At 25.3% G+C, this 52,002-nt stretch overlaps 10 protein-coding genes across 10 annotated transcripts in view; 3 read left to right on the forward strand and 7 right to left on the reverse strand.

Moving 5' to 3' along the window:
• OCT59_012303 (uncharacterized protein) overlaps positions 1–1,348 on the reverse strand; it is a 2,182-nt gene extending 834 nt beyond the window's left edge. The window contains exons 1-2 of the mRNA XM_025323362.2: positions 814–1,348; positions 1–741 (exon numbers count right to left, since the gene is read on the reverse strand). The exon at positions 1–741 is cut by the window's left edge and continues 112 nt beyond it. Of these exons, the coding sequence (XP_025188567.1) occupies positions 1–741; positions 814–1,287 (1,215 nt within the window). The 5' untranslated portion in view covers positions 1,288–1,348. The remainder of the gene's footprint in view (positions 742–813) is intronic.
• Positions 1,349–5,665: 4,317 nt separating this feature from the next.
• On the reverse strand, positions 5,666–6,444 carry OCT59_012304 (uncharacterized protein; the record flags this gene model as incomplete). The annotated part of the gene is made up of 2 exons (XM_025323985.2): positions 5,666–6,353; positions 6,434–6,444. 2 exons carry the CDS (start codon positions 6,442–6,444, stop codon positions 5,666–5,668), a joined length of 699 nt encoding a protein of 232 aa, XP_025188568.2.
• Positions 6,445–14,683: 8,239 nt separating this feature from the next.
• OCT59_012305 (uncharacterized protein) lies at positions 14,684–14,914 on the forward strand (the record flags this gene model as incomplete). Its single annotated transcript, XM_066134363.1, has 1 exon — positions 14,684–14,914. The coding sequence occupies one exon, from the start codon at positions 14,684–14,686 to the stop codon at positions 14,912–14,914; it is 231 nt and encodes a 76-aa protein (XP_065989634.1).
• Positions 14,915–18,688: 3,774 nt separating this feature from the next.
• OCT59_012306 (uncharacterized protein) lies at positions 18,689–19,977 on the reverse strand (the record flags this gene model as incomplete). Its single annotated transcript, XM_025312888.2, has 2 exons — positions 18,689–19,883; positions 19,967–19,977. The coding sequence occupies 2 exons, from the start codon at positions 19,975–19,977 to the stop codon at positions 18,689–18,691; spliced, it is 1,206 nt and encodes a 401-aa protein (XP_025188570.2).
• A 7,895-nt stretch (positions 19,978–27,872) lies between these two features.
• On the forward strand, positions 27,873–28,273 carry OCT59_012307 (uncharacterized protein; the record flags this gene model as incomplete). The annotated part of the gene is made up of 3 exons (XM_025331382.2): positions 27,873–28,050; positions 28,129–28,164; positions 28,230–28,273. 3 exons carry the CDS (start codon positions 27,873–27,875, stop codon positions 28,271–28,273), a joined length of 258 nt encoding a protein of 85 aa, XP_025188571.2.
• Positions 28,274–33,281: 5,008 nt separating this feature from the next.
• OCT59_012308 (uncharacterized protein) lies at positions 33,282–34,778 on the reverse strand (the record flags this gene model as incomplete). The annotated part of the gene is made up of 2 exons (XM_025309875.1): positions 33,282–34,458; positions 34,525–34,778. 2 exons carry the CDS (start codon positions 34,776–34,778, stop codon positions 33,282–33,284), a joined length of 1,431 nt encoding a protein of 476 aa, XP_025188572.1.
• A 1,150-nt stretch (positions 34,779–35,928) lies between these two features.
• Positions 35,929–37,198, reverse strand: OCT59_012309 (uncharacterized protein; the record flags this gene model as incomplete). The annotated part of the gene is made up of 2 exons (XM_025309876.2): positions 35,929–37,108; positions 37,188–37,198. The coding sequence occupies 2 exons, from the start codon at positions 37,196–37,198 to the stop codon at positions 35,929–35,931; spliced, it is 1,191 nt and encodes a 396-aa protein (XP_025188573.2).
• Positions 37,199–38,771: 1,573 nt separating this feature from the next.
• Positions 38,772–39,789, reverse strand: OCT59_012310 (uncharacterized protein; the record flags this gene model as incomplete). The annotated part of the gene is made up of 4 exons (XM_066134364.1): positions 38,772–38,785; positions 38,867–38,914; positions 38,994–39,307; positions 39,443–39,789. 4 exons carry the CDS (start codon positions 39,787–39,789, stop codon positions 38,772–38,774), a joined length of 723 nt encoding a protein of 240 aa, XP_065989635.1.
• Positions 39,790–42,586: 2,797 nt separating this feature from the next.
• OCT59_012311 (uncharacterized protein) lies at positions 42,587–43,936 on the forward strand (the record flags this gene model as incomplete). The annotated part of the gene is made up of 2 exons (XM_025309877.2): positions 42,587–42,597; positions 42,671–43,936. 2 exons carry the CDS (start codon positions 42,587–42,589, stop codon positions 43,824–43,826), a joined length of 1,167 nt encoding a protein of 388 aa, XP_025188575.2. The 3' UTR covers positions 43,827–43,936.
• Positions 43,937–44,912: 976 nt separating this feature from the next.
• On the reverse strand, positions 44,913–46,908 carry OCT59_012312 (uncharacterized protein; the record flags this gene model as incomplete). Its single annotated transcript, XM_025323986.1, has 5 exons — positions 44,913–45,229; positions 45,299–46,223; positions 46,303–46,497; positions 46,570–46,800; positions 46,873–46,908. The coding sequence occupies 5 exons, from the start codon at positions 46,906–46,908 to the stop codon at positions 44,913–44,915; spliced, it is 1,704 nt and encodes a 567-aa protein (XP_025188576.1).
• Between the last annotated feature and the right edge of the window lie 5,094 nt (positions 46,909–52,002).

The raw sequence follows: 52,002 nt of genomic DNA on the forward strand, positions 1-52,002 counted from the left end.
TTCATTTGAGGTTGAAATATTTGGTATTTCTTTATCAGCTTCTTCAAATACAGCTTTAACTACTTCTCCTTTATAACCATATTTTTCATTATCACTATAATTATTCCAACAAATTAATATTTCGTGTAATTCATTGGCTGTTGGTCTTTGATTTGGATTAGCATTCATACATCTATGAGCTAATTTCTTATAAATTTCAGGAGTTCCTTTTCCAAATTCTGGTCTGAGTCCATTACATATTTCTAATGCTAAGCCACCATCATGTTTTCTTTTATAAAAAGGAGGTTTTCCAGATGATAATTCAGCCATAACTACACCAAAGCTATAAATGTCAGAAGATAATGTATATGGTTCTCCATTTAAAACTTCTGGAGCAATATATGGCAACACACCAACTATTTTATTACTATCTGATGATTTCTGTTCATTTGATGGTCTAGATAATCCAAAATCTGAAATATAAGAATTAACGCCAATACTTAATATATTTCCACTATGAAAATCTTTATGAAAATATCCTAATTCATGTAAATTTTTAAGGTCAAATGCTGAATCCGATAAATATCTAATTTTCCCATTCCATAAAGTTTTTTTAAAATTACTTGAAAGAATATTTCTCAAATTTCCACCATCTGCATATTGCATGATCATTATAATTTCTTCAGTTTCTGGGTCTTTAGATATTCCATAAAATTTTAAAGAATCATCTTGTAAACAATTTAATTTCCAATGCGTTTTAAGCTATTAATTAAATTAAATCAAATTAATATTTTCAAAAAAATTAAAAAATATAAAATATAAATGAAAATATACCTCATTTAAATAATCAGCTGACATATTCTGTGATCCATTTAGCCTTTTCAAGGCAACTTTCATGGATTCAGGTTCTTCTTTTATCCAATTTCCATCATCTTGTTTAATGTATTTTGCATCACCATCAATCCAAGTTGCAGAATACACTTTTGCAAATCCACCTTCACCTATTTGTTTCATATCTTCAAATCTATCAAATGGAACCCATTCAAGAAATGATGGGCCAAATTCATCATTACCAATATATTTCTCACGTGCATCATAAATCGTATCCTTGATAAGATTATCAATATCATCATTTCCACTGGTCCATCCTTCAATTATGCAACGAGGAACACATTCTTTACACCAAAATTTTTCATCATTTGGGTCATCACAATTTTCATGATTAATTTTTGATGAATTTGGATTTTTATCAGAAATATTTAATTCATTAAATTCAGTTACGACTTCGTTTTCATTAATAAAATTCATTTTTAAATTTATGTTTTGTTAGTATTTTGCTTCAAATTTGCGAAAAAAGAATTTTACGTTCGAAAAAAAAAAAATTGGCGTTACTTTTATATTTATATTCAATGAAGATAAAAAAGGAATTATTTCAACCAAAATTGTCATTGACATAATTGTGATACATCGCAGTATCACAATCAACATACTACAATCCGAAGTGTAACGAAGGTGATACAATGTCCTGCAGATGTCCGTCTGACACGTGACGAAGTACAACAATAAAACTTTAAACAGCACTTCGGACTTAATAACGGTTTCCGTTTCCTAGATCATTCCAATAATTAAAATTTATTAAAGTCTACTAATTTTGTTGATAAGTGAAATGTAGCACTAAAAATTTTGTTATTTGAACATTAAATTATATCTTAATTTACTTTCCGTTGTTTAAATTAACAAACGTTACAAAACCTTTTTAATCGTGGGTAACATTCATTATTTATTATACTTAATAAACTTAACGTACATAAAACCAATTAAAAAACAACTTCTTTAATATTTAATGTGATACTTTCTAATTTTTATATTGTACTTATTATTAAAGTTTGAACGTTTTTTATATTCGTATTTTTTTCTAATAGAAAAGGAAAAGTAAGAAATTATTTAAAAAACTATAAATTTTATTACGTATATATTTAATTTTATATTTAACATTTTTAATATTTATATTATTACATTAAAATAAATAAGTTTATCTGATGAATAATAAAATTGAATAATATAATGATAATTAAGAGATTCTTTCAAAAAAATTTCATCACAAAAGAGTTTGATAGGAAAAAAAAAAAATTTTTTTGAAAATAATCACGTTATGGTCGTTGATTGACAAGAAGTTACACAAGAAATTTATGTTTTATATAATTATGTAATTGAGTTATTTTCGACACAGATCAATATACAATACTGATGAACTAATTACGTCATAGGATTTTTACCGTAAAATGAATAGCACAATCATATGATACATGTCAATCAATTTCTGATGTGCAAATATAACGAACTTTACTCTTTTTTAATTTATTTTGCAAATTTTTTTTTTATTTTAAAGATTGGAAATGAAGATTAAAGTTTTTTTTTAAAGATCCTCCCATAACGTTAAAGCAATGCTGACGATTGAGACGCTATTATTCGAGTTTGTGAAAACAAAATACAGAGGTTTCGTGCATATTCGCTTAATTTACCTGCTCGTTATTTCAAAAGTGTACTTTCTGTTAATTAGATGAAAAAGGAAATTAATATGATAATACTTAATAAACCAAATATTATTCCATCCGTTTTTGAAATAATTTTAACGTAAGTATATTTTATTTTATTAATTTTTATATTGGAGCATTATTTGTTGCTTTTAAATTTTAATGAAAAAAAAAAATTACTATTTAATTTAAATATATTGACATTGGTGAACTTGTTTTGACTGGGTGAAAATATTCTTAGTTTGCTAGTTACATCCGATGGATTATTTCTTGAAGATTTATTTGGATTTGTTTATAATTACTTACTTAAAAACGAGCCGTGAAAATTTTGTGTTTAACTTTGATAATTGCAAGAAATTAAAAGATTATTGTCTTGAATCTATCCGCAACATTCTATTAACATTTTTTCGTCAAAAGCTTTTCTTTCAAATAAATAAGGAAATACTTTTTGCTTGTGAATTATTAATTGAAGAAGTTATCGTTTGAAATTATTTAATTAAGTGAGTATTGAACAAAACTCCTGGTCTTGGGAATGAGAATAATGTGATAGAGCCAAATGGAATAATGAATTACTAAGCATCAAAATTGACTTTAAACCAATTTACTCCTCTTGTTCTATTTTTGGAAATTCTTAATGATGACTTTCTTACTATTATTCCTGACAATACTTATTAGAAATTCATTATAAAAATTTTTTATCTAAACTACAACTTTATTACCTAAAACTAGTTTAATATTCAAATCAAATATAAAACTTGCAAATATAATAATTAATTGAATCGATAAAAACGTCATACTAGAAATGATTCTTTATATCAATCAGTTTAAGCATTTTATCGTGGTATTCGTGATGAAATTAATAATAGTTTATTTAAAAATAAATGTAATGGTCAAATAATAAGTGTAGTTTTAATTAAAAGTTAAACAATCAACAACAATTTCTGGTGGATAATATAGCTTTTATTGGTTTTAATTCTTTAAGAGATAATTATGTTATTAATAATGTTTATGGTTATCGATTTTACAAGTCGTCGATAATTTTATTTTCTCATTTAAAGATAGTAAAGTTACTCAAAATATGAAAACAAGTCGTTTTAAAGCAATATTCAAAGATAATCGTTGTGGATTTAATTTTGGTAATGGTTTATTGAGTATGAATAATAAAATTTTACATGTTAAATAATTTAAATACGTGTAATAGTAATATAATTGGCAAAATTAGGATCTTTATCACATCTAATCGATAATTTATTTTAGAAAATTTTAAAATTTAGATTTGTATTTTTTTTTAAGAATTCGATCAATCTAATTAAGGATTTAGACACTTCAATTAATATAATTCGAATTATTATTTTTTGACAATTTAATACGGTAATAATTATTAGACGAATATGTAACCGGAACTACTATATCATATTATTAGCAATTTAAAGTACTACTGTAATTAATGAATACTAAATTAAATAATCTCAACCGAAGTAATATTTTAATATCTTAGACATTGAAATCTTTAATTCCTTTACGATAATCCTTTTGAATTCCAATAATTGATTTCAACTTAAAATTTGTTTTCTAAAATTGTCTACTATGTAAATATTGATTCAGAATATACTGTAATTAATAAATTTATGGGAGATAGAGATTATCAGACAAAGACTGATATCTTCCATCTAATAAATGAATTATTGTACTGCCATTAAAAATACTGCGGTGGCTAGTAAGAATTAAAACCACTAAATACTAATATTGATTTTAAACATCCCAGTAAATATATCGGTCAATAAAATCCCATAAACTTACAACTAACAGAACAATAATAAATAATTGAATACTTTTAAATTTCACACAATTATTGATTTTCTTTCAAGTTTGACGAATTTATTAAATATCCATAATTTTTATTACCTTGGTTTTACCTTTCATTACCTAAACAATATATAAAATATGATTTAATTCCTTATGACATTTTAAAAGTTACGAAGAATCGGCCGCTATATGTTTAATTATTAAAATTTTATAGAATAACATTTGTACATAGCATAAAAATAAATATAATCTTTTTACAAGCGAAATAACTTATCATACATCAATTTAAAAGGTATCAAAAGATGGCAATAACTTTTCAAGAGTTGTTGAAAGGAGTTGAACAACTTAAAAAGAGACTTATTCCTATAAATATTTTAATATTTTATTTATTAAACTAACAATATTTATAAATAAATTATTTACATTGATTTGTATTTGATTTGAATATAAATTTGAGAATATAAACTTATTGCGATAGAAGACAAACTTATGGACAGTAGCCATAATTAACAATGAATTGCATATTATCATTCTCTACAATTCTCCTTTGCAATAAATCTTTTAAAAATATAATGGGATTACTTTTGAACTTAAAGTGCATTTTAGAATTGGATTATAATATAAAAATAAAAAATAACAATAATAATGATAACCGTGCTCCGTATATTAAATATAATTGCCGATAATTTCGTTATTTTAAAAAATCAAAAATAAGCTATTACGTGGCCAAATCTTTACCAATTATCTGCTATAATTGGTTAATAATTGTGATATTAATCGTTGCAAAGCACAATAACTTATAAATAATATTCTTTATGGCATTAAAATCTCGTTTTTACTGGCATGTATTTCTTAATGAGGTTTTAAATTGTATCCGATTTTTATTAGTGATTTTGTATCAATGAAAATATTAAATATTGTCTACAGTAAAGATTTCAATTTTCTCAATGGTATAAATTATGTGTGTATTTAAATTATTTTCATAATTTTTTGTTATTATTATTAATATGTAAACTATTTCCGTTCATACACAATGAACTCCGACTAAAATTAAATCCACTACTATCATGAACCATTATGGCTTGAGATACATTTACTACCCGACTTAATTTCTCGTCATTATTTTCGAATGAGAAAATGAAATTATCTGATGAGTTATAAAATAGAAAACCATAACCATCAACAATATAATCATCTCCTAATAAACTAAACCCGATAGAACTGTATCCACCAAAAAATTTTATTTGTATCCTTAATTTTGATTAGGACCAAACTTGCTACTCGTCCATTACATTTTCTTCTAAAAGATTCATTACTAATTCCATCACGACTATTTATTAATCCAATTAATCATTACTCTTGCAAGTATTGTTTTGATAATATTTGATTTGTATCTTTCCTATTCTGATTGAAAAATTAATACTAAGCGATAAAGTTATAGATTTTGATAAGGCATCTTTATTAAGAAATCTTTCAATTCCCTCATAAATATTATTAGGAATAATAGTTATACAAGGGTAGACTTTATAAAATAAGCCAGTACGAGAAATTTCCAAAAACCGAATAAGAGGAATAAATTGGTTTAAAGTCAACTTTAATGCTTCGTAATTCTCATTATTCCATTTAGATTTATCATTATTCTCATTCTCAAGACCAAGAGTTTGTTCAAGGCCCCATTTAATTAAATAATCCCAAAAAGTAATTTCCTCAATTGGTATGTCATCTCTTTGAAGCAAACAAAAAAGTATTTCCTTATTTATTGAAAGAAAAGCTTTTGAAGACAAAAATGGTAGTGAACCCTCCGCAGATAGATTTAAAACAATAATCTTGTAATTTCTTGCAATTATCAAATTTAAATACATTATGTAGAATGAAGGCGTTATTTCATGAACCCAGCTGATTTGTTTTGTAATTAAGTAATTTTGAATTTGTTCAAATAACTCTTCAAGAAATAATTCATGGGATGCAACTAACAATTCAATAATATCTTCACCCAATTGCTTAGTATAATCGAGCTCACCAGTGTAAATATATCTTAAGTCAAAATAAAAAATAATTTCTTTATTAAAAACAAATAAATAATCAAGCTTAAAAAATATAAAAATTATCCTTACTTTAAAATCATTTCGAAAACGGTTGGAAGAACATTTGGCTTTTTAAATATAATCATATTATTTTCTTTGGTTATCCAATTAACAGCCCAGTAAAAAGTTCTTATACCAATATAGGCCAATTATGAAATGAGCCCATTCGGTATAAAATTTGGCCATATTTATTTTAATTTTATCCCATTTATGGTCCAATTTTTCGTACCAAACGGGCTCATGTATAAATTCAATACAAACCTAATATGAATTCAGTACAGGACTTTTTACTGGGCAGGAAGTGCAGTTTTAAAATATGTGCACGAAATTCTTTTGTATTTTGGTTTTCACCAACCCGTATTATTACATTGTAATTGTCTGCATTATTCAATATTAAGGAGAGGTCTTTTGAAAGATTGGAATGAAAAATTAATGTCATTTTTTTCGTAAGAAAAAATAAAAAAAGGTTGCAAAGTATAAACGAACAATTTATTAATTTCTTTTTTGACTCAATTTTTGATCATCAATTATGAACATTTGATTGTTTCACATGGCGCCATTCAAATGAATTAATTACGTCATAGACTTTTTTTCGTCCTCTCAATGATGAGGATTATATTGCGTTCAATAATGACCTGGTCATTTAAGCTTCCTAATTTTGATTGGTTGACGTTTTATGATTTAATTGACCGACATTTTCGATCATTCGATATGACAATTTACGAACTGTCTTTTTTTTTATGGGGCGGAAAATTCGTCGATCAACGTGATTATTTTATTTTTTTATCTAATACTACAAACTATGAGTTATCCTACAATACTATGATTTTGTGAATGTTTTTTTCAAATAAATAAATGGATGAAATTTTATCCTGTTTAGTTTAATCATTATTGGACGAAAGTTGTGGATTTATTATAAGATGTCTAAAACTTTCTCTCCAATCGTTATTTATATTTTGTTTGACATTCATTTAAGTAATCCAAGTAAAAAAAAACAGCCTAATTTATTCAAACAATCTCGTTTATATAAAAAAAAAAAAGTTTGTTTAAATAACAAGTGTTAACTTTATTATAATTATGTTCATATTTATTTATATTTTACAGCAAGTTCAGTTGTTAAAAACGATATTTAACCACTTCTTTAATTGCTTTCAATTTTTTATTTTTGTTAATTTTTTATTATATATAAAAATTTGTCCAATTATTTTTACATGATAAATATTTAGAAACAATTTTATTAGAATGTTCGAAAATCTTCAAGAAACCGTAGAAATTAATTTATTAATTTTTAAATAATTATTTAAAAATAAACATTCCGAATATAAATTTACTTCTTTAAAAAAATATCATATATTTAGCACATATACCGAATATTTTTAGTATGAAAATTATATGTCACATGATTCAGTATTTTTTTTTTTTTTTGCGAAAAAAAAATTGAACTTTAATATTTGCAGAAATGATTTTTGCATAACATACGAATTCAATTTATATTGAATAGAATTTTTCAAAAATATTGTGCTATGAAAATGTTTTGGCCAAAATTATGTAAATTACTTTTGAAATTGGTTAAGGGAAAGCTACTGTATATTTGGTTAACTTGTAAAAAGTAAAATCTGTCAAAAATATTGAATATTATTAGAAATTATTTTATCGTTAATACTATCACCTCTCCTTTAGTTCTAAAAGGTTACGGTACATTTCGCCGAAAGGACGTTTCGACGAAAAATAGGGCCAACATTATGTAGAATTATAAATAACTCAGCCCTATAAAAAATTGGATACGTTTTTTATAAAGTTTTTATACGATTTTTTTCCTTAGAAATAACGTATCATAATAGGATACGGAAAAATGCACAATTCCGTATCACTAAAAATATGGTTTGGATACGGAATTTGCACGGAATTCATATGGAATTTACATATCACTGATTTTATCACGAAATTTATACGATTTGGTCACTGAATTTACTATTTGTATTACAGTTTACTATAATTATATTTACATAAATCTAATTTTACTTTATTAAATTAAATAAAAAATAAAAAATAAACAAAATATAAATACATTATGAAAATTCCCTCCTTATTAAAACCACCTATTGCAACCAAAATTATCTATAAGTTCAGGTTCATTTGGAGTCAAACAACCTAAAAAAAACAAAAAAAAAGAAACATAAGAACGTCTAACTTAATTGGAAACAAAACCCCCCTTCATATAGTATCTGCAATCGTCCAAATCACCAAAGGTCAGTATTCCTACAAAAAAAGAAAGAGAACTCCAGAATGTCTGACCTACATAAATGAAAAGAATTATGAAGCATCTGATGAAAAAGAAACCAAAACAACAAAATAAATCCAAAACTGACCTACAAAAAAAGAAGACTCTGAAGCAACAAAACTAAAACAACCCACAAAAAGAAAAGAATCTGAACCCAACTTACAAAAAAAAAAAAGAAAATTTGAACAGACCTAAAAAAAGAAAAAAATCCTGAACAATCCTACAAAAAGGAAAGGACTCCCAAACTGATCTACAAAAAAGAAAAAAGAAACTGAATCTTCTCACAAAAAAAAATCTGCTGGCCTATGAAATAAAAAGGGATAAATATAAATAAAATAGAAAGGGGAATAAAGAATAAATCAAAAAAAAATATTTTTTTAAAAAGAGAGTAACGAAGTTAGGAAAGTTAAAAAAAATTTTTTTTTAAAGGGAGGACGTCAAAGTTAGAAAAATAAAAAAATTTTTTATAAAGAGGAAATAGAAATAGAAAGAAGAAAATTGTTTTAAAAAAAAGATAAAAGAATAAAATCAAAAAAAAATTTTTTTTTTAAGGGAGTGACGAAAAAAAATTTTTTTTTTAAAGGAGTGATGAAAAAAAAAATTTTTAAAGTGAGGTACGAAAAAAAAAATTTTTTTTTAAAAGGGGGGTGACGAAAAAAGAAGAAAAATTTAGAAAAAATAACAAAAATAAGACAAGAGAAAAGAGAAGGAAGGGAAAGACAGAAAGGAAGATCGGAAGATCAAACTCATCAAAGTAAGGGTTTATATAAAAACAAAAAACAAAACAATAAACAATCACGTGATCTCGTGTTATGATACGAGATTTTTGTAAAATTATTTTCTAAGTTTAAAAATTCCATATACATTCCGTATGATTAATTTTTTCCGTATACATTTCGTATACATTAGTTTTTTTAAAAAATGTTCAAAAATGAATTGCTTATTAAATATACGGAATTTGTATACAGAATCTATAGAAACGTACATAAAATGTATACAAAACGTATCCTTTCCGTATACATATTTCTTATAGGGCAGGCCAGATTATTTTTCGACGAAATGGCTTTCGGCGAAATGTCCCGATACCGTTCTAAAATGTAGATCATTTCAAATATTGAACATTTTTATTTAAAAAAAGAAAGACTTACTCAACACATTATTTCGGTCTAACCAAAAATAACTTTGAAACCATAAGTACATAAATTTGTATCACACGAGGATGCGCCCTTACGTATAAATTTATTTATTTATATATCGTTACAAATAAGATTTTATTCAAAAAATTTTTTAGGTTGTTTAAATAATAATAATGTCCTTTGAAGAAATTGAAAGTAATAATTATTTAGAATACTTAAAAAAGAATTTTAAAAGCTGGACCAGTGGAAATGAACAAATTGATAATTTTGTCCAAGAAATGCAATTGAATAATATTAAAGGCCATCATGATATTATATTTGAGTGGATACCATATAATCAGTTTTATGAAATCAAAGAAACAAAAAAAAATGATTTTATTACAGTATATTCAGCAATATGGAAAGATGGCCCATTATGTAAGATTTTTTGGAGTGATAAACGTACAAGAAGTTCAAATAATAAAGAAGTTGCTTTAAAATGTTTGCATAACTCACGTAATCCAATTGAATCTCTAATAAATGAGGTATAGCATTTTTATATATAACTTAATGTAATGTTTCTTACTGTAATTTATCTATTTGATTTATTCATTAATCTTTTAGGTTAAAAGGTATTCAGTAAAAAAACTTGGTATTAAAATATATGGAATATCTCAGAATCCAGATACAAATGATTATATTCTAGTTCAATATAATTTCATTGTAAATTGTATGAGTGGCAATGAAAAAATTGATAATTTCATTCAAGAAATGCAATTGGAAACCAGTTATTCTAATATAGTATTTGAATGGATAACATATAACCAGTTTTATGAAATTAAAGAAACGGGATAAAATGGTTTTATGACAGTATATTCAGCAATATGGAAAGATGGCCCATTATGTAAGAATGTTTGGGATGGTAAATGTACAAGAAATTCAAATAATAAAGAAGTTGCTTTAAAATGCTTGCATAACTCACATAATCCAATTGAATCTTTAATAAATGAGGTATAGCATTTTTATATATAACTTAATGTTTCTTATTGTAATTTATCTATTTGATTTATTCATTAATCTTTTAGGTTAAAAGGTATTCAGTAAAAAAACTTGGTTATGAATTTATTAAAATATATGGAATATCTCAAAATCCAGATACAAATGATTATATTCTAGTTCAAAACAATTTCATAAATCTTGTAAATTTGATGAGTGGCAATGAAATAACTGATAATTTCATTCAAGAAATGCAATTGGAAACCAATTATACTAATATAGCATTTGAATGGATACCATATAACCAGTTTTATGAAATTAAAGAAATGGGAAAAAGTGGTTTTATGACAGTATATTCAGCAATATGGAAAGATGGCCCATTATGTAAGAATGTTTGGGATGGTAAATGTACAAGAAATTCAAATAATAAAGAAGTCGTCTTAAAATATTTGCATAATTCACATAGTCTAATTAAATCCCTAATAAATGAGGTATAGCACTTCTATATGTATATAACTTAATGTTTCTTATTGTAATTTATTTATTTTTATTTATTTAATCTTTTAGGTTAAAAGGTATTCAGTAAGAAAAGTTCCTTATGAATTTCTTAAAATATATGGAATATCTCAGAATCCAGATACAAATGATTATATTTTAATTCAAAATAATTCCATAAACCTTGTAAACTGGATGAGTGGCAATGAACAAATTGATAATTTCATCCAAGAAATGCTATTGGAAACCAATTATTCCGATATATCATTTGAATGGATACCATATAATCAGCTCTATGCAATTAAAGAAACGGGAAAAAATGATTTAATGACGCTATATTCAGCAATATGGAAAGATGGTCCATTGCATTATAATTCTAAAAATGAAAGAAATTCAAACAAAGAAGTTGTTTTAAAATGCTTGCATGACTCACATAATTTAATTGAATCTCTACTAATAAATGAGGTATGGTATTTCTATATATATATAACTTAGTGTTTCTTATTGTAATGTATTTATTTTATTATTTAATCTTCTAGGTTAAAAAGTATTTAGTGAAAAAATTTTGTTATAAGTCTCTTAAGTTATATGGGATATCTCAAAATTCGGATACAAATGATTATATTTTGATTTTTAACTGGACAAGTGGAAATGATAAAATTGATAATTTGATCCAAGAAATGCAATTGAAACCCAATCATTCTGATATAGTATTTGAATGGATACCATATAATCAGCTTTATGACATTAAAGAAACAGGAAAAGATAGCTTTATGACAGTATATTCAGCAATATGGAAAGATGGTCCATTATATTATAATTATAGAAATAAAGACCATTATATAAGAAATTCAAACATAAAAGTTGCCTTAAAATGTTTGCATAACTCATATAATCCAATTGATTCCCTAATAAATGAGGTATAGTATTTTATTTGTATCCGAATGTTCCTTATCAAAATATTCATTTTATTAATGATTTAGGTTAAAACATATTCAGTAAAAATATTTGGTTATAATAAGTTTATTGAAGTATATGGAATATCTCAAAATCCAAGCACAAATAATTATATTTTGGTTCAAAATAACTTCATAAATCTTGTAAATTGTATGAGTGGGAATGAAAAAATTGATGATTTAATTCAAACAATACAATTGAAATCAAATAATTCTGATATAATATTTGAATGGATACCATATGATCAGTTTTATGAAGTTAAAGAAAATGGCAAAAATGATTTAATGACAATAATTTCAGCAATATGGAAAGATGGTCCATTTCATTATGATTATAAAAATGATTATTATACAAGAAGTTCAAATGAAAAGGTTGCTTTAAAATGCATGCATAGCTTGCAAAGTCCAATTGAATGCCTAATAAATGAGGTATAATATTTCTATATATATTTTAATTTTCTTATTGTAAAATTTATTTTATTTATTAATATTTTAGGTTAAAAAATACTCAGCAAAAATATTTGGTTATGAATTTATTAAAATATATGGAATATCCCAGAATCCAGATACAAATGATTATGTTTTAGTTCAAAATAATTTCATAAACCTTGTAAATTGGATGAGTGGTAATGAAAAAATTGATAATTTCATTCAAGAATTGCAATTAGAAACCAATAATAACTTTGATATGATAGTATTTGAATGGATACCATATAATCGGATTTATAAAATTGAAGAAACAGGTAGAAATGATTTTATGACAGTATATTCAGCAATATGGAAAGAGGGCCCACTATGTAGGAATTTGCGGAGCAGTAAATGTACAAGAAATTCAAATAAAAAAGTTGCTTTAAAATGCTTGCATAACTCACATAATTAAATTGAATCTCTAATAAATGAGGTATAGTATTTTGTATATATTTTAATGCTTCTTATTGTAATTTATTTATTTTTATTTATTTAATTTTTTAGGTTAAAAAGTATTCAGTAAAAAAATTTGGTTGTGAGTTTCTTAAGTTATATGGAATAACTCAGAATTCAGACACAAATGATTATATTTTGGTTTTTAACTGGACAAGTGGAAATGATAAAATTGATAGTTTCATCCAAGAAATGCAATCAAAATTCAATTATTCTGATGTATTTGAATGGATACCATATAACCAGCTTTATGAAATTAAAGAAACGGGAAAAAATGATTTTATGACAGTATATTCAGCAATATGGAAAGATGGCCCATTACATTATAGTTTTAGAAATAATGACTATTATATAAGAAATTCAAATGAAGAAGTCGCCTTAAAATGTTTACATAACTCACATAATCCGATTGAATCTCTAATAAATGAGGTATAGCATTTTATATATAACTTAATGTAAGTTTCTTATTGTAATTTATTTTATTTTATTTATTAAACTTTTAGGTTAAAAGGTATTTATTAAAAAAAATTGGTTATGAATTTATTAAAATATATGGAATATCTCAGAATCCAGATACAAATGATTATATTTTAGTTCAAAATAATACAATAAACCTTATAGATTGGACAAGTGGAAATGAAAAAATTGATGATTTCATTAAAGAAATGCAATTTAAAACCAATAATCCTGACATAGTAATTAAATGGATATCATATAGTCAGTTTGATGAAATTAAGGAAATAGGTAAAGGTGGTTTTGCTACAATATATTCTGCAATATTGAATGATTTCAAAGTTGCTTTAAAATGCTTGGACAACTCACAAAATCTCATTGATGAATTACTAAATGAGGTAAGAATAATTACACAAATTTTCAATTATTTTTCAATATATTTTATTTATGTATGGATGTTTTATAGGTTAAGGCATATAAAGTAGTACTTAACAATAGTAGATTAAGTAGAATTCTGAAAGTATACGGAATATCTCAGGATCCAGATACAAGAAATTATATTATTGTTCTTTATTATGCAGAGGGTGGAAATTTTAATAATTGGATAAATATAAATGAAAATTATAAATGCTTTAATTGGCAAAATAAAATACGAATATTATATAGTATTTCAAATGGTCTTAAAGAAATTCATGAAAAACAGATGGTTCATCGCGATTTTCATACAGGAAATATATTATTTAATACTCCTTTTAGAGAAGAATATGCTAATAGGATTTATATTTCAGACATGGGATTATGTGGAAATGTTAATGATATCAATCGAAATAATAAAAATAATATTTATGGAGTTATGCCTTATATTGCTCCTGAAGTATTAAGAGGAAAACCTTATACTCAAGCAGCAGATATCTATAGTTTGGGTATGATAATGCATTTTGTAGCAACTGGAAGTCAACCTTTTGGCAATCGTGCACATGATCATAATTTAGTATTAGATATTTATAATGAAATTAGGCCTGAAATAAACGAGCCAGAAGCACCAAAAAGTTACATTGACTTAATGAAAAAGTGCTGGGATTCAAATCCAGAAAATAGACCCAATATAACTGAATTTATAGAGTCACTTCGCTATATTAGTGTATCTGAAATTGAAGAAGCAGAAAATTATAGAAATTTACATCTCTCTACTTTAAAAGGAGATAGAAAGATAACTACTCATTCTCAAGCTGTTTATACATCTCGATTACTTAATCCTTTTACGGAATGTTTAGATTGTGCAATTACTGATTAATCAAATTAGATAAAAAAGAAAGAGGTAAAATTTACTTTGTTATTTTTGAACATTTATAGAATCTCATTTATAATGAAATATAATTTTCGTTCGACTTTTTTAGATATTATAAGTAGTAAACGTAAATTTTTATTTTAAACGAGAGCTCACTAATTCTAAATCTCTATTTTGTTTTTTTATAAGTAAATAAATGCTTTTAAAACCCTGTATTGTATCCAAATTTTGTATTGTTACCTTTTTGTATATTGTTCGGGTAACGTAACTAATTAATATGCAAATTACAGAAATAAAATTATTAATGAATAACATAGTAAAACTCTGAGAATATCATCTATAGTATATCTATAATCATCTTCGGGCCTTAATATTTTTACTACTTTTCATTACTTAAAATTATTATTGCGGATTACAATTAATAATAACAAAAATTATTTTTGTTATTTTTCCTTTTTAGTTCAGTCACTGATTAAAATAATCAAAATAATCATAATAAACTTATTTTTTAGTCAATTATAGAATTCATCAAATCCTATAATACCGCAATAAATAATATTTCCCTGTTAAAAAACAAATCAAATTAAAGAGATGATGCGAATGAAATAATAAGTAATACTTTTTAGGATGCTATTTTGAACGAACGGCTTTTAGAATATACGACAATAATAATCATGCTATTTAAAAAATGGCCACTTCATACAACTTATAATTATCTAATACTTTTAATTCAAAGTCTGTTAATAAATATATGTTTTATTAAAAAATTGATGTTAGAACGATTTAATGTGTAATATCATAATAATATTTAATGGACATAATTTTATCACTTTTAGGAAGAATTAGAGAGAAGATGGCAATTGGGGAATATGGTTAACATTTTTATTTGTTAAATAAATGATTTAATTGAAGATAATTTATTTTCGTTTGATTCATTTACCAAGTCATGAGAAAACAATGGATGCCCGATTAAATTCGTTACTTACTATATTTTATCGACGTGCTAGTTAGGAACTCAGTTTATCTTTTTTTATTTTGTAATTTGTTTTATTGGCATAAATTGCTGCGTGTTTAAATTAATAAAATTGATGATTTGATGATCAACCAAGCAGAATTAATACGTATAAGTCGTATAACATATAAACCAATCCAAGCTAAAAGAAAAAGATCAATATAAAAATGAACTTTTAGATTCTAGTAACATTTAAAATCGAAAATGATACAACTTCAGTTGAAAAGTCAAGTTTCTTGTTTATAATAGTCACGTGATTATTATTATTATTTTTCGGAAAAAATTGTCTTTTAATCTTTTAATTAAAGTCTATTTAAAGATAACTTTTTATTCATGTATAAACAAAAGCATTCCACAACAAATAAACATCTGTTGGCTAAACTTTGCCACGTCAGTGGTAAAATTTATAGCCGATCACCTATTACTTTATTAATCTATGTGACAATGTGACATGTGATATTGCCCACGTACTACTATAATATTTATAATATTTGTAGCAAAGGACTATTTATTGTACGGAACTAGATAAATTTGTAGTACCGGTTTAACCCATTCATTTTTCCTTCCTTTCACCTACGTCACTATAATTTAGCCCCTGCTTATTTCCTTTTATGTTTTGTAGTAACGCATTATTTTTAGCAACAAATTTTGTCACATTTTTGTACCATTTATATATATATACAGTATATATAAATTATTGTTACTATTAAGCGTTTAAGCGACGGACTCTCCGTTTTCCTATTAAATAATAAATAATGTACAGTATATAGTTTATACATATACTGTATCTGACGCTATATAGTATAAATAAATTTTATTAGAAAAAATTTAATTATTATTTTTTTTTAAATTTAATAATGTGACTGTAAACTCAGCTAATGACTTGGAACATAGTTAAATAATATATATACATTTTTGTTATATATTGTCCAAATTTGTACAACAAAAAAAAAAATAGTATTTGAGATACTCATTTTTTTTCGTAGCACACAATGCCACACATTTCTTTCGCATAATTTTTTTACTGATAAATTAATTTTCTTTACTATTTTTTCGGAGTACCTATATCAGTTTCAGATCAAATAGCTTATGAATCAATTGATTGACAAATATGACTCATAAGAATTTTCTATCTACTCAACCATTATTTTTTTTAATATAGCGTGACTATCAAAAAATGTTACAATCATCCTCAACCTATTGAAACCATTAAATATTTACCATTACTTACCATGTTATTTTATCATTCTTCTCATATTCTCACAAACATAATTGTCCTAATTTTTATTTCATTGAAATTCATAATTAATCAAGAGAAATTTAGCAAATTTTGCAGTAATATGTCAAAAAGGTTATTTGGTACAATTAAAAAAAATAATATTTTATTAGCTTTTTAATAAAAATGAATAATGAATTATTACAAATAGAGGATAAACGTTTTTAATTAATATATTTCACAAACTAGTATTGATTCTAGGAATATAGTAAAATTATTATAATTTAATTTACAATTTTTTTTTTTTAATAGTAAAAGTATAAATACTATAGCGAATAACTTTCGACAATTATTAAGGTGTTATTACGTCGTTCTAATGTACTGTTTGAAATTAATGACGAAAACACTTTCTCTAAATATTTCTATAATTTTTATTTGATTGGATAAGTAAATTTGAAAAGATAATCTTATTAAGATAGAGAACTGATTTACAGATAGATAATAGCATAAATAAAACTGATTTGTAAATTTCCATCCTCCATCTTCGCAATGAGCGAAGTATTTTCAGAGTGTGATCTGTTTAAATAAAGAACATTTACCTAAGTACGTCAAATTTAGAGATTACTTATGAATTTTAGGGATAAAAACATATAGTATCTTAGAATTGGATTATGCTGAAATAAACGAATATACCGTATTCCCCAAAATTAAGCACTGCCTTTTTACACATAATTCCAAAAATATTTATAATCTTAATTTCGGAAGAATATGGAAATAATATAATATAATATAATATAATATTTATTTACCACGTTTCCTAGTTAAAATTTGTGATTTTTTTTCTTGATATTCTCACGGGTGGTGTTTATTTAAAAGATAGGTAAAAAGTCTGAATAAAGTTTATCATTATTAGGGCTTTATGGTATGAGATAAATCAGTTATTTCAGGAATAACGGCTGCGCCGTGAAAATCATTGATATTCCACAGTTCCCCGTTATTACATATTGTTTATATCAAAAATTACTGTCATATATTAATAATGGTTTTATTTAATATACTGTATATGAAACACTATCCATCTACAATAAAAGTTTCGATTTCCTCAATGTTATAAACTGAATCAGTATGTCAGCATTAAAATTTTTTTCATAATTTTTACTACGATTGTTAATATATAAACGATTACCGATCAAACACAATATATTGAACCAAATTTAAATCCAATATAATATGACATGAGTTTCTTTTATTACTCAGCTTATTTTCTTATTTTGAATATCTTCATTATGATCATATGAGAAAATAAAATTATCTGATGAATAATACTGTATAATCAAAACTCATATTCAAAGATATAATCACCCCCTAATGAACGAAACCCGATAGAACTGTATCAACCAAAAAATTTTATGTGTATTTTCAACTTTAATCATGACTAAACTTGCGACCATTACACTTATTCCTAAATGATAAACTACTAATTTCATCACGACTATCACGATAAATAGGTTCAAACTTATATAATGGATTACGAGACAGCAACAAATAAACATCATAATATTAAATCCTCGCATTTTCTATTTACGGTAAAGACTTCAATTTCCTCAATGGTATAAACTGTCGCAGTTTTTAACTTATTTTCATAACTTTGGCTACTATTATTAGCATATAAACCATTACCGCTCATAACCAATGAACCCCAACCAAAACTAAATGCATTTTCTTTATGAACCATTATGGCTTGAGTTTCTTTTACTACCCGACTTATTTTCATATTTTGAGTATCATCGCCATCTTCAAATGAGAAAATAAAATTATTTGATGAATTGTAAAATCGATAACCATACTCAACAATATAACCACATCCTAATGAACTGAATCCGATAGAACTGTATCCACCAAAAATCTTATTTGTATTTTTAACTTTGATTAAGACTAAACTTTCTACTCGTCCATTACATCTTATTCTAAATGATCTATTATTAATTCCGTCACGACTACCACGATAAATAATATTAAGCTTATAAAATGGGCCATTTCTATTATTAATATACATGGCATCTTTATTATTAATCCAATTAATTATTATTTTTGCAAGTTTTTGGTTGATAATATTTGATTTGAATATTAAACCAATTCTAGGAGGTAACATTGTAGTTATTGGTAAGGCGTCTTTATGAAATTCTTCAATTTCTTCATAAATATTATCAGTAATAATATTTCTATAAGGACGGACTTTATCAAAAAAATCGGCGTGAGAAATTCCTGCAAATCGAATGAGAGGAATAAATTGATTTAAAGTATTTTTCAACGCTTCGTAATCTTCATAATTCCAGTTCTCTCTATCACAATTCTCATTTCCAAGACCTGGAGTTTGTTCAATACCCCATTTAATTAAATAATCCCAAATGATAATTTCTTCAATCTGTAAGTCGTCTCTTTTAAGTACGCCAAGAAGTATTTGTTTATTTATTGAGGGAAAAGATTTTGAAGAAAAAAATGGTAGTAGATCTTCACGGATAGATTCAAGACAATAATCTTGTAATCTTTTGCAATTATCGAGTCTAAACACGGTATTAAGAACAAATATGAAATTTTCCCGTACCCAATTTGTTTGTTTTTCAATTAAATAATCTTGAACATGTTCAAATAATTCTTCAAGTAGTAGTTCATCGGATGCAACTAGTAGATCAAGAATATTCTCACCCGATTGTTCAGTTAAATCAAGTTCACCAGTATAAATGTATCTAATAAAAAGTTATATATATAATTTCGAATAAATTAATAATTTGAAATTTTGTAAAAAAAAAAAAAATTAAATGATTCTCACCTCAAAACCATATCAAAAATAGTTGGTGTTAAATTCGGTTTACTAAATATAATCATATTATCTTTTTTTGTAATCCAATTAGAGGAAAGGGCACTTTTAAAATAAAGTGAACGAGCACGTAAGATAACTGAATGTGCACGAAATTCTTTTATATTTTGATTTTCACCAACTTGAATAATAACATTATAATCATCTGCATCATCTAATATTAAGGAAAGGTCTTTTGAAAGACCATGATGAAAAGTTAAAGCCATATATATTTTTTTTTTAAAAAAAAAAAAATTAAAAAAAAATTCTTCACACATTTAGGTTCAATTAAATATGGAAATCATTATGCTTAAAAATTTTGTAACATTACACCAAATTATTTCATATTTCTATATTAAGTTAGTTTATAATGAACCAAAGTAATGCGATGATCCGTTCTGTATTACGTAATTCTGGCCCTAGAACTAATAGTAAATGAGTGCCCTTGTTATATTGCCGCAACCGGTGTAACATAGTGATATATAGTGTCACCCATACCACCTCGGAAAGGAGTAATGTCTAACCGTCACCGTTCACGTGACTTCCACGTTCGCCGAGGTTGGTTTGGTAAATGATCCCTTACACTTATCAATTGATAATCCGCATAACGTCAAGAATTGAAGTTCCTTTAATTTTTCTTACTGTTTGTATTTTTTTTAACAATCCATTATTTTTTCTTGCCATCAAGCATTTCTTTATTAAATATTATGCCAAATAACATGGCAAATACTGTACAACAAATAGTACAAATACGTATATTTGCTTTTATCAATACTACATATATGATATATTATTTAAATGTGTATAATACATTGAGATATATTTTTTTTTGCACGAAAATGTGATAATTTATAGATAAAATTCGATATTTGTGTGGCGAGCATATTTTTTATATAACATTCTCTGAATTAATAATATTTATTGATAATAGTACTATTAATGAAATGTATACTTTACTCTACGAATAAAAAAATATATAAGTACTAATTAAAAACAATATTAATAAAGTAGTTGAATTTTTCTAAAACATTTTACACCCACAAAATTTAATCTAAATTATTCAAAATTAATTACATTTTAATAACATTTAGGATTAAACCAACTATTCATTTCAGAAATTAAACTTTTTTATTTCTAGTAAAAAGCATTGCCACTTACGTATTTTCATACAATTACTAATTCCCTAAAAGTATAGTGAAAAAAATGTTTCATTATTTACAACGTCTCCTCCTTTTAAACAAAATAGTCGCCCTTAGAAATAGAATAAATATACAGTATGTGAATAGTATTAAAAAATAGAAAAACCAAAACTTGTATTAAATTTTCATATAAGTCTTACGTCATAATTACAACTGTCCAGTCCCTGTGGCCAAGGCACCATGAAAGTATTTTAGGTTGAGTCTTCCCATAAAAGATAGTTCTGTTATCCTGAGAGAAAAACATTTTTACAAAAATCTCTATATAGACTAAATAGAGAACATACTGTAGATGAAGAAAAATGTATTCACAGCAACAGACTGGATGTCACAATCAGAAAAGTTAGAATTTGAAAGTTTACCAAGGATACATCCTCAGATGCTGAAGTCGAATCCCAGCGACTGTAATATGATTTACTACAAAGAGTGCAAACGCTTGAATTAAACCAAAAACAAGTAGGAGATGGAATTATTTATAAAGTGGATGTAGTATAACGAGATGATAAAAATGTTTTCAACCTATTTTTACGTCCAAACGACTATACTACGTCAGAAGATAACATAATACTAAAGACAATCCAACATGTACAACAAGTTCAAAAACCTTTATACTCCTTCATCTCCAAATAACGAAAGGAAAAACAACGTCAGAAAAACCAATGGTATCATGAAAAATAAGTGTCTTAGAAAACTTTACGAACGCAATTACAATGAAATTATTAATTCAACCAGTGATATGGACAGTTTCCAATGATGCTTGGCCTCCATACAACGTAGGAGGTCTTTGCGTGATTCAAAGTGAACTATCAACATTTTTTTCACTTTATCTAACAAGGTTTTAAAAGATTTTTCTTCAATGTCATACTCAAATAATCTTGAAAGGATTGGGTTTCATGATAACTAAACATAATCGGATTGTTATCATAATCATCCAGAATGGGAAATTTTACTTGAAACCGTTCACATATCTTACAATCTTTTAAGTCTTAACTTCCAATGTTCAGGGAACCAACGGACAAATGTATCACCAAAGTGACCCAACATTTGTCATAACAAAGTTCGAGCCAATGATAGGTTTTAATACCATCTTGGTCCAAACGAACTGATATTGTGTTGCGTTTTAAACGACGTTATTGTTCATAGTTAATTTGGTGATCTTGCCCTTTTTAGTTTGTATCTCCATTGGTATTACGGCCTTTGGATCTGGAGTACCAATGGGCTGTGAAGTAGATTGCAAATTTTGATTAACATGGGAATTGCCTTCCTGATTTGGTTGAACTATGGTAATATCCAGATCATCAATGCTATCTATATTCATAGATTTGTCTCCGTAGAAACATGCACTTTTGAATTATTATACTTCTTCTGCTGTTTCTTCAGCTGCGTCTTAGCAGCCTTTTGGATGAGAGAAGGTAAAGCGTTCTGGTACTGAGAGCTCGGACTATCCAGATGCTGATGAGCTTTACAGCGAGCTGATCAATATAATTGGTATATACCGCCGTGTTATATACCGGTATATGCCCTGCGATATATATAACATGTTATCTACCCATGTGGCATTTCTTACGCCACGCAGCCGTCTTCAAAGGTCAAAAATTACTCAGACTTTTTCATATGCCCACCTCCTTACTTCATAACAAAATTTGCAAAGAGTACTATTGTACTGGTGCTTGATACTCTCAAAAGAGATGTGAAAGTGAAAAAAAAAGACAAGTAAATATTAGTTTCAACTCTTTTATAGCTAATGATCGACAAGTTAAGTTGTTATTTTTATAATTTAGTGATGCCATCAAACTTTTCGGACGCTCTACCGGTTCTTTCTGCCTAATTAAATCTGGCTGAAAATTGGTATCTGCATTTTGCATAGATAATATTACACAAATATCTATATAGTATATATACTCGAATAAAGGCGTTTAATTGTATTTACCCTATTTTTTAGGAAGAATTCCAATAAAATTATTTAGTAATGGCTCAAAGTAACGATGAAGGTAAAAGCATATAATATGAATATAGATATCTAATACAAATTGAAATTGCTCTAAAATTTTTTTCAAACCAAATTTGCAACATAATGAAACTAGTTTCAAAAATTGATAAGGATAAAGGTAAGAAAATTATGTAACAATTTGTATATTTCTATTATTTTATATAATTAAATAATTTATTTTATTATTATAGTTGGTGAGTTAATAGCTATTTTTTTTTATTGAATTTTACATGATATTTTAAATAACTAAATTTTCTATTAATATAATTGTTTAATAATTACGGTACTAATATCATAGAAAGTAAGTATTTAATTTTATATTAATTTATAAGTATTTATAAATAATTTAAACTAATAATAATGTTTATTTAAATAATTAGATTGTAAGTTACTGTATATACTTAATTTTTATATACAATTATAATATTTTATCTAATTGATTATAATTACTTTACTTTATAATTATTATTAATTAATAATGCTACAGGGTGTAAGTTATTTATTTAATTCTATTATATTTACATAATATTTACATATAATTTAAACTAACTAAATTCCTTATTTAAAAAATTATTCAAATATTTTAGACTGTAAGTAATTCTATTATATTTGTATAATACTTAAATATAATTTAAACTAACTAAATTCTTTATTTAAAAATTATTTTGTAAATTCTTTTAGTTGGTAAGCTATAAGTTATTTATTTAATCCTATTATATTTATAACATTTACATATAATTTAAACTAACTAAATTCTTTATTAGATCGTAAGTAATTCTATTATATTTATATAATATTTACATATAATTTAAACTAACTAAATTCTTTATTTAAAAAATTATTTTGTAATTTCTTTTAGTTGGTAAGCTATAAGTTATTTATTTAATCCTATTATATATATAATGTTTACATATAATTTAAACTAACTAAATTCTTTATTTAAAAAATTATTCAAATATTTTAGAATGTAAGTAATTCTATTATATTTATAATATTTACATATTAATTTAAACTAACTAAATTCTTTATTTAAAAAATTATTTTGTAATTTCTTTTAGTTGGTAAGCTATAAGTTATTTATTTAATTATATTTATATAATATTTACATATTAATTTAAACTAACTAAATTCTTTATTTAAAAATTATTTTGTAATTTCTCTTAGTTTGTGAGTTATAAGTTATTTATTTAATTCTATAATATTTATATAATATTTACATATAATTTAAACTAACTAAATTCTTTATTGAAAAAATTATTCAAATATTTCAGATCGTAAGTAATTCTATTATATTTATATAAATTTACATATAATTTAAACTAACTAAATTCTTTATTTAAAAAATTATTTATTAGGGTGTATGTTATTTATTTAATTATATTGTATTTACATAATATTTACATATAATTTAAACTAACTAAATTCTTTATTTAAAAAATTATTCAAATATTTTAGATTGTAAGTAATTATATTATATTTATATAATATTTACATATAATATAATTTAAACTAACTAAATTCTTTATTTAAAAAATTATTCAAATATTTTAGATCGTAAGTAATTCTATTATATTTATATAATATTTACATATAATTTAAACTAACTAAATTCTTTATTTAAAAAATTATTTATTAGGGTGTATGTTATTTATTTAATTATATTGTATTTAAATAATATTTATATATAATTTAAGCTAACTAAATTCTTTATTTAAAAAATTATTTTGTAATTTCTTTTAGTTGGTAAGTTATAAGTTATTTATTTAATTCTATTATATTTATATATATTTACATATAATTTAAGCTAACTAAATTCTTTATTTAAAAAATTGTTCAAATATTTTAGAACGTAAGTAATTCTATTGTATTTATATAATATTTACATATAATTTAAATTAACTAAATTCTTTATTTAAAAAATTATTCAAATATTTTAGATTGTAAGTAATTCTATTATATTTATATAATATTTACATATAATTTAAGCTAACTAAATTCTTTATTTAAAAAATTATTTTGTAATTTTTTTTAGTTGGTAAGTTATAAGTTATTTATTTAATTCTATTATATTTATATAATATTTACATATAATTTAAACTAACTAAATTCTTTATTTAAAAAATTATTTATTTAATAATATAGGGAGTATGTTATTTATTTAGTAATTCTATTATATTTATATAATATTTACATATAATTTAAACTAACTAAATTATTTAAAAAATCATTTAAAATATTTTAGCCTGTAAGTATTGCATTTTTTTAATTATAAAAATCTTATATTTTTATATTTAATTTATTATAATTATATAATATTTTACTCATAATAATTAAATTTTTTTAAAAAATTTTGATAATTTATTTAGTTGGTAAGCTATAAGTTATATACTACTTATTTAAAATTTAAATCAATTAAATTAATTAATTATTTATTATATTAAAATCTTACAATTTTATTTAGAGTAAGTATAATTAATATTATTTAATATTTAAATTTTTAATTGTAAATTTTATTTTAAATTTTAATTTTTCATTTTTGTATTTAAAGACTTGGTACTAGTGGAAGTGAAGTTGTGAATCAATTTATTCATAAAAATAAATTAAAATGGTTTCCTTATGATAGATTTGAAAATATTGAATATCTTGATAAAGGAGGATTTGGTACTATATATAAAGCTAAATATAATAGTATTGAAGTAATTTTTAAATATTTTGATCATCTTAATCATTCAGATGAAAGTTTAAATGAATTTTTAAATGAAGTATGATTAAACATTATTATTTTTTTTTGATATTATAATTTATTTATATTAATTAATTAAATATTATTTTTTTTATAGTGGAAAATTATTAATTCACATGGAATTATTAAAATATATGGATTCACAAAAGATCCAGATACATTGAATTATGTATTAGTGATGGAGTATACAAATAAGTATAGTTTAAAAAGATGTTTAACAGAAATAACAAAAAATTGGAAACAAAAATTATTATATTTATATCAAATTATTAGAGGTCTTAATGATATTCATGAAAAAGATCTAATTCATTATAACTTTCATAATGGTAATATTTTATGTAACAAATATAAAGAAGAACTATATGGAATTTTTATTAGTGATTATTTAGGATTATATCAACTTGCAAAATCTTTTTTAAAAGAAAATGATATCTATGGAGTTTTACCATTTATAGCACCTGAAATTTTAAAAGGTCAACCCTATACTCAAGCTAGTAATATATATAGTTTTTCTATAATTATGTGGGAATTTACATCTAAAATTCTACCATTTAATGATAAAGCACATGATCTTCAGCTTGCTTTAAGTATTTGTAAAGGTGAACGTCCTGAAATTATTGAAAATACTCCACAATGTTATATAGATTTAATGAAAAAATGCTGGGATGAAGATCCATTAAAAAGGCCATCTTCTAAAGAAGTTTTAAATATTATTGAAAATTGGATTTTTCTTTCACAGAATAAGGAGATTGAAGATATTAGTGAAGAATTAAAAAGCGATATTATGGAATTTATAAATGCACCAATTGAGCATAATAAACTTATTGTAAAATCTCATCCAAAAGCATGCTATACAAGTCATTTACTTGATCTTACCAGTGAAGAATTAAATGAAATTCTAGAAGATTCTCAAGGATTTCTTAAATCTTTGAAACAAAAATATCAAAGTTCTCAAAATGAGTTTGATTATCACTCTACAAAACCGAAAATAAAATGGATTTCATATTCACAAATTAAAAGTTTAAAAAAAATAGCAGAAGGAGGGTTTGGTATTATTTATAAAGCTTTAATTAATGGAGACGTTGTTGCTATAAAAAAAGTTTTAAATTCTCAAGAACCAAATAAATATTTTTTAAATGAGGTAATTAATTTTCAAAATTTTTTTTTTAAAGATATTTAATATACTAATTTGAACTATAAAATTTTAGTTAAAATCACTTTATCAATGTTATGATAGTAAATTTGAATATATTATTAAATGTCATGGTATCACAAAAGATCCTATAACAAAAGAATATATGTTTATAATGAAATATGCAAATGGAGGAGATTTACATAATTATTTACAAGAGAATTTTGCAGAGATTACATGGAAGAAAAAATTGCACATTTTGTGGCGAATTTCAGATGGGTATCTATAACTTAACGTTAATTAATAATGATTTTAAAATTATTTAAACAAAATTTTATTAATAACCAATTTTTTATTTTAGACTTCAAACTATTCATAAAAAAAATTTCGTACATCGAGATTTTCATAGTGGAAATATATTGGTTGAAATAATTGAAAATGATTCATGTAAAATAGATCAATATCTAATTGGAGATTTAGGATTATCACAGCCCGCAAATGACATACATGATAGCAGTATATATGGAGTAATACCTTATATTGCACCAGAAATATTTAAAGGCGGCAAATTTTCCAAATCATCTGATATTTATTGTATGGGCATGATTATGTGGGAATTAACATCTGGTCGTAAACCTTTTGCTAATGTTGAACATGATGTTGATTTAATTTATAAAATTATTGATGGAAAACGGCCTAATATTACTGACGATACTCCCGAAGATTTTGCTAATTTAATGAAAAAATGTTGGAATCCTGATCCTAAAAAAAGACCTTCAGCAACGCATGTTTGTGAAATTTTTAATTCTTGGTCAAATATGGAAATGGTTGCCGAATATTTTAATCAAGCTGAAGAAATAAGATTAGAATTAATAAAATCAAAAATGATTGGACCAGATTTCAATGAGAAATCTCATTCAAAAGCAATTTATACTAGTAGATCATTAAGCTCTTTAACTGGTTCACCTTCAATTATAACGTTTAATACGAAACCAAGTATGTAAACATTATTTTTTATATAAATTTGGACAATATTTACAACATTTTAACATTTAATAAATATTATCATCTTAGATAATAAACTTATTGAAGAATCAATCAACAATAAAGGTATTAAGTTATCTTTTAATCAGTACGTAAAGGAATTTATTAATTACTTGATTTTTTTTCTTTAGAATATATTACAAAAGAATACGAGCATGATATAAATAAAATTTAAAGGTACAATTAAAAGTTTTCTATTATTGCATTTAATAATTGTTTTGGCCAATTCAGTATCTAATAAGATTTCAGAAGTAATCCAATAAATCCAAGAAAACAAGATGCAACTGAAGATTTTACTAAATAAATTTATTATTTTATTTTATTTTATATTTTTTCTTTTAAAAAAAAGAAATGCATATTAAGTTAGTAACAATGTTAACACAGAATCTTATGAATAGAAACTTTTGTAATCATGTTCTGCTTTTATTAAGTTATTTATTTATTATTACAATTACTATTTGTTGAAATAAAGATTATAATTACGTCTAAATTGTAAATCACTACTAGTTGCTATAATTATAACATCATATTATTTATTTACATTTACTACATAAAAAATGCATATTGTTACGCGAAATCTTGCTCACATGATTTCCGACGTCATATGATGATCCGATATGAATACAGTACATTTGTGTATCTGTCGATTTTTGACGATATGTGTCGGTTTATATCGATATACAACTGCGGATTTGTGTACATTAGATTAACTTAATAGAAGATATTGATTTTAATTTATTATATTTATAATTATCTGTTATAGTATTATTATGTTTATTCATTTTATTATTGTTTATATTATTTATTTTCTTTATTTGTATTGTTTATATGTATAAGATTTTATTAGAAGTTAAATTAGTTCAATAGTAATTAACCGTCCAAAATTGTCATTTGTATTTTATTAAAAAGTGGCTTACAAATGTATTGATATATTACGATGAAACCTAGACAATAAGATATCAATAGAATATCAATAGATATTTATCGATTAGATTTCGCCTTGATGACAGAAAAAGAGATGATAGATAGATAAAATAGTCAGATATAAATACCTTCTGCCAACTCTTTGATAGCAGTAGTTACGAGATAGTTATCTTCATAGTTACCTTAATATATATATATTCTCTTAGTTAATTGTCTTTAAGATATATTCCCTATCACTTTTTATCACTTTCTATCACTTTGTTGTAAAGACCCGAAATTATATATATTAATAAAATCGTTATACTTGTTGTTTACCTTGACGATTCTTAACGAACAATACCGGAATACCAGGATAGGTAGTATTGAGTAAGAATCTTGTTGGTAATCGAGTAATTATACGAAATAATACTGCTAGTTATACGACTCTTAATTACCGATATAACCGGTAACAATATGTAGCTATAGAAATAATGCTAAGTAACTTTTCGGATAAAGCTATTTATATACCAAACCTGTACACGTTAATGTACATAGTTTTTCTCTAATGTGAACTGCCAATTTTTTTTCTGACTATATTAGAATAAATATTATGATTTTATAAGACTTTGAAACTAATTAGTTACGAAACAATAGCAATTTGAGACGGTTTCGCTAATATAACATGCAGTTACGAATTTATGGCCAATTTATGACGACCACTTAACAATCATAGGAATAATTATAGGAACAAAAAAAGATGAATTCAAGGTATTTGTATAGTATGATATTTAAGTTCGGCAATGTGAAAGTTATTGAATACAGTTGAGAATATCACATCTGATCTCGCGTGATATCATATTGTGGAATTTTCAGGTGTCCTAGTCAGGTCTCAAAAGGTTGCCACCTCGAGGAAGAAAAACAAGATTTACATGCCAACAATCGATACTCGCGTAAAACAAGTAGCGACACACTCCTCCGGCACCACATCCCAATTATTATTAACTCAAATAATCAAAATTTTATACAAATACGAAAGTTTTCTTATGGTTATATCATTTCAGACCTGACAGTATTAATGTATGACACTTTAGTAAAAGAAAAATACAGAATTTAGTAGATTATCCCTTTCTTAGTTTGTGTTTATATCCTTACCCACTTTTTTGTCCTGACAAATGGGTTAGTATTGCACTAAGCGGTATTGATGCTCAATTTCTATAATGCACATTATTCACACAGTTTAGTTTGCTTGTTTACTTATGTATATTACCAAATTGGCTGCTCTCCATTCAATAAAGTAAAATGAAATAAAATATCTAGATATAAATTTATTATATCCATTAAGCTAGCAAAATTTGCACAATATGTTGAAGTTATTTAATACAATTAAATAAATTATTCACAATGTATCCAATATTTTTGTGTCTAGATAAAAAAATTATCATCATACTTTTTTGAAACGAAGAATTGATTCCATTTTCAATCTATCAAAATCTTTCCTTAATAATAAATGATGATCAAAAAATTCATATTCAGTTTATTTGGCGAAAACTATTTCAAAGGTTCTTATACTGCTAATTTGATTACGAAAAAAAATCATATTATAAATTTACTGCCACAATTTAATAAACTATTATACAATAATGAAGATAATAAAGTATACAATACTCGATATAATCATCTCATTTAATCGAAATTCTTTTTATTATTCATATTTTAAGTACCTTCATTTGTTTATTACAGTATCATCAAATGACAAAGAATATAGAAGGAGTTTCGAAATTTGGATTTCAATAATATGATTTTCGGAATCTTGTCACTTTTGGTTCAAATTAGAAAGTATCGAATCCCATCAACTAAGCTTTTTTTTTTTTTCATGTAACGCATTTCTTTATTCAGGATAGATATCCAACATCAAAAAATCTAGAACAATACGTGCAACACGATATGGCTATATAACGAAATTTAATCTATCCTAATACAAACAAAACAACAAAATAAAAAAAAAAACCTATCAAAACATACACTTTCTACACACTGAACAAAAACCTCTATTTCTAACTAAACTACACAAAGACTAACGTTTACAGGAAACACTGACTAATCTAGAGAAAAATAATTACAATCCTCCCGGCCTTTTCCCCCGTCCCTGTAAAAAATCTGATCCGTGTTTTATCTTTCCATGTTTTTTCCATGAATGTTATCATTTTCATGGAATTTATGGCCTTAAATCATGGAAATTTTCATCTCGCTAACACGGATATCCATGAATGTATCATTTTCACGGAATTTTTACGGAAGACACGGAAATATTCGGATAAAAATTTTTTTTTCAAACATTTTATTGATGCAAAGCATGAGACTTGAGAACAAGGTTCCTTTCACTTTCCCTCTTTGACCAAAATCCTAAAAACCAAAAAATATTTTTGCCTGGCGGTCAGTCCCTCAAAGAAAACCTTGTATTTGTTTCTCAAAAATTTTGTTCATGTAACCACATGACAGTTTCTTTCGCTACTTGCTTTCCAAAATGTGTCGAAACCTACAAAAAAAAGTTAATACGTCCCTCCAAGAAATTAGACTAGTCGGTTTTAGCTCCTAAAGATAATTCTAGAATCGACAGTCGCGATTGGTTCGCCAGTCCATATTCCTGAAAATCCGTATCAAAATCCAAATCGTCATCGTCTTCTCTCACGTGATTACCGCGGTCTTGGCTGATCCCTCCTCGGATAAAATTGTAATTTGCCTCACACCTCATTTCTCTTTAATCCTCAGCGAGTTTTCCATTACTTCTTTTGTATTCCGTCCGCGTGCTAAATTTTGCTGCGCCGTTCAGAAAATTTTTGCGACGAAAATTCCCAAGAAACACTGAAGTCCAAAGAAGCCCACATATGCCCGGAGTCGTCAAAAAGCATGCTTCTTTTATTTTTCCCCGCATCTTTGTATAACGTCCCATCAACTTTATAGGAGCAAATACTTCGCCCTACTTGGTCTCTTTTGGGGGTCGCTACCGATGGCTGACAGAAGGAAATAGCATTTTTGAGCGAGAAAATTAGAAAACACTAAGTGAACCCCAGCACAACTCATATCAAAATGTTCCTTAAGGAGTGAATAAGCAGTTGGTCATGGTGGAATGCGTCTAAAGTAAGCTAGTAAGCTTTTCCTAAGCAATTTTTGAACTCTTCCGCCTTTTGTTCCGTCCTGAAATTTGTGTACATGATGATCGGTGGGAAGAGTTCCTGAGAGAATTTTTTCTCAAATAAGCGTTTCACAAACCGATCAAAATCAATATTTTTATTTTTCGATACACTTTCAATTAACATAATTTAATTTATTATGTTTTGCATGATGTGTAGACTGTAGACATTATCATTTAGTTCTTTTATGATAGTCCTTTAACAATATTACAGGAATTCATACTATTGACTATTCTATTTACTTTAAATTTGTTTTCCAAATTGTCTGTTATGAAAATATTACTCATTTAAAAGGTTAAATTTAAGAGATGAATAATAATTAATTATTTGTACTGTATACTACTAAATACTTTTTCATTTTACTCAATTATTTATTATTAAATTAACTTTAACGATTTTATTATCGCTTTTTTCGAATTACTGTGAACAGTATAAACAAGAAAAATAAATAAAATAAAAAAAGTGAATTTTATTAAAAGCTCACGAAAGCAGTAAATTTTTATTGCATTTTTGGATGTAGAAGGTGCGATTATAACATGAAAACCTTGATTTTAGGACAGAAAATCCAAGTTTACTTACAGAGAACTTTTGGGTCACATGAAATCTCAAAAAAGTCGCTTATATGCAAACTTGACAAAGAATTAAGTTTTCTGCTTTGAAATTAACGTTTTCGGGTTACAATCATGCACTTTCTCTATCCAAAAATGCAAATAAAATTTACTGTTTTCGCGGGTTTTAAACTGTTTACAGTAATTCAAAAATGGTGATAATTTATAACAATAAATTTTATACATTATCTTACTTCTTAATAATTCAAAATAAATTTTTATAAAAAAAAATTTACTAAATTTTCCTATGATTTATATTTAATTTTTAATTAAATTTGAGAAGATAACTTCTTAGATATTTGATTACAATGATAATAACTGCGAAGTGATTTCAGAATGTGATCCGTTTAACTTAAGAACATTTGCTTATGTACTAATCCACTAATCGCACCAAATATAAATCTTAAAATTAGATTATGCAGCTATAATAAATAAATGTAATGATAATAATAAATTTTCTTTATAGCATTAAAGCCTCGTGTTATCTATCTTCAATAAAGGTTTCAATTTCCTTAATAGTATAAGTTGCCGCCTCAATATTTAAATTATTTTCATAATTTTGGCAAGCATTATAATTAACAAATAATTTTTCATTGTCCATGACCAATGAACCTTGACCAAAATTAAATCCACTATAACAATCTAATATGGCACGAGATTTATTTACTACCCGACTTATTTTCATATTTTGAGTATCTTCACTATCTTCAAACGAGAAAATAAAATTATCTGATGAATCATAAAATTTAAGACTATGAACATTATTAAAATTATATCCTAATGAACTAAATCCGATAGAACTGTATCCACCAAAAATTTTACTTGTATTTTCAACTTTAACCAAAACTAAACTTGCTACTCGACCATTACATTTATTTCTAAATGAATAATCACTAATTCCGTCACGAATACTACGATAAATAGGTTTAAACCTATATAATAGATCATTACCAGTACGAGGATTTTTAGAATTTTTTTTAACAATCCAATTTTCTATAATTGGATTTACAAGTTCTAAGTTAATAATATTTGATTTAATTTTTCTTATTCTAATTGGTAAAGATGGTGAAATACTATTATAATAAAATTCTTCAATTTCTTTAAAAATGTGACTAGGGATAATGGCCTTATATGGATAGACTTTATTAAATAAGTCTTTATGAGAAATTCCCACAAATCGAATAAGAGGAATAAATTGATTTAAAATTTGTTTCAATGAATCATAATTATCATTATCCCAATTTGTTCTATCACTATTACTACTACTTCCTAAACCAGCAGAAGTTTGTTCAATACCCCATTTAATTAAATAATCCCAAACTTTAACTTCTTCAATTTGTAAGTTATCACTTTCAAGCAAATTAAAAAGAGAGTCTTTATCCAATGAAAGAAAAGATTTTGAAGTAATAAATGGCAAAGGATCTTCACAGATAGATTCAAAACAATAGTCTTGCAAGTTCTTACAACTGACAAGTCTAAAAACTGTATTAAGAACGAGAACAAAATTTTGACGAACCCATATGTTTTGTTTCTTAATTAAATAATCTTGAACATGTTCAAATAACTCTTCAAGTAGTAATTCATCAGATGCAACTAATAGACCAAGAATATTTTCACCCGATTGTTTAGTTAAATCAAGTTCACCAGTGTAAATATATCTAATAATATTTATTCCGGATAAGTTTAGAATTTAAAAAATTGTAAAAAAATTAAATGATTCTCACCTCAAAATCATATCAAAAATAGTTGGTGTTAAATTCGGTTTACTAAATATAATCATATTATCTTTCTTTGTAACCCAATTAGAAGAAAGAGCTCCTTTGAAATAAGAAGAACGAGCACGTAAAATAACTGAATGTGCACGAAATTCTTTCATATTTTGATTTTCACCAACTTGTATAATAACATTGTAATCATCTGCATCATCTAATATTAAGGAGAAGTCTTTTGAAAGACCAAGATGAAAAATTGAAGCCATTTTTTTTAAAATATTTTTTTAAAAAAAAACACCTTATTTTTATAAAAATAATCACATGCATTTGGTGACTAAAAATATGTAACGATGACACGATGTACAATAAACTAATGCATTTTTAGTGAGATTTGCATAAAGTTGCGTCGTTTCGGCTATAGCAGATGCCGAAACGCTTTGCTGAAATCCCAAACTAAATTCAATGGGTTGAGATTTTGACAATAGTTAGGAACCAAATTGCTGAAACATCAAACTATTATCAAATCCCGGATGGTTGCCAAAATCCCAAACTGTTTCCAAAATCGGACCATTGCTGAAATTTCAAACCATGATTGTTGAAACTTAAAATTGGGTGTCAAAATCCCAAACCTATCAACTGTATAACAAAAATATTTCAGTTCTTGGAATATAATAATTGTTGAAATCCCAAATCCCAAACTTGCCAAAAGCCCAAACTGTTGCTGAAAATCCAAAACTGATGTCAAAATTCCAAATTATTACCGAAATTCAACTCTAAAATTTGATTTGGGATTTCAGTAAAGATTTTCGGCATTTGCTATAGCCGAAACGTTTCGGCGCCCAACTCTAACATAAAGCCATATTGGTGTTAATTTACTTTCAAAAACGGATGACAAAAATGAAAAAAGTCAAATATGTCAAAAATGGTATTCGAAACCCCATGCTGTGCACTAAGTAAACTTGCACAGCAGGTTAAAATACACATATCATGTGTAACTTGAAAGTTTTATATGTTGGTGAGGGCAATTTATTTCACAAAAAATGAAGTTACACAAGTTTCAAAAAAAGAGAAGTGACCAGATGATCACTAAATCCGAAAAAAAATTGTGATTTATATTTATTTGTAATCAAATTTGAGAAGATAACTTCTTAAATATTTGCTTAAATAACAATAAATTCTAGTTATAAATTCTCTGCAAATTGCCTTTTGCAATGATAATAACAGCGAAGTAATTTCAGAATGTGATCTGTTTAATATAAACTTGAGAACATTTGCTTGTGTATTAATCTACTAATAGATTTATTAATCGCACCAAATTTAAATATATTTTGACATGGAGGGAAAAACATAAATCTTAAAATAGCTATAAATAAATGTAATAAAATAATAAATTTTCTTAATGGTATTAACCCCGTATTACCTATTTACAGTAAAGGTTTCAATTTCTTCAATAGTATAAACTGTTAAAGTATTTAAATTATTTTCATAATTTGAGCAAGTATTATTAACATGTAATCCTTCATAGCTCATGCTCAATGAACCTTGACCAAAATTGAATCCATTATGGTAATAATCCAATATGGCATGAGAACTGTTTATTACCCGACTTATTTTCATATTTTGAGTATCATCGCCATCTTCAAATGAGAAAATAAAATTATCTGATGAATTATAAAATTTAAAACCATTATCATTAATAAAATCATCTCCTGATGAATTAAATCCTATAGAACTATATCCACCGAAAATCTTACTTATATTTTTAACTTTGATTAAGACTAAACTTGCTACTCGTCCATTACACTTTTTTTTAAATGATTTGCTACCAATTCCGTCACGACTACTACGATAAATAAGATTAAACTTATAAAATGGATCATTTCTATTATTACGAATATACATAGTATCTTTATTGTCAATCCAATTAATTATTATTTTTGCAAGTTTTGGTTTGATAATATTTGATTTGAATATTAAACCAGCTCTGGTCGGTAAAATGGTAGTTTTTGGTAAGGAGTCTTTATAATGAAATTCTTCAATTTCTTTGTAAATATGAGTAGGAATAATGGTTCTATAAGGATGAACCTTATCAAAAAAATCTGCACGAGAAATTCCTGCCAATTGAATGAGAGGAATAAATTGATTTAAAGTTATATTCAATGTTTCGTAATCCTTATAATTCCATTTCGCTCTATCACTATTCTCATACCCAAGACCAGGAGTTTGTTCAATACCCCATTTAATTAAATAATCCCAAATGACAACTTCTTCAATTTGTAAGTCGTCTCTTTTAAGCAAGCCAAGAAGTATTTCCTTATTTATTGAGAGGAAAGATTTTGAAGAAAAAAATTGTAGTGGATCTTCGCAGATAGATTCAAGACAATAATCTTGTAATCTCTTGCAATTATCAAGTCTAAACACGGTATTAAGAACAAATACAAAATTTTCTCGAACCCAATTTGTTTGTTTTATAATTAAATAATTTTGAACATGTATAAATAATTCTTCAAGTAATAATTCATCGGACGCAACTAATAGATTAAGAATATTTTCACCCGATTGTTCAGTTAAATCAAGTTCACCAGTATAAATGTATCTAATAAAAAGTTATATATATAATTTGAATAAAATCAATAATTTGAAATTTTGTAAAAAAAAAATTAAATAATTCTCACCTCAAAACCATATCAAAGATAATTGGTGTTAAATTCGGTTTACTAAATATAATCATATTATCCTTTTTTGTAACCCAATTAGAAGAAAGGGCACTTTTAAAATAAAGAGAACGAGCACGTAAAATAACTGAATGTGCACGAAATTCTTTTATATTTTGATTTTCACCAACTTGAATAATAACATTATAATCATCTGCATCATCTAATATTAAGGTAAAGTCTTTTAAAAGACCATGATGAAAAATTAAAGCCATTTTTTAGAATTTTTTTTTTTATTTTTAAAAAAAAATAAATGAATAATTTTATTTTTATAGAAAATAATCACATGCATTGCGGCTAAAAATATGTAACGATGTACAATAACACTGCATTTTTAGCAAATGATAAATAAAAATATTGCATTTTTAGCGAGATCTGCATGAAGCTATGTTGCTTTTTTTTTTGTTAGTAACATGTCTTTCTTTATTCGTATGATATTTATCAGTGGATAAATATATACATTAGAAAAGCTCAGGATTAAAACATATACATGTCTTATATCAACACCGACCGTATTTAAAATATATGGTTATAGTTATCAAATAAAAAACTACTATTATATGCTTGGGATTTCTATGCTAAAATCTATCTAACTATCTAAATTTATCCACCTATTTAATTATCTATTGTGTTGAAATTTCTCTATCTTCTTTATCTAACGAATCATTAACGCATTTTTTATCATTCTTATCCATGTCTAGGGATGGGGACGACTCTATCGGTTCGGTTCCACACCGAATTTGTGGAACAAACCACTCCAAAAACCAGCTCGGAATAGAGTTCCGACAGAATTGGTTCTGATATTCATAATTCCGGCTAGAATTGTATGATTTGCACAAAATTTATACTTTATGGAAATCTCGTGTGTCCAAATTCCGGGAGACAAAATTTCCTTTTTGGAATTTTGTGTAATTTCACGTGATCCAGTTTAGACTTTCAGACTTTCGGAGTCGACTCTCATGAAACCGTTCGTTTCACTTGATGAGCTGCTCAGTTCGGCTCGAAAATGGAACTTTTTTCATCCTTACCCATGTCGTGTAGCGGAACTTAAGAGATCAACAATATTTTACAATTCCATTTATCCTAGATTGATTAAATTAAATTAAATTACTTTTATATTTTTTTTTCCCACTTGACAGAGAATAAATAGTACCACTAACTTATACGATCAGCAACAACCTGGTAAATAATCCACAAAATCTTTGATTCGCTGTATCAAAATAAAATTTTTATATCATACAAAATATAATAAATTAGAATAGAAAATTTTATAATATTTGATTCAAAAATATAAGATGGAAAGTCGCTTTATTAACAAATTTATTTGGTATTAATGAGTGACACAGAATATTTATTAACAATAAAATTTCATAAGGATATACAGTATTTTGATAAATATCAAATATGAATTTTATAAATAAAAAATGTATAATTTTTAATAAATTCTATACAATATTTAAAAAAAAAAGCAATAACAATAATATAAATAGATATAAAATAATTAATAAAAAAGGTGAAAATCCATTTTAAATTAATCCAATCGATTCAAATCTTCTCTTCTGTAATATAAAAATAATAAGTAAATTCACTTTAATTATAATAAAACAAATTCAACAATATAAAAAAATGATTCATAATACCTGAATAATCACTAATATTTAATTGTGGAACATCAATCTGCAGAGATTCTATAAAAGATTCATTATTAATTATTATATTATATATATTTTTTTTAAAAAATAACAAAATTTAATTTAAATTTTTTACCTGAAAATTCCTCACTTATTATATTATCATGTTGTTTATAATAATCATCAGAATTTATTGGTTCAGGAAGGTTATTAAAACTTAGTAATCTACTTGTATAAATAGCTTCAGAATGAGTTTTATAAGATAAACCTAAATTAGTTGGAGGTATACGACAATTTGAAGGTATAAGACCAGTTGAAAAATTATAATTAAATTCTTCAGCTTCTTTAATTTGATTTTCTAAATCAGATTCTGGTTGATTAACCCATTTATCTAAAATTCTTCTAATTTCTTCCGCATTTGGACGATTTAATGGATTTGCATCCAAACATCTTTTAATTAAATGTACAATTAATTTAGGAACTTTAATATTAAATCTTGGTCTAAGACCATGACAAATTTTGATTGCTAAATCTTTATCATGACTTATATCATGATAAGGAGGTAAACCAGAAATCACTTCATACATAATTATACCAAAACTATAAATATCAGCAGCTTTAGTATAATTTTGACCTCTTAAAACTTCAGGAGCAATATAAGGTAAAACACCATATATACTATTTTTTATAGATTGAGATTCATCAAAATCAGCAGGTTTACATAAACCCATATCAGTTATACTTGAATGAAAAGGGAATCTTATAACGTTACCAATATGTAAATCACGATGAACCAATTCTTTTATATGAATTTTTTCAATACCAAAAGCAACAAAATATAAATCATTAAGCTTAATATACCAGCTTAATTTATTATAATTTTTATCCAAATAATTACGTAAACTTCCATAATCTGCATAATCCAAAACCATCATAAAATTTTTTGATATTGGATCTTGAGTTATTCCATAAATTCTAACGATAAAAGAAAAAAAATTATTATCAACAATTTTATGATGTAAAGTAATCTAAATAGAGAAAAAAAAAAATGTTAAAATAATATTAAATAAATAATTAAAATACAATAATAAAATTTCATACCTACCTCATTTATAAATTCTGATGTAATATTTTTTGAATTATTTAAACTTTTTATAGCTACACACATATTAGATCTAACACGTTTCCAATTTTTATTTTTACAATCCCAACTTTGAATATAACCATCAACCCATTTTGCTTTATATACTTTTCCGAAACCTCCTTTCGCAATATATTCAATATCTTGAAGTTTATCATAAGGTATCCACTCTAATATTTTATGATAACCTTTTGCTAATAATTGAATATTTTGAATACATTTATCAATATCAATATTACCACTGGTCCAATTTTCAAAATCTTGTTGAAAATGTTTTGCGTTACACGTATTACACCATTCATATCCAGTATTCATCTGTTTACATTCTTTACAATAAGTAATATGAGTAAGTACTAACTCAGTGATACGTTTTATATAGAAATATACGAAAAATAAATAATAAAACATAATTAAGAAATTTCTAATTCAATATCAGAAAGAAAAGAAATATTATTGTTTATTATAAAGCGTGGGTAATTGAACAGTTTCATCGCAAAGTTTTAACGTCCCTAAATAATACAACAATAAATATAACGTGAAAATATTTGTCGTACAAATATAATATAAAAGTAGTTAATTTTTCTCAATTCGAATTTGGAAGCAAAACTGCATCGGACCTTTTTTACCGATTTATACAATAAGTTATGTGAAATTAAAAATTTACTCTAAACTTATATTAGCTAATCCAAGTACAGTTAGTCGATGATCGGTAGCACATCATGACAAAAATGTATCACAAGATCAAAATATCATTGATTCAATGAAGATCTACATTTGAAACTTGATATTTTTGTTGAATCAGCATAAAACCTCAATTAGTTGGTAAAGTATCCTAATCTAGTTAATCTTTTGGTTATATTCCGATTAGTGAAAAATTCTTGATTTCCGTATTTAAACTACAATTACTGGAATAATAATATTTTTTAGATGATATCAATTAAACGGAATCATTGATTAGAATATTTAATCATATTAATCATATTTAATCATACGTACATTAAAATAATTTAACTTTGCTGTTACAAAATAAACTTTTAATAAAATAAATATAATATTTAAATAAATAACCGTAGACCGAAATTAGTTAATATAGTTAATGTACAGTATATTATTCCATATAATTTTACTACATTTAGTCTTCGTAAAAGAAAATGACGTAAATCTCTAGAATGTAAGTACCGTATTATAAGAGTCGATAAAATTATTGACGTAATCTTTATCGAAAACAAATAAAAATAGTGCGATAATTATTATACGATACTTTTTCGTTTTTTCTCATAAAGTTAATTCTTGATCTCTAATTGAAAAATCTTATTAAGTAATAGTCATTTAATCCCAACTTTATGTAACAAATTTACCACATTTACTATATTTATACTTCTTGAAATTAAAAAGTATATTTCGTTATTACACAAAAGTATTAAAATAATGTAACTTTCCAAAAACTACAAGAAAAGTACCGAATTCTTTTATATTATGAAAACAATTCATAAATAAAAATCTTTTTTGGAGAGAATATAAAGTGAATGGTTATATCGATATAAGTTTTCTTCCATAAAAGTGAAAATTTCATTTAAAAAATTTAAAAAAGTACGTCTTTCTTTTTCAAATAATTTAATTGCCGATCCACATGTGATTGATAGCTAATTTAAAATCTGCGTTCCCCCACCATAGATAAGTCGATCAATTTTTTAACCAAATTACTTAAAAAAAACCTTGAGATTATTTCTTTTTTATTCAAGTATTTAATATTAACACTATAAAACAAAAATTTTACAAAAAATTCTCAAACATTGCCAATTAGTCAAAATATAAATTTGCCCACTTTTTTTTTGCCTTATAAAAGTACCGGCTAGAAGCCTCAAATTTTATATTTACATACTTTTACAAATGTATTAATATATCCTTTAAAAAAATTAATTGAAAAAATACGATTTTTTTTTATATTTGATTTAATAATTTTAAGCAATTATTGATTTTTTGCGATTTTTTCAAATTTTTCAGAAATTTGATACTTTAAAGTTTAAAATGATCTGCGCCGCCCGCAGTGTTTATTTTTAGATTTATTAAGTAAAAATCAGGTTTTCAATTAGTCTATCGTTCACATGCGGACTACCAATTAATTATTACACAATATGCTTTATCCGGGCTAGTGTATTTTGGCCGCAGGAGCAAACGCAGCAATATTTGTGGCTAATCTGTACCCGTGGTCAATTTTACGTCTAAATTAATATCGCCATTTAGTAAGCAATACAAACAATGATACTCCCCAAATTTAGCTTGTGCAACCTTATTTAACTTAAAATATAACCCAAAAAAAAATACTTGTAACTTATTTAAATAAAATGACTTCAATTTTTTATTCCAATCTTTCAAAGGACTTTTCCTCAATATTAGATAATGCAGATGATTATAATGTTCTTATTAAAGTTGGTGAAAACCAAAATATAAAAGAATTTCGTGCACATTCAGTTATTTTACGTGCTCGTTCTTCTTATTTCAAAGGAGCTCTTTCTTCTAATTGGATTACGAAGCAAAATAATATGATTATGTTTAATAAACCAAATGTTACTCCAACTGTATTTGAAATGATTTTGAAGTAAGAATAATTTTATTTTATTAATTATATCATACAGTATTACTGTTATTTATTTGTTTTAAAATATTATTAGATATATTTATTCTGGTGAGCTCGATTTGACTAATCAAACAAGCGAAGACATTCTCGGATTGTTAATTGCATCTGATGAATTACTTCTTGAAGAATTATTTACGTATGTTCAAAATTATTTAATTAAGAATCAATTTAGTTGGGTTCGTCAAAATTTTGTTCTCGTTCTTCATACAGTTTTTAGACTTGTCAGTTGTAAGAAATTACAAGATTATTGTTTTGAATCTATCTGTGAAGATCCTTTGCCATTTATTACTTCAAAATCTTTTCTTTCATTAGATAAAGACATTCTTTTTAATTTGCTTGAAAGTGATAACTTACAAATTGAAGAAGTTACAGTTTGGGATTATTTAATTAAATGGGGTATTGAACAAACTTCTGCTGGTTTAGGAAGTAGTAGTAATAGTGATATAACAAATTGGGATAATGATAATTATGATTCATTGAAACAAATTTTAAATCAATTTATTCCTCTTATTCGATTTGTGGGAATTTCTCATAAAGACTTATTTAATAAAGTCTATCCATATAAGGTTATTATCCCTAGTCATATTTTTAAAGAAATTGAAGAATTTTATTATGATGGTATTTCACCATCTTTACCACTTAGAATAAGACAAATTGAATCAAATATTATTAACTTAGAGCTTATAAATCCAATTATAGTTAATTGGATTGATAAAAAAAATCCTAAAATTCCTCGTACTGGTAATGATCCATTATATAAATTTAAACTTATTTATCGTGGTAGTAGGAATGGAATTAATAGTGAATCATTTAAAAATAAATGTAATGGTAAATTAGCAAGTTTAGTTTTAATTAAAATTAAAGGATCAAATAAAATTTTTGGTGGTTATAGTTCTATAGGTTTTAATTCATTAGGAGGTATTAAAAGTGAATTATTATATTATAATTCATCAAATAACTTTATTTTTTCTTTTGAAAATAATAAAGATATTAAAAATATGAAATTAGGTCGTGTAAAAAATTATTCTAAAGCTATAATAGATTATAATGATCATGGTTTTAATTTTGGTTGGGCTATGTGTATGGTTAATCAAAATTTATGTCTTAATGATTATGGTTATTATGAAAAGATTTTACCTACAGATGAAATTTTTAATATTGAAGAAATTGAAACTTTTATTGTAACTTAATAAAAATTTAATCATTTATTTTAGAATATCAAAAAATAGTCTTAAACATAAAATATCTTGTATAGTTACTATATAATAGATTAAATATTTAAAACATTTATTAAATGAAAATAATTTTATTATGTGAATATATGATTTTATTAAGTTTTTTGTAACTCGTCCGCATGATTTATACGGGAAATTCTTATTTATAACTGTTATAAATTGTTTCATATCAAATTATTTTATGATAATTCCATAACAATCTTAAATAATCAGCAATAATAAGTAATGAGAATGATCATATGATATTTGGGCTCTTTTATAAAAAAATCGTTGATAGGGATTATAACCGAAAAAAATTTAACTTTAGATGCTCATAATTTTCTTCGCCTTACTCATTGAGCGGCAAGACGCGCACGAACTATAAAAAATTTTATAGTAACTTTAACACAGCAGCAAGATATGAGAATTATCAACAAACATTTTAAATTAATTAAGGAAATAAAGTGTTATTTTCCATCAAGCAGAGATTAGTGATAATGAAATAAGATTTTATTTATTAAAATAACATATCTTTTATATTAAATAAAGTATCAACTTCGTTGCGTTAATATCGTTAATATCGTTATTCAATTTAGGTCATTGTATTCGTGGATATATTGATGTCTCAAGCGTTATTCAAATGCAACAAACTATGACTCTACTTTAGAAAAGTTCGCCACAAGAATTCCTATAAATTTATTCAGAAAATTGATTGCACGTCATATTAAAAACCATCGTTTATTCAAAAATTTTTATAGGGAATATTCGATAGAATTTTAAATTTTCTATCAGGATATAGGATAATAAATTTTAAATTTCGTCTATATAGTAAATGGCTTGAATATCATATTTCAATTACTAAATTTCAACATACAGCGTGATATGCATTATATACATACATATTTAAATTTTAGTTGATTAATTCATAATGCATAAAAAATTCCAAATAAATTTTTATTAAATTTTAAAGATCATAAAATTTAAACTATTTTTATTGGTTAATAAAATTCACATGACCGGAATTGTGTAACAAATTTATACAGTATCAACAATTGTATTCCTCTAAAACCTTCCGAACCAGGAAGAACATTTTCTGTTGACATTACGCGTATTGCTAATAAGTTGATTGAAACTTGATGTAGATAAGGTCTCACATTTAAATGATAATTTTTTTGCTTGTTCTTTTGGGCTGCGTAATTTATTAAAAAAATTATCAAATGATTCTTGTAAAAGACTACGTACTGTCAGAAAAATATCTATTTCATCAACAAAATGTGACATTGTCTTTACCGAAGTGGGAATCGATGCTTGACCAATATGATGCATAATATATAGCCCTGGAGCATTAAGTTCCATTGCATAAAAATCAATTGTATATTCTAGAAAGCAATGATGAAATTTTAGGATTACATGAAGGAGCAAAGCAACAATTATTTAATTTATCTTACCTATACATTGAAAACCTAGAACTTTAATATCTGCACCTTTGTCTAAGGCCGAATCAATGCATTCTTTCATAAAAACTCCAATTCGGATTAAATCATTACAGTTCTTATGCACGTTTTCTTTCTCTGCAGGCGAGGTTACTTCACCTACAAATAATGATCCCCTCTTTTCTAATTGGTGGATTGCTGATACTAAGAAATCAGGCTGCCTCACTCTGCCTTCTACTTTACTAGCTTTAGTTTCCTGGCCCGTGTTAGGCCATTCAATTATATACTTATCAGGGTGATGAAATAGTCCTTTCATGATGTAATCTAGATAATTAGTAATGAGTGTAATCTCACTTGGTTTACATTTTAATTTATGACTGGGCAAAGACTTTAATCCATCTAAAATAACAAATCCCAGGTTTTCTTTAAGATTAATACTTTCAGGTTTTGCTGAGTTTCCTAGTAATGAATTAATAGCATTATCTCGTGAGATATTGATTGACTGTTTTATGATACTTTTAAATTTAGCTTCATATTCCACATTAAATTCTTGTTTATTTGGTTTGAGCTTGTCACTTATTTTGTCTAATAAGTCTAAACCAAAGATATTTATCATCATTTCAGAATGGGAATTTGGTGAAAGCATGAAAATTGAAGTCAAAGATAAAATTTCGTGGACATCTGCCTCCACATATAAACCACCAGAATTAGCGAGATTAAATGATTCATCTCGATACTGTCGAAATAATTTTGATATATTAAATCTATCTATAATAAGTTCATTTTCATTATTACTATTATCTAAAAATGATCGAGGAACATCTCTTATAATTGTAATTTCATCATGTTCATTATTGTCATCTGAATCAATTGTTAGCGAAGGTAATTTTTTCATTTCAGATGAGGGTGGAGAGTACATTGATTCATAATCTGTCCTGGACTGAATTAAAAAAGTGATATATGTAAGTTTTTTTCAACCAATGTAAGTGTAGAAAACACTGCTAAAGTTATACCATTACCTTTTTTGTTGGTGTTATGTCATCCTCATCTCTTCGCTTTTTCTGTGTGAAAACCTCCAATAATTCTTCGTCTTGTTGCACTCTAGTGACATCAGAACCATCAATTGAGACATTGCTTTGAACTTGTTGTTTCTCAGAGGTGGAACATTTTTCATATTCTGCTATTGAATCCCAAAATGCAGCAACTTCCTTGGACTGACATGACATATTGAGTTAATTTACATTTTGCAAAAGGGACACTAAATAAATTAGAAAATTATTACTTACAGATATCTCTTCCATCAACCCTTTTGCATGATTCTGAACGAATTGTGGTAGTTCTTGGTCTTCACTCAATGAATACAGGAGTTTTATGTACTTTTCATCGATTGATTTCTGTTCAGTACTCTTTAGTTTCTGTTTTGAACCAAGCTGGTGCAGAAACTCGATAAAAGTGCAAGTTATGAAAGGAGCTGATGAAAAGTATTTATGCATAGTTTCTCTATGAGGGATTACGAACTAGAAAGCAGCAAGTATAGGGTTAACTTCCTCCAGAAAATAGAGTTAATCATAACAATATTAAATACTTACGGTTTCAGGATCAATAGTAGTATTACTAACACCCATATTAATTTGTTATTGCTGAAGTGTTTACCGGTTGACCTTACTTTAAATTTGGTATTATAGAAATAAAGAAAATTCAAAGAATATTTTCGCGTATTGATAAAAAGTGTGTATCAAATTCAAAAAATTATGTTTTATTGAACGGGTAGAAAAAGTCTTACTGATTAAAATCAAAAAAATAAGAGCAGGACTTAAATATGTAAAAAATCAACTAAATTTCGTAGGGATGGCACGTGATTTACAACAAGATATTTTAAAATTTATTGTTTTACTAGAACTTATGATTATGATTATTATTATTATTATTATTATTATTATTTGAGCTAAAATTGTAAATTAATTTACTAAAATATAGAAGTAAACAATATCAAAACCATTGATAAAAAAATACAACTTAAAAAGAACTATTGGCTCCCTATCTACTATAATAAACTACCCAGACAGACGAGCCCAACCTTTCCATATTGCATAATTATATTTTTGACACATTAAGATATTAATTCTATAATATATTTGGAAGAAAATTTTGATTGTTTGAGAGTTGGATCTACTTACACTATTGTATGCAACTAATGTCGTATTGTTGTTATTTCGGTCAGAGAAATTCCTTACCATGTGCCCTGGCTGCTAAAATTATAAGTCAATTTATTAAATTATAAAGTTAAACAGTATAAAAACTATTGATACAATACAACTTAAAAAAAACTATTGGCTCCCTATATACTATAGTAAACTACCCAGACAGACAAACCCAACTTTTCTATATTATGTAATTATATTTTTTGACACATTAAGATATTAATTCCATAATATATTTGGAAGAAAATTTTGATTGTTTGAGGGTTATTCGGTCAGAGAAATTCCTTACCATGTGCCCTGGCTGCTAAAATTGTAAGTCAATTTATTAAATTATAAAAGTAAAAAGTATTAAAACCATTGATACAAAAAATAATACTTAAAAAGAACTACTGGCTCCCCTATCTATTGTTGTAAACTACCCAGACAGACGAACCCAACCTTTCCATATTGCGTAATTATATTTTTTGACACATTAAGATATTAATTCCATAATATATTTGGAAGAAAATTTTGATTATTTAAGAGTTGGATCTACCTTCACTATTGTATGTAACTGATATCGTATTGTTGTTATTTTGGTCAGAACAATTCCTTACTATGTGCCCTGGCTGCTAAAATTATAAGTCAATTTATTAAAATATAAAAGTAAACAGTATAAAAACCATTGATACAAAAAATACAACTTAAAAAAAAACTATTGGCTCCCTATATACTATAGTAAACTACCCAGACAGACGAACCCAACTTTTCTATATTGCGTAATTATATTTTTTGACACTAAGATATTAATTCTATAATATATTTGGAAGAAAATTTTGATTATTTAAGAGTTGGATCTACCTTCGCTATTGTATGTAACTGATATCATATTGTTGTTATTTTGGTCAGAACAATTCCTTACTATGTGCCCTGGCTGCTAAAATTATAAGTCAATTTATTAAAATATAAAGTTAAACAGTATAAAAACCATTGATACAAAAAATACAACTTAAAAAAAACTATTGTCTCCCTATATACTATAGTAAACTACCCAGACAGACGAACCCAACTTTTCTATATTGCGTAATTATATTTTTTGACACATTAAGATATTAATTCCATAATATATTTGGAAGAAAATTTTGATTGTTTGAGGGTTATTCGGTCAGAGAAATTCCTTACCATGTGCCCTGGCTGCTAAAATTGTAAGTCAATTTATTAAATTATAAAAGTAAAAAGTATTAAAACCATTGATACAAAAAATAATACTTAAAAAGAACTACTGGCTCCCCTATCTATTGTTGTAAACTACCCAGACAGACGAACCCAACCTTTCCATATTGCGTAATTATATTTTTTGACACATTAAGATATTAATTCCATAATATATTTGGAAGAAAATTTTGATTATTTAAGAGTTGGATCTACCTTCACTATTGTATGTAACTGATATCGTATTGTTGTTATTTTGGTCAGAACAATTCCTTACTATGTGCCCTGGCTGCTAAAATTATAAGTCAATTTATTAAAATATAAAAGTAAACAGTATAAAAACCATTGATACAAAAAATACAACTTAAAAAAAAACTATTGGCTCCCTATATACTATAGTAAACTACCCAGACAGACGAACCCAACTTTTCTATATTGCGTAATTATATTTTTTGACACTAAGATATTAATTCCATAATATATTTGGAAGAAAATTTTGATTATTTAAGAGTTGGATCTACCTTCGCTATTGTATGTAAGTAATGTAACTGATATCATATTGTTGTTATTTTAGTCAGAACAATTCCTTACTATGTGCCCTGGCTGCTAAATTATTAGTCAATTTATTAAAATATAAAAGTAAACAGTATAAAAACCATTGATACAAAAAATACAACTTAAAAAAAACTATTGGCTCCCTATATACTATAGTAAACTACCCAGACAGACGAACCCAACTTTTCTATATTGCGTAATTATATTTTTTGACACATTAAGATATTAATTCCATAATAGTATATTTGGAAGAAAATTTTGATTATTTAAGAGTTGGATCTACCTTCGCTATTGTATGTAAGTAATGTAACTGATATCGTATTGTTGTTATTTTAGTCAGAACAATTCCTTACTATGTGCCCTGGCTGCTAAAATTATAAGTCAATTTATTAAAATATGAAAGTAAACAGTATAAAAACCATTGATACAAAAAATACAACTTAAAAAAAACTATTGGCTCCCTATATACTATAGTAAACTACCCGGACAGACAAACCCAACTTTTCTATATTGCGCAATTATATTTTTTGACACATTAAGATATTAATTCCATAATATATTTGGAAGAAAATTTTGATTGTTTGAGAGTTGAATAAAAAGATCGGCAGAGGTTACCCTCTCATTATCCAATTTTGGGTATATATATTAATAATAATAAAATAAAAATAAAATATATTAAAAAAATAAAAAATTATATATTTTTATGGGTTTTGTTTTTCACTCGCGAAATATCGCATCCCAATATAAAAGTCAAAAACAGTATTCTAAACCCTTTGATATACTAAATAAAATTGAAATGCAGGCAAAAATACGCATACTTATGGTTCAGTTTTTAAAAGTGTTACAATAGGTACATAAAGGTTCGCGCCAAAAATGTAAAAAAATGAGAATTAGAAATTTGGCAAAGATCGGCAAGTAAATTGGGGTCATTTGCGAAAAAATATTAAATCCTATTTTTATATATAGAGGGTTAACAGTATATCTATATCCTATCCAGCCATATCATATCCATACTACATATCCATATATATATTGTAAAAAAAAAATATCCGATGGATTTATTTGTATCATTAGAGTAAAATTTTGAAAAAAATTTCCTGTGCCACTTATAATGCACTTTAAATTAGAGCATCAGGATTAAAATTTTGAAAAAATTTAACGAAATCCGTGATTGTCATATCGTACCTGGTACCAAATTCTTTAACAAAAAAAAAACTCTCATGAATTTTTTGATACATTACCATCCTGCTATTTTGAGATTTAATCATAAGAAACTAAATAAACTTTTTAAAATGATAAAATATAATAAAATAAAATTTGCATATCTTCATATGTCAAACTACATTTTGGTTTACCCTATAAAAAAAGAATGTCCGGAAATTGTAGCTGAAAACGTCCGGAAAATGTTTATTTGTCTGGAATATGTCCGGAATATTGCAATATTCCGGACGTTGGAAAATTTCCATTTTCCGGAAAATGTCCAGAAAATGTCTAGGAGGGTTCAGACCCAGAGTCCAGAAAGTGTCCAGAATATTGCAATTTTCTGGACGTTTTCCGGACACACGGACATTTTCCGGATGTTTTTAGCTACAATTTCCGGACATTTTTTTTTTTACAGGGTTAGTTATAAAAATATTACAAATAAAATCTGTGCAACTTCACATGTTAAAATTATGGTTTAATTTTTATTATTTATGAATAAATAATAATAATAAATAATAATATATACTGTAAAAAAATATTTCCATAATAAATAAATTACCTTTATATATATATATTACATTCTTAAAAAAATTTTGATATTTTTGAAATAAAATGACCACCTCTATAACAGTAGTTTGTTTAATTAAAATTAAGCAAGACACATCGGAATATTTTTTTTTTTATTTACATTGAAAATTTTAACGAAATCTGTGATCGTCATGTCGTACCAAATTCTTAAACATTAATTAAAATTATTTTTATTGATACATTACCCATCCTGCTAATATTTTGAGATTTAATCATAAGAAACTAAGATAAAAAAAAAATGTAAAGCTTTTAAAATGATGAAATGCAATAAAATAAAATTTGCATAACTTTATATGTCAAACTACGTTTTGGTTTAGTTATAAAATATAACAAATAAAATCTGTGCAATGTATTTTCTGTTTGCGCCTAATCTATTCCATGTTAGCGTAAGTTTTTTTTGCTTTATTTTCTAGATTATTAAGGTTAATATCAGTAAGTTCAATTATCCCGAAAGGTCCAATTTTTTTACGTAATTTTTTTATATTTTTTCCCATTATAACTATTTTTTTATTTAATTTTTTTGTTTTTTTTTTGAATTATTTTTTATTTAATTTTTTGTTATACCACTTTTTTGACTTTTTTTGATTATAACGGTTTTTTTGATAACCGTGATTATTTTTTTAAAAAAATCAATATAACATACTATAGGAAAATTGACCGACATTGATAGAAAGATGATTAAAAATTTTACAATTAAATTGAACGCTGGATAAATAGTTTGATTTTGATTTTCAAATTCATAAAAATCAAAAAAAAATTAAAGAAATTGTTGATTTAATAATAGATAATTATAACTGAATCTATATCCGAAATTCTCTAAATAATCACCAGACTTTTGAATAAAGATTTTAATTCAAATGGTTTAGTTAAATTAATAATTATCAAGTAAAATGAGTATCAAAAGAATAATAATAAATGAAATGAACAATTTGATTATTCAAATATTTTTCCGAAGTTGGTTATAAAGTTTAAGATTGATGT

This window comes from Rhizophagus irregularis, chromosome 2 (assembly GCF_026210795.1).
Source record: "Rhizophagus irregularis chromosome 2, complete sequence".
Lineage (NCBI taxonomy): Eukaryota > Fungi > Glomeromycota > Glomeromycetes > Glomerales > Glomeraceae > Rhizophagus > Rhizophagus irregularis.